The following is a 72089-nucleotide window of genomic DNA, read 5'->3' on the forward strand; positions in this document are numbered from 1 at the left end:
AGGATGTTTGGTTTCTAAATGTCGTTTTAATTCAGAAGGTTTTAAACTCTCTTGTGAGAGCACCTCACTACATATGACACACTGAAGTTTTAAGCCTTTTTTGTCATTAATATAAATCCATACATATTCATACATATTCAGAGTCGTACTTGCGCTTCGACGTATTTGTTGCTATAATTAAATGAAATTTCACATGTCAAACGGTACAGTTGTCTTGCACACATTTCAAAATAAAGCTAATTCTATCAAACCTCTTCAGCTGCTTCAGAACGCAGCAGCACGAGTGGTCTTTGATGAACCCAAAAGAGCCCATGTCACTCCGCTACTCACCCGTTTGCACTGGCTGCCAGTTGCTGCTCGCATCAAATTCAAAGCTCTGACGTTTGCTTACAAAGCGACCTCTAGCTTTGCTCCTTCTTATCTGCTCTCACTTCTGCAGATTTATGTGCCCTCCAGAAACTTGCATTCTGTGAATGAACGTCGCCTCGTGGTTCCATCCCTAAGAGGGAAGAAATCACTTTCCCGAACTCTCACATTCAATCTGCCCAGTTGGTGGAATGAACTCCCTAACTACATCAGAACGGCAAAGTCACTTGCTGTCTTCTAGAAACGACTAAAAACTAGACTATTTAGTCTCCACTTTCTTTCATAATCTGTAACTGCCTCTCTGGCTATACCACTAACTGTACTCTCTCAAAAAAAAAAACACATTACTATTGCTTTGCTTCTTAGACTTTACACACCTGAAACTTGTCTATAGCACTTGTTCACTGCTGCTCTTATAGTTGTGTAAATTGCTTCCTTGTCCTCATTTGTAAGTCGCTTTACATAAAAGCGCCTACTAAATGTAAATGTAAAAGCCCGGTATAAGCAAAAAATTAAAGTTTTGTTATTTTTTTGACCACACACTCCGTGACCCACTTTTGGGTCACGACCCACCAGTTGAGAAACACTGATCTAGATAGTACACTGTTTAAAGTGGCTTACAAGGACATGCCCTGTGTCCTTATTATTCAAAATACTTAAAAATCTTACTTAACTGGGTTTTTTGACAATCAAATTTTACTACAGTTTCTGTGAGGGTTGGGTTTAGGCGTAGGCATAGGGTAAGGTCATTAAATAAGTGGGTTTTACAGTATAAAATGCATTACACCTATAGAGAGTCCTTATAAACTGTGTGTGTGTTCGTGTTTACACATTGGGGTATGTGGTCTATTGTCCCAACACGAGGAGCAGGTCTGAGTCACATAGTGACTAACCATCAGAACACTGTACCTTGATTCATGCAAAACAAGCTCACACTTGAACATACAACACACTAAGTCTTCCACACTGCAAGGGCCATAAAAGTGGTGCACACTTGCAGGTCTTTGTCAGTGTGATTGTCGGTTGCAGGGAGCAGGTGTGGTAAGAAGTTTGGTTAGGTAAGTAAAGTGATATAACCTCTATTCTAAATAACACACAAGACTGATTTAAAGTGTGTCACAGCTTTTTCTGCCTGCTTTGGGGCCTTAAGGGGTGGAAAAACTTTTCTGACATAGTTACTGTTTTACTAAAAATGTTTAGTAACTAGTTGCTCAGGGGTAATTGAGAATGCATGTTGGGGGAAATCTAATGTGTGTCTGTAGGTCAGGTTTTGCCTACATTTGGATATGAAAACCTGAAATTGCTGTTAAGCAGCCTCGAGAAAGCAGTCTCCTTAAGGAAAAGCAGCTTAATATATAGATATGCTGAAAGTCTGTGTGAAGATACTGTAATATTGTTATTAGCTCCACAGAACAGAAGTCAATAGAAAGTTTATAGAAAATAGAAAAGCATCTGCTGTACTGTACTCATTTGTGCTCTTATCATAACCACTATTGAAGAACAGGTTTAGCTCAGCATTGTAGTCCGTTTTTGACTTTTTCTGCATGAAAGACACTACAAAATGAACGTTTTGTATTGCCTATCTCTGGTTCACCTTTACGCTGATTACAGGATGTCCTCAATATCAGTGTTTGCTAATGTATTATGTATTACAGTGGGTTCATTGATGGCCGACGCCTCTGCTTGTTGAGTTAGCACATTTCTGATATCTTATTGACAGTTGGAGGTGTACAGAACAGGCTGGTTGAGTTTAGTCACAGAAGTGTAATATGTGCTGGGTGAGATGAGTAATGAGTGTGTTTAATAGGTCATTTTGTGTGTGCGTGTGTGTGTGTGTGTGTGTGTGTGTGTGTGTGTGTGTGAGAGAGGTAAATCTTCCTGGACCATAAACAGACCAACTGGTCAAGATTAAATGAATAGAGAAAGATTATTTCTTGCATATTGCGTCCATATTATTGGATATTGTACATTATGTAACATTATTTATAAAAAGGAAAGAGGAAAAAATAAGTTCGGGTCATGTAAAGCAATCACCCAGCAAACTACAGCATGTTTAATAGACATCTAATAGACATCTAAACTTGGACAGCTTGGCTAAAACAGGGCTAAACTGTCAGTGAAAATCTAATGTACATCTAAGAATAGGCCAAAACTAGACTAGTCGTCAAATAGACAGATTAGACCGACTTTATATGTGTAGTCATTCATTTCTGTTTTTTGATGACTAGTCTAGTTTTGGCTTATTCTTGGACATCTATTAGATTTTCACTGACAGCCCAAATTTAGCCTTGTTTTAGCAAAGGCGACCATGTTTAGACGTCTATTAGACATTTAGTAGACATCTTTTAAAAACAAAAAAATGCTTGCTGGGCACTTACTGTTGATATAGCGCCATGTTTAGAGGTGTAAAATTCTATGTCCTTGATGTCAATAAAGCTTAATGTACTTTGAAAAAAAAAAAAAACGTTTAGTTGATCCTAATAAATTCTCATTGTCATAAACCAGATGGCTTTCATTTTCCACGAGGGTGTTTGGTGTCACAACAGCTTTGTTTCCATGTGGACCGTACTTCAACCAGATACCCACACTTCAACCAGAATTTAACCAATCAGATGATGACTTTGAATCTCCTGAAATCTTTTCCATTTTAAATATGGGCATAAACGTTCAGGCTCAGTTTACATCTGGCATTAAGATTTATTTCCATCAACTGAATCACTATTAGATTATTATATGCTAAATACACATTATTGGAGTATCAAATATTTTAAGATTGCCTACTTTTGACCTGTTTAAGTATTAACTGAAAACACATTAGTTCAAGACACCTTTATTATGCTAATGTTTCCATGTTCAGTTTAGGATTTTAAATGCAGTTGTTATCCTCATCTTTTTTTATTTGCTTACTATCCTCCTCACTTCCTGTCGGCTATCCATGTTGTCCATATGGAGAGAGATAGGTAAGGCAAATGTATTTGATTCCAAATCGTAGACGCTGTTAAGATGATTTGTGGTATTTATTTGTGTTGTGCAAAGAACTGCACAAAAATAATCCTTTTATTGGTCGATAATATGTCCCTATAAATATCATTAGTGTGAAAAGGAACAAAAGTTGTTAGCATCATACTGCTCTGTAGCATTAATTTATACCTACAAACTGCAGTTAAACATATGTTGAGTACATTTTTCAGCTTTAGAAAAATATTGACTGAAGCAACTGTTGAAAATGGTCATTTCCTCTCAGCTGACCAAGTGTGATCATGCTTTTTTAAAACATGTTAATACCAGGTAGAAACGTGGCCTAACAACACATGATGTGACAAGATTACAGTATGGCTGCACGATATTGGAAAAATCTGACATTGCAATGTTTTGTTTTTCTGCGATATATAATGCGAATATTGGGAAAGATTCATTAAGATTTTTTTCTATGCGGTGCGTTTGTATAAATCATAATAAAAACAATCATATATAAATACAACAGGGCAAATATAAAAGTGAAATAAACAGTGCCTTATGGTTTTCGGGAGAGTCTAACAGTATTCAGGTACAGGAATTGAACAATCGACCATAGAATAACATTGCCATCATTGTATAAAATATACATACAAAAATAATATCTTTGTCTTTTAATCTTTAAAAAATGATCTAATCCTGCAATGTGACTATTGTGGATACACACATTGCGATATCGAAGCTCAAACAATATATTGTGCAGCCCTAGATTGCAGAGACAAGCAATTTGGCTATCTGCACTAAAAACGATTCCACATGACTGAAACATTTAAATACCTGCCACTGCACTCCCTATGAAATGTAAAGGCTTACAATCTAAGTAATACAAATTAAACCTCTTTAACATTATTAATAGGTTACTGAGTGACTGACTGTTGGTCAGCACCGAATCACCGATCTGACTTTCATTTACAAACCATCTGCGTGTTATTTTATTTTAAAGATCTGAGCTAAACTATGTGCTGCTGCTTTCAGTAATATGGTAATAAACGTCACGTGAAATGGGATTTAAACTTGCATTGGGAGCATTTAACACTGAATAAAGCACATAATCTGTACCTGAGGTGATCTTTGTCAGTAGTATATGCTGTTGTTTTGTCGTGACGTTTCGTAAATAGAAAGCATTTCTAAAACAGAAATTTTGAGCGTCACCATCGCAGGTGGTTAATAAAAAACTCATTTTAACATGAGAAAGTTATCTTTTATCATGTGTCGCCACGTTGCGTGTAGTTAGGACTAGGGTTGTCACGATACTGGTATTCACAACCCAGGCTCATTCTGAGAACGTAGTCCCGGGGACGTTTCTGGAGACCGCGAAATACGTCCCGGGAGGTACGTATTTGTGCAGTTTTTGTTTTCGCGAGTCCGCGAGAGGCCGCTGTGCGCGCTTTTTCCCGCGCCGTTCTCGCGTAAACCCGCTAGAGGCCGCTGTCGAACGACCTTCCGCCCGTCTGCCTGGATGACGGAATGATTGACCGTGCGACCGGCCAATCGGCGGGCTGACCCACCCTCCTCCGTCCCTAAACCCAACCAACGACGGTTCACAAAAGCCGTCCAGAAAAAGAAAAGCCCTCGTCCGATTTTTACCACGTTTTCGGATTTTGACCACATTCTCACCCTGTGACGAACTTGTTCGCTTCATTTTTTGGATTTTGTTTTTGTTTTCTTACCTGATTTCTGGAACCGCTCTTCCCCGGACTCGAACCCGGTCGTCGTCGTCGTGGTCAGCCCCTCTCTGCGCCTCGAGTCCGCCAGAGTACACGAAGAGCTAACCGGACGAACTGGCTGCAGCGGGAAAGCCCTCCACACGGAGGCGAGCGGCCGGCTGGCCGGCCGGCAAGCGCCGAAGGGAACGGCGTCACACCGCCCCGCAGCGTTCGCTTAAAAAAATGAAATGCAGCCGCACGTACCCCCGGCTACGTATTTCGCGGTCTCCAGAAACGTCCCCGGGACTACGTTCTCAGAATGAGCCTGGGTTGGGAATTCAGTACCAATAGATACTGATATTTTAAAAAGGTTAAAAAAGTTCCCAATAACTTTTAAACGCTGTTGAGCATGTTCTTAAACAGCACTGATTTGCCATTTTGTTCATGTGCTCAACAGAAATTACTGTGATTGGCCGTGAAAGTCATCAGTTCACCAAACTCAGCGCTGTTTACTGAGTGTAACCACAGATACAGAGACACTGGAGCATTTTAAAGTCACATCAATCAGCTGGTTTGTCTATAAGCTGACCTACAAGCGATCCACTCATGATTCGCTGCTTTAAAACGCTCCAGTGTGCCTGTATCTGTGGTTATGCTCAGTAAACAGCTGAGAGTTTGGTGAACTGATGACTTTCACGGCCAATCGCTGGATTTCCCAGCAGACATAGAGACTTTTCTCTCTTTTCAATTTTCCTCTATTTCAGCCTGTCTCTTATTGTCACACTGCATGAGCACAGGTCTTCTTGACTGTCTCAAGAACACTTTGAGTCTTGATGTCACACTGTCCTTCATTGACAAGTTTTCTTATGTTTGTTTGGTCTCTGTCCTCTTATAATCCTCTGAATGCGCTCTTCACCTTCAGAGAGTAGATTAGTCCTCTGTCATTGGGTTGTGGAGACACTGGCCTTTTCTCATCTAAATCCTGTAAACTCCCCCTCACTGTGACCTTTGAGCTTGTGGAGTCTTTCAGGGTTGAGGGTGACATTTAAAATCAAGCGCTAGATGATACTTCTAAGATTTGCTATCAGGGTTTGGTTCCAGAAAAGATATCACCTTTTTTCCCTCATGTCTACCTGTGCTTCAGTCAGGTTATTTTAAAACTAGTTATAAACTCGCTTGCTGTGTTTTTTATAACTTTAAGCATGCGTTGGTTTCTATGGCACAGTGTCTGGATTTTTAAGTGCTATGGTGTTGGCTTTTTACAGTTGTTGCTCTGAGACAGTGTTAAAACAAACAGCTGCCAATCTGCAGGGGTGCGACCTTTTGACTTTAAGGTCAGAAGTCAAGCAGTCTAACCACTTTGGTTTTATAGCCATCAATAAAATATATACCCACTTTATCTAATCAGAGATTGCGGTCTTTGTCGTACTAGAGAGAGAATGGCTAAGTGGAGCTTTAAAATGTTTGTGTGTGTGGTGTAAATCAAAAAACATGTTTAAATCAGCAGAGTTGGCAAAAATAATCAATAATGAATATTTCAATATTTATATGCAATAGGTCAATATTTAATTTGTGTGAATGTTGAATGTACGTGTGATTTGCAAGGCAAGATCAATGAACGCACGACTTGGCAAAGCTGAATCATTGTGTTCCTCCTGTATTCTCACCGTCCCCCTACTGTTTGTGTGGGGCATTAATTTTCAAAAACAATTAGCATGAGCTCACTGTAATTCATATGTGTGCTTAGGGTGGATGTGGGCACAGTGGGCAGAGGTGGTGTGTGTTAACTGAATGAGGCATCTGAATGAACAATCCATCCATGTGTGGCAGCTGTGACAACTAGTTCACCCTACTGCTGACTCAATGGAGCCCACAAAGTGGGGGCATAGTGTTGGTCTAAAGGCCACCGTCTCTTCTCACACACATACCATTCTCACACATTCATGACATTGCACTTCTGACAGTTCTACGTATTTCAGTTTTGTGTATTTCGTAGTGGATACTGTGCTCGTGGGAACTCTGATATATTTAGCTGCAATATGAGAACGGGAGACTGAGCTCCATTCCTCTCTGATTATAAGGCCAGAGCCAAGCAACCATAAGCCTGCCTCTGGAATTAAGATGAGACACTGTAGACAAAAACTGTGTTTTGTTTTTTTCTTATACCTCTCAATTTTAACATCAAAAGAATTGAGCAATTGAGGTCTTAAATCTCAAAAACAAAATTTTAGGCGTTAAAAAGTCCTAAATCTAAAAGTTGTGAAATATTGTATTGCAGGTCTTAAATCTTTTTAAACAGGTTTTAATTTTCCTTTGTTCGTTTATAGCATTCTGGCCATTAACACCCATTCAATTACTAACAATCAGTCTGGATAAAACTTTAAACTTTTTATATAAGAATGTTATTTTTAACTCTATTTACCATAATAGTTAAATTATTTTCCTTAAAATAACATGTGTTTTTAAGTTCTCCATCTATTTACTGCTGAGGAAGCTGACATGGACAGACTGCTGTGCACACATTTATTAGTTTTTTTTTTACAATTTAATTTTTTTTTTTTTTAAGAAACGTTACATTGAAAAAAGTGTATATATACGAGTAGAGCTTGTTTTGACACAATATTTAAAATATTTTGCTCAGAATTAATAATATATGTTTTATATTTTTTAATTATTATTATTGTTATTATTATTATGGTATTAATAAATTATTTTCAAAAAGTTAGATATAATAAAAAATAAAATATTTTCCAACTGGGCCATTTGAAAACTCCTTAGCGTTTAGCTCTGTATGAGTCTAACATGTCATTCATAATGGTCATAAAAATGTCTTAAAGTCTTAAATTTACCTTGCTGAAACCAGCAGAAACCCTGTGGGCTTTTCAGAAAGTTTTAGTTTATTTTGTCTAATGCAGGGGTGCCCAAACTTTTTACAATAAAAGGCCAAAAACCAAACTTGATTAAGGGCTGTGGGCCGAATATATATATACCAAACCGTATTACATTAAATTTGCCATAGGGAATTTCCAATTATTTGGTAAAACACTGTAAAAGCCAAACAGTCAACTTTATCAAATGAAATGAGTGTAGTTAACTCAAATTTTACTGAAACTTAATTCTACTCATTTGAAATGAGTTTTGAACTCAGTGTTGAGGGTAATGAGTTAATTCAATACCTCATTCAATACACTTCAATGGGGTAAAGTCACAGAACTCATATAGATTGGTTTTTTTTTAACTCAAATGGTTTGTAGAAATCGATTTCCTCAACAGTTTGAGTTGCTTAACTTATTGGGTTTTACAGTACTCAAACTGCTTTATTTACTCAAATGTATTAAGTTCGCAGTACTCATTAGGATTAGTTTTTGGACTTAAACAAATTGTTGCAATCAGTTTCCTCAAACTGTTTGAGTTACCTTAATTTTTTGGGTTTTACTGTGTGTGTGTATATATATATATATATATATATATATATATATATATATATATATATATATATATATATATTTATAAAACTAGAAAATGTTGCTTTAAATCATATTTATATCTAATGCAGTATCATTTTTAACATTTTATAATGAACTCATTACTGTAAAAACATAAACAATTCCATTTATAATATAATAGAGTTCTATCCTGAATACACTAATCGAGCTGCACCTGCCTTTACCTTGATATGCTCGTAGACGTCCAATGTACTGTAGATGAAGTAACAGTATTTACATTTTAAAAGTCTGATTCATTTACAACATTTTATTGATTCGTTATATTTCAGTTGCCTTTTTTTAGCTCAGCAATAAAACTAAGAAACCAAAGATTATGTTAAATTCAAAATCCAAACTGACGATTTCAGTCAAAGACATTCGCCCCAACCACCAACATTCTCCCTCTCTTTTCAAATGGGATGGCGGGCCAAATCAAAGAGCCCTACTTTGGGCATCACTGGTCTAATGTAAAGAAAAAACATTAGACCAGTGTGTTTTTGTTCTAATATGATCTATTTTTGTGTGTAGATTTTAGTTACAGTACACATTTTTGATGAGTTTTTTACTCCTGCTTTGAGCCCATCAATCTTCACTTCTGCAGCACTTACAGCAAACTTCCTTTTTATTTATATCTGTATTCTGAGATTTTATTTACAATAGACAATTTTAATGCATGATTTGCCTGATTACAACGTCATTGTCTACAATAAAATTGTGTGATGACTTAAAGTGCACATAAAACACACACATATCGCTTGGAATCTAGTGTAATGTTTAGTTTGGTTTAGTTTTGGGCTCTAGTGTAATGGGTGTGTGATAGTGTAACTGCACACGAGTACAATGAGTGGGTGTGTGTGAGTGTGTGGGAGAGATCACAGGGCGTCACACCCTGATCACACTGGTCATATTCCTGCTTCCTGTCTGGTGTATCCTATTACGTGGTCTTCACCACACACACACACACACACAATCGCAAACATACAGAGCTTTAAGTGTAATCGCAGTTCCTGATGAAAGAAAAGTACAGCACTGTTTCCCAAAGAAATCCGAAAGCCTTCACACATCTGCTATTGAGAGTGTTTGTCTGTTTTTGGTAGGCATGCTAAGAGCAGCTTGTGTCCTGTGTGTGTGTGTGTGTGTGTGTATGTGTGTGTGTGTGTGTCCTTCCGCTGCTGTCCAAGAAGCCTGCTTCCCGTGACACACTCCCATGCTTTGGCTGGCCTGTTTTGTCTCACTGCCACTGATGTAACCTTGCTAAATATAACACTTTCATCACACACACACACACACATGCGGTGTCTGTTCGCCAGTAAAGTGAACATACCATACTGTCCTCACACAGCTAACAAACATCCTGACATGGTAGATATATGCATATAGTATCATTAGTATAAATGAATCACAGTTGTGACTGTAATGTTAGTAAAACATGGATCTTATGTTTCCAGTTTCCATGTTGAAAGTCTTTCCTTTTACTGTTTAGTTCAGCACTTCTTGGCGCATCTGTTGTGTCTGTCCTATTTTTACTCCTGTTTGATTTACAGAGCTCATTTGGTGTGTCCACCGCTCTCAGGCCATTCTCTGTGAAAATGAGTTTTTCTCAACTTCAAAACCAGGCTGTATTTTTAGTGTCCTGAATAAACTCTAAAATCTGCTCTGTTGTTTTTTTAGTTTATATGAATGTCAGATTCAACTTTATTTTGGCTTTTTTTTTGTAAAGTAGCTGTTAAGTTTTGTGAAAATAATAAGAATACATTTAATAATAATTCATTCTTTCATTCATTTTCCTTCCGCTTAGTCTCTTTATTCATCTGGGGTCACCACAGCGGAATGAATCGCCAACTCATCCAGCATGTTTTACATAGCGAATGCCCTTCCATGCCGCAACCCAGTACTGGGAAACACCCTTACACACTCAATTACACACATACACTACGGCCAATTTAGTTGATCTAATTTGCATGTGTTTGGACTGTGGGGGAAACCGGAGCACCCGAAGGAAACCCACACCAACACAGGGAGAACATGCAAACTCCACACAGAAATGCCAACTTACCCAGCTGGGACTCAAAGTAGTGACCTTCTTGCTGTGAGGTGACAGTCCTAAACATTGCACCACCACGTCACCCCTATTCAATAATAATAATAATAATGATGATTATAATAATAATAATTATTATTATTATTAAAAAGTTGACGTACTGTAATGAGCTATCCATGATTCATTAGTTTTTTGTTGTAGTGGTTTGTTATAAAATCCAAATCAACAGGTTATGAAATCAACTAATAATAATTCAACGCTGATCATCAATAATATGGTTATTATTATTATTTTATTATTATTGTTATTATTCTCAACTTCAAAACAAGGCTGTATTTTTGGTGTCCTGAATAAACTCTAAAATCTGCTCTGTTGTTTTTTTTTTGCTTATATAAACGTCAGATTCAACTTTATTTTAACTTTTATTTTATTTTATTTTTTGTAATTAGCTGTTTAATTTTGTCAAAATAATAATACATTTAATAATAATATTAATTATTATTATTAAAAGGTTGACTTACTGAGCTATCCATGATTCATTAAAGTTTTTGTTGTAGTGGTTTGTTATAAAACCCAAATTAACAGGTTATGAAATCAACTAATAATAATTTACACTGATTGTGATTACTATGATTATTTATTATTTACAAAGCACAACATTTCATTTTTTAACAGATTGTATAATCAGCTAATGATCATCATAATCATCATTAATTTCTCATTTGCATGGCATATTATCATTAGCATTTTTATTTACATGATGACATAAAATTTAAATCATATTAAATCTACTCATAATCATCATAATACTGTTATAGTTAGTTCATTCATTCATTTTCCTTCGGCTTAGTACATTTATTCATCAGGGGTCTCCACAGCGGAATGAACCGCCAACTCATCCAGCATAAGTTTTTACACAGCGGATGCCCTTCCAGCTGCAACCCTGTACTGGGAAACATCCATACACACTCATTCACACACACACACACACACACACTACATACAAATTAGTTTATTCAACTTACCTATAGGTCTTTGGACTGTGGGGGAAACTGGAGCACCCGGAGGAAACCCACGTGAACAAGGGGAGAACATGCAAACTTCACACAGAATTGCCAACTGACCCAGCCAGGACTTAAACCACTGAGCCACCATGTCGTCCTATAAAATGAAATCAACAGATTATTATTAATATCATTAGCGTTTTTATTTACATGATGACATACAATTTAAATCTACTCATAAGCATCATCATGATACCATTACAGTTAGTATAGTTGTAAGTGTTGAGTTTAACAAGTATTATTTATTATTATTATCCTTATTGCTTTTAGTCTAAAAGGCTATATATGGTAAGCGTTCCTTAAATGAGTCGGGAGAGGGAGTCTTGGGTACAACATTTTTGTCGATTTTTTGTGTGTGTGAAGAGGCGTGATTATCATGTTCAGACTTATTAATAGTCAGGAGGCGGAACTGCTGTCCCGTGTGGCCGTGAGAGTAGGACAGTCACGAGTACGCCTTAAATAAGGCAGCAGGCGGAGAAACGCCAGTTTGCGCTGTCAGGGAATTCCGGTGCCACGCGTTTGACGTCACGAAGCAGAAGGCGGCGCGGAGAGAGCGGGAGCGCGCTTGAGGGAAGCGCGACTGCACAGTGTGTCCCTTTAAAAAACCCGGAGCCGCTCAGCGCAACTCGATCCCTGCCTTAACACACAGACACAGCTCTGTGCTCGCGGTAGAGGGAGAAGTCTGACCCAACAACAACAGTAAATATCACGGACAGACACAGCAGGCTTTAACAGTCAAACGGAAGGATTTAAGAAACGAAACGCTTGTGTGGAATACTGCTGTTGTTATTCAGCCGGGTCGGACTGGTCTGTTCATCAGCACGCCAAGGAGAAGTTACGGATAAACTACGCTCGAGACATTCACCGGTACTGACAGGAATTTTAGCCGCACATTAAGCGTTTAAGCCCTTGTTTTGTTCTCTGTCGACGCGACGCTTCTTCATTTCATTCCCGCAGCGTTTATGACAAAAGCGCCGCCTGTAATACAAGCTTCTTTATATGTGTGATGGCTCATGATTAAATCATTTCGGCCGCTGACACCTCTCTAATGTTCAACATTGGACTTCTCAGATGTACGGGAAACTAAACGGTGTCCTCGTTTGTTCTCCAACAGATCCCGTCTAACTTTTGGGAGCGCTAGTGGAGACGCAAGCTGAACGAGTTTTACTACTACTATCGGTAAGTCAGCTGTCTTCTTCTCTCAATTGTTTTATCATTGTTATTATCCCCGTGGAAAACTCGTGACTACTTCATGATCGTTAAGTGCTGGCCGTAACTGAAGGAAATTACACTCGTTTTACAGGGTAGCAACCGTGTGTGTGAATGAAAGCGTTGTAGTAACAGTGACCGGAAGATCAGCGCACATTAAGTTAACTCTTTACTAGCCGCAAACACACACACACGCACATATGCCTATGAAACAATGAATAGCCTTTTGTCTTTTTTATGAATATAATCTTTGTATAAATCAGGGCATGGTTTAATTCTTGGTGGTTTGAGAGATGTGTTGTGTGAGAGTGTTGAGGCAGAATTGTTTAGATGTAGTTTGCAAAGACTCTATCCCACGTGTGTCTGGTTGAAGGGGGTTGGGTTCACTGTGTAAACTGTTCCAGCCCATCCCCACACTCCAACCCAGCAAACTTGTCAAAAGACTTTTTTGTAACACCTTTAACATATATTTATTTAAGCATGTACATACAAATGTACTTAAAATGACCTAAAAAGCCATCACAAGTGTATAAAATAATTCCTGTTGTGTTTTTCATCATAAGAATCCACACTGTCTGACTTTTTTCAGAATTATTAAAAATAGAAAAATGATCTTATGACACTATATTTCTCTATCACAATATATAAAATTAGTTTTTTTCATTGAGATATGTACAGGAAAATACAGTACTTATTTTAGTTAAGTTTGGGTAAGTTAAATACGAACTAGAAAGAGCATCACAGCATTGACCCATTTATGCATGTGTTTGATCGCAATGTGATCCATTGCTCTTTGTTTGACGGGGGAGGGCAGGGCTTCACTGCAGGGATGTGCCAAGCTGGGCAGTTTCATAAAGTTGAATGGATTGCCTCAGCCTTCTCTTGCTAAACTGAATGCATCTGTCTGAAAGGAAATCATTTGCATCATTTTTTTTTCTACTACAACAAGCCTGCAGCCCTGCCTGGGGGTGGGGTGTTTTCACTCTGCCTTTGCATGTGCGTTTGAACATATTCCGGTGTCTGGGTTGAGGGAATGTGTAGGGGAAGTTTCTCTGAAATGCTATATTTGTGTTGACGTTGGAAATTAAATAGCATTTTAAAACTAAGCAGTCTGGTGTTTGTTGCGTAAGCGTGTCTGTGGGTAAGTTGGCTCACTCTGCATTTTACGGACGGTCATAAACACCAATGGAAGTAAATATGGGGGTATATAAGACACTGGAAGATCCCTTTGAAGATATACTTCCAATCAATTAGCACGACTGACATGAAAACAGAAAGGCTTCATTTGTTTGGCTTTGAAGTTTGGATCGTAAATGTGGAGAGCACAGCAGCTGCTGAAACTCAGACCAGCGGGTGTTTTGAATCAGCCGCCTGATGGTAACGTCACTGGCCCTTTATTGTGACGATGTAAGCCTGTATTAATGCTATAGGCAAGACTAAAATGAATAACACAAGATGCTGTAAGTTCTATGGCTAGGTTTTAAAAATGTGTGAATAAGAGAGTTCATATGAGCTGTCATTTTTAACACAATTACATAATTATCTGAAAGAATTGCTACGGTTAGTTTTGTTTTTGGTTTGTTTAAAACAGGGCTGCACAAACTATTTTTGTATTAAGGGCCAAAATACAAAATATTATGAGCGATGTTTCCATCCAAAAATGTGAACTAACTTTATGCTCAAAACAGGATTATCGTATAAAAGACGTGCAAATAAAGCAGCATTTCCATCCAACGGGTCAAAGAGAACAAAATCGTCACTTCCTGATTAACTGGCGCCAAATATCAACAGTAAAAATGGAATTTTCTTCAGTAGGAGAAGCTGCGTGAATCTTTTCTTCATTTAATAAATGACTTGCGCCTCAGAAGGCAATGCTGACACGCAGTAAATGCGCGGTGGCTTTTGAAGGTGTGAGACGCGGAGCACAGACACTCTTGACAGTTCTGGAGGTAATTTAATAATATATTAACACTAATACTGAAATAGTTAAGACGTTTTAAAATAACCCAAACAACATTTCAGATGTTTTACAATGTGCTTAGTCTGCTGGTTTGTCCATTCACACACATTTTTATCATCACATGATCTCTTATAACAAAATCACATGACTTTTTTTTTTTTTTATGCGCATACTGGAATTTCATCAGTAAAAGTGTTTCCATCACAGTTTATTTATGCACAGTTCATAAACGTTTTTTATGGGCATTTTCAGAATTGATGCACATCTTGGCGTTTCCATCAACCGTTTTTTATACGCATATCCAAAATGCGCATAAAAATAGGTGGATGGAAACGGAGCTAATGAGTGCCGTGGTACGAAAATAAATATATCAAACTATATTACATTAAAGTTGTCATGCGTACTTTTTAAATTAATTTCATAATATTTATAAATAAATAGAAAGCATTACTTTGAATCGTATTAACTAATGCAATAAAACTCAATGTATTGCAATAAAAATAATCACATTTATAACAGTGTAGTTCAGTACTGTATACACTAGTCAAGCTGAATCTGCCTTTGCCTTAATTCACCCAACAGTAGTGTCCTCTATCCATTGGGTGACAGTGCGTACATTTTAAACTAAATATGACTCAGTTTAAATTGAAACAATTTCAGATAGCCTTTTTGTAGCTTAACAATTAAACAAACCAACAAAAAGTTACATAAAATTTGAAATGACTCTAAACATCCCCATCATTCTCATTCTATTCTCACATGGAGCAAATCAAAGGTCACCATGGGCCAACTTTGGCCATCTCTGATTTAAATGAACCGTTCTAAAGAATATATTGCACCTTTTATGCAAAGTTGCTTACGTACATAACATGCATCTTTTGTTAGACTGCTTTAGAATAATAATTATTCTAATAAATAAACTGAATTGAATCAATTCATAGAAATAAGTCCATCTTCCATCACTAGATTTGAATGACGATAGAATTGTTGATGGGGTTGAATTTCATTGACTGTTAATTTGATCCTCATAGGTAGAGAGATGGGAGAAGAACTGTGTGAACAGGAAGTGATGATGAGGTATCATGTAGGTCAGTGGGCTTGTTGAGAGTGCTTAGTCAACATGCACTTATCACAGTAGCCCTTCCTCATTGATGATGGCAGTGAGCTGGGCTTGCACGTGTGGTTATACTGGTATTACAGGACTGGTCGTATGGAGAAAAAAAAAACATGTAGGCTGTAATATCCTCCTCGTTCTTTCCATTGTGCTCTAACTGTTGTGTGTGGGAGTTTTTCCCATGGATTGTACTTTTGTGGTCAAAGGAAGTGATGTCGGCAAGTCAGAGGAATTTCGCTAGAGAAAGTACGTGAGTGATTATCAATTTATTAGGAATCAACATTTATTAGGTGTAAATAAAGTCAGCAAGGATTGTCGCCTGACGTGATTGTTCCTTTCAGACATGCGTACTTTTTCCTTTGTCACTTTGTCGGTTTGTTATCTCACACTTTGGCAGAAAACCAGAGTGAGGGGAAAAGGGAAAGTGAGTAAAAGAAAGGGAGGGGTAGTGAAACTAGAGTGGGAGTGGTTGGGAGGAATGAGAAGGAGAGAGAGTGGTGGAAAACAAAAAAGATCAGTCATGTTTCTGTGACTCAGTCAGATGTTTTTTGGATAGAGTGAGCAGCCAGGATGCAACACGCAAATCGCTGACATGCGTCATTACATGGGGGAGACATGATTAAGGAGGGATTGCTTTCTGTATTACAAACATCTTGTTTTTTTTTCATTTGATATTAGTCAACATTTTCATCTCCTTATCTATTGTCAATAGCTTCTAACATCTGAATTAGAGTGGAATGTTTTAGATGCCAGATGCGACTCTATCTTCCTCGGCTGGATGTCTCTCCAACTTTGAGCATCAGACAGAGTGTTTCTGTATGCCGCCACAGCAAGCAGTTGCCATAGCAACCTGAAAGCCAGCTTGTTTGTGTTTTTTATTCCTTCTATTACTAATGACTTACAAGTGTGCTTGTTTTGTTTTGTGTCTAATGCACTTGCTTCTGGGAAGTGCGGAGTTGAATGTAGGAGGGGACTTTTGGGGGCTAATGAGACGCAACAAGAGAGAGAGATTGACTGTTCCAGTAATGAAAAGCTAAGATGTTTTGATGGCTACGGAGAAAGGTAGTTTCTGCTACTTTGTATTCATCATGTTAAAAGAAGATGAAAGAAAGAAAACTTGTGTTCGTTGAAGTGACATGGTGACACATTTGTACAGTCTGTGCGACTGAGCGCATTAAGAGTTCTCTTGCAGATGGCTGTGCAGACACACTCCAGACTTTCATGTCTAGCAGACATTCGCACACTGAGTCACTGGCATTCACGCACAGCAATCGTCTTTCAGCTTTTTGCCATTTGGGCTGCGTGTTGTGTAACGTGCCGACACATCAGTGCCTCTTTTTTTGTTTCTTAAAAGTTTTACTCTACTTCTCTGAAAAAGCAGTACACAGTCAACTGACAGGAATATGGAAAAAAGCCAGACATCTGATGGACTTGAACACTTGACCAACCCTGCCTTTCATTTGCTGGGCCATTCATAAATACACACAGAATATGTTCCACAGGATGTTACATCATTCCCCCGAGTCCCTTTTAAGACACCTTCTCCTCTTTTGAGAGGCCCACTTCCTGTTGCTCTGACGATAACTTCCTCATCATATCTGTTCTGCTTTTTCACTTCACGTGTTGGTTTACTCACATTCACACACAAAAACAGAAGTTTCCTTGACTGTCCAGATATCACACGTTTAGTACTTCTGTGAAATGGTTTAAAGTATAAATGTGTGCCAACACAAGTCTTAATGGGCCATGAAAATCAACACAAACACAGACGTAAGGGAGATAGTCTGTCGGAGAGCAGCATTTACAGCGGATCTGAGAGCTGTGTTGAAGTGGAAGATTTTTAGTCCATAATATTGTAGTGATATTACTGTAAACTTTTAGTAACTAAATCATTTTGACTAAGGGATGTCTTTAAAAACTGAAAGAGTACTGCTGACGATACTAACTTTGCCCTCAGAATAAACAAAGTAGACTGATCACACACTTACCAAATCTGTAGAGACAGGACAATCAACACCAACTGGAACCGTATCTTTTTTTTAAAAGAAGAAGACGAGCGGCAAATCCGGATTTCACCATTTCCAGATTCGAAAAAGCTCTCGAAGTACAAAATATTCCTTACAAATGTATTTTTGTTGCATGTTAGCAGACCACTGTAATCCACACATGTGGGTCCACCCGCGAGCTGTGCTCTCATCGCAGGGTGATGGAAACACAACCTTTGTTGCAGCACATTTATAAACGCAACACTGACGACCCATGTCTCCAAACAATTCTTCTACTTCCACTTGTTTGAATTACGGTTGGCAACACAACGTGGCATCTCTCTGAACAGTCTTTGAAGCTATCATGCATATTAATGAAGTTGCATCTCGTTCACAATAGAGCGTGCTGATTGGTTCGAAGCAAGTCTTTCTCATGAATAAATGAACCGATGACGTCGCTTTAAAAAATATGACTTAATAAAGTAACACTTTAAAGTTGGCATAGAAATGAAAGCTCATCCTTTCTTCATGTTACCGAGCTCATTGTCACTAATGAATGCATGCATGTTTTTATGTTTACTTTAAATACATTTTTAATTAACATAACTCTGGCCAGTTACATGACAAATTTTCTGTGTGAAATGGGAAACTTTTTATGCCTTTCCCTGAAACTTTCAAATGGGTTTCAGTGTGTTAGGTATGCAAACATGTCAGTTTTAAAGGTAAGAATAAACAAATTACAAAATGTAAACAAATATTGTTGCTGCTCAAGTGTTTAACTCTTCTTCAGAATAGTGTGGATTCACGTCAATATTATATCCAACAGTGTCATATAAACACTGCAGATTATAAGCACAGATAAAATGGTGTTTTGGGTTCAGATCTGGGAGAACAAGTCCATGAACTCCTGACAGCACCAACTACTGGCCTGGCATACGTAATACAGCATTTTTGGCAGTTTTGGCTAATGTGAAAACTAAAATAATGCATGAAACTTTATATTTTTTATAAATGTAATGGAAAATGTTTCCTCTATGACTTCACTGATGTGTAAACATAATCTTAATCTTTCAGTAAAACAGATAACTTCTCTGGTGATGTATGCTGGACTACTTATTTAGTTTTTCACTTTAACTTTGCCCCATTTATTAATAAAACATTTTTTTGCAAGTTGGTATTTAGATCTGTCCCAGACTATTAAACCAAGTTCACATCCAACCTCCCTTTTTTGTCATTTATAATGTATAGACCAATTCAATGTGATGTCATTGGCCCATGAACATTTTCTGTTCGTTGTCAAACTATGTCATAACTGTAACAAGAGGCGATTCAATCATAACTTGATGTTATAACAGATATCGTAACATTTATTGATCAATATGTGGGCGTTTTTGCACTCTCAGAAGCTATGGAAATTTAAAATGTAAAACAGGAAATGCGTCAGGACCGTTGTTATTGTTTACATCTCTCGAAATGGTCTACAGCCAAATGCAAAGGGTCACCAATTTAGTTTTATATTATTGACTGCCCTTTTTCATTCAGAAGTCACACAAGTAAATTGGTTTGTGGATGACATTTCATGTTAACTTCTCCTATTATGAGTAACAGTGTCAGTAATACCTGGTTTAAGGTAATGACTAATGGTGTTTTCTCAGCAGTGCTCACCACAGTGACAGCATGGTTGTTTACTCTCCTAACAGGACATGACCACTTCAGTTACTAAGAAAAGCTTCAGGTTTCTCTTTGAGCGTCTCGCACTCTGACTGAGACCAGGATTCAAGATTCACTCACTAAAACGGCTGACTTTAATGTCATGCCAGGAATGATAATGATGATAATTAGATTTGGTTCTTGTGTCTTTCACCGACTAATACGGTAAAATGCTTTATAGACATGCGATGAATGCAGACACGGACATTTTAATGTTTATTGAATGTCAATGTTATATTAATAAATGTGATGTCAGTATTTATCAAATGTCTGGCAACCACAACTCAGAAATGAACTAGGTTTGGGGCGATGACTTGAAAAAGAGAGCAGGGAAAACAAGTCTCTTCATAGAAGCAAGTTATGCATTTTTGAAAGCATAATGGGGCTAGTCATGAACGTTTTAATTATAGTGTTATTTCTGAAAGGGTGAAGTTTGAGAGAGAGTTTTTGTGAAGTTACGTGTTGGGAAGGACTGGGCCAGAGTGTCACAGAAGTGAGCACTGCTCGTGTCCTCAGCTGAACTCTCTCTTCTGATCAGAATGTACACTTGCTCGCTTGTGCGCATGTTTGTGTGGAGGCTACGAGTGTGGGCTTGGAAGGCAGCGACGCTGTCGTGACGACTCAGCCTTGCATCATTGGCAGAGGCACGCACACAGAGGGAAGGGAACAGACGCAAGCCTACTGTGACGTTGTGTTTCCTTGCGCCTCTGTGTGTGATTTCTATCTGAGGTGGATTATATAATAGCCGAATGCGAGCATTCTTCCAACAGCCCCCTTTGCGCACTGAGAAACATTCCAGATTTCCCATTTTCTTTGATCATCTCCTCTGCAGATCTTTTTCATCAATCCGGGTCCTTCAAGCGTACAACGTAACTCCTTGACTCTATTCCATGTTGTGCTCTTCCGCATACTCGCACATCCAGCTCTTTTGGCTCTAAAAGTAGCCTCGTGGTGGTTTTTGGCAGTAATGATGACTGTTTCGTCATGTTGGTGGATGACCTCATACACACCACCCCAACACTGTTTTAAAATAATATCCTCTATTTGGAATTGTTTTCAGTGGTACTGATGTCAGTCCTTGTATATTCAAATCAATACATTTTTTTAGGAGTACACATCATGTCAGTTGTCCAACTCTATGGTTTGTTAGTTGATTCCATGGAAGTTTTCAGTTGTTTGATTGGGCAGGGTTGGTTGGAGACGCCCACAGACGTGGCTATAATCTGGTTTGGTGTTTTTTTTGTTTTTTCTGGTGATCTAGTAAATGTGACGATCAAACCAGTGACTGGAATAGTTGTTTGATGTTACGGGGATTTTTTTTTTTTATCAAGCTGAGGGGCGATGCGAAGGCGAAAGGGGGGATTTTCTAATTATGATGTCATTGTTGTAACATGAATCATAAGGGATTGAAATTTTGAATGACTTTCAAAAATGGTTTGAACTATGAATAAACATCAATGGTATTTCTAGAAAACAGTGCGTGATAGCTGTGAAAGCGAGTGCAGATGTGATACCTTGCAGTAAACCATCAACCACCCAACCGCATTTACTCTCTTGTTTTCCCCTGGCTGAGAGTTTCGGAATCTCTGGTTTGGTAAAACGGGAGAAAAGCCCCACTGTAAATTTACAGTGCATGTGTTTGTGCAGTTGTATAAAGATGACCGCACACTTTCAGAAATTCCCAATGTTGTGATTGAAGTGGGCGTACCCTATCACCTGACCGTAAAGACTGTGAGAGAAGGGGGCAGTGTCTGAGTTGTGGGGTAAGCCCTTTCCATGTTTGAGTCACGGGAGTTCCCCAGTTAGACTGCAGCAGGCTAGCTTTTATCAGATCTAGTGTACTTATTGTAAGACAGATAAATCGAAACAAGTCTGATTAAGAATCTGTTTCGACTTTACTAGTCGACTTTACTAGAAATTTTGTAATGCAAAACATTACAATTCTCGTAAAAGCAAAACTGTAGCAGTTTGTTTTGTGTTTCTAGAAGAAATGTGGAACTGAAAGGAGAAGTCTCATTCAGTGTTTGTATGCGTGTTTTTAGCATGAGCACAATGAAAATATTCATTGTGAAAATAGTCATTCATTGTGAGTGTTACACCACTACTCACAACTGCCTTCATAGTCGTGAACATTTTTAGGCAAGGTTTGAGTCTAGCATACTGTACACCTGTATATTTGTTTAGCTCAGATTCTCATTGTTTCATGTAAACAGATCAATTCTCCACCATAATGGGTTGTATTCTGGAGCCAGATCCTGCTTTCAACCAGTTTACAGACAAACTGGAGCCTTATGCAGCCACATATTTCTACAGACTGGCAGAACAGATGATGACCTAACACTGTTAATTATTGCTTATCTGACCATAACCCATTTATAAACAAGCTTTGACCGTTTCTTTTCAGGTAGTTCATAGTTCATAGTACTGGGTGCTATTTTTAGTAGGGTTGTTGTGAAAAGTAGCAACTTTGGCACTAAAATGTAAAAAATGTGACAACCAGCATTTCACACTTGCATTTTGAGCTCTGTCAAGCAGATTCTTGAATACTGCTGATTGGCCATTGTGTTCACTCACTCATGAAACATGATTGTGATTGGCTCCAATGATCATCACTTCATTCTCTTCACCAAGCATCTGCACAGATAAACAGACACCACAATTGCAACTGATACAATGTGCTCTGTAGCGATGATGCTTTGTTTCTTCAAAAACACATTGTGGAGATATTTGAATTTATCAGAAATCGCCAAATTGCACGACCCTAGTACAGACAAAGGCAAGAACCAAAGCCAGAGCAGTATTATTGGAAAATGGTTGGCAGGTCCTACATGTCTCTTTAATGCAAATGTAATCATTTATCTTATGCTAAACTCACATATTTCAAGTCTTGAGTACATTTTTGATGAACCCATCCATCCACTCTCGATTTCTCATGAAATGTTCATCATGAACTACAGTTTTCACACGTGATAGTTGGCTTTCCGCATCGATACGCCTACAAGAGCCTTGCCTGTGTTTATTCAGACACCTCCCCACAATAACTCTCACCATTGTGTGTGAAAGACACTATCATGGATTTCCTGCTCACAGCCCATGAGTTCCCAATGCTTTAGACAGATTTCCATTAGTGTTTTTATTGCTCACAATACCAAAAATATGCCCATGTTTTTTTGGGTTCTAATAAAAGGCTGAATAATATGGAGATTATTGTATGATAAACGTGGGGTAAAACGCTAATATTAAAGAACAAGTTGGTTTGTTACAAATATTGACAGGTATTATCTGTCAGTATGTAAGTGCCCTTTCCCAAATTACACTTTGTCCTATAAAATGCAGTGTTTTTCCCCCCTTCTCTCTGGAGTCATATTTGACACCCGGTTAGTGATAGAATATTGATGGCACAGCTGCAAGGTCTGGCTGTTTTTACAGCACTTCTTCTGATTGGATGGAATTATGCCAATGTAAAATATCAGGAAACAAATGAGGTTGAGAGTAGAGCTCTATGCGCTGATGATTGCCTCTTTGTCCCCCTACAGTGTTCCACAGCCACAGAGATGATCAACTGTTGGTGCTAAACTCTAACTCTTCAGACGTGTGAGAAGTGGTGCTAGATGCTTATTTAACAGGTAATCTACATGTTTGTTTGTGTGTGTGAGAGAGAAAAAATGCAGAGCTCAGTCTAAGAATACTGCAGGGTCGTGATTATTTCAGTCCTCACTAGAAGCTAAATCCAGAGTTCCCGAAATATCACATAAGGCTTTTAATAGTGCGACACCATGAGCCAGAGAGGAGTGGGTGGGATCCTGTGCACTGTAGGCTCAAAATACACACACATGCACAGTCTGACTAAACCTGCTGAGCAATGAATAGCTCTCACACACTTACTGTATCCAAATCTCAGAATACTGCTACATATTTATATTTGGACTTGGTATTCCTGAGCATCAGAATTACAGCATTCAGACGGCTTTTGAATTTCACCAGAAAGTGTTTTTAGGCAAGGACTAAACCATCAGGCTCTTCAGCATTTTATGGATGGCAAGTTTTGCATATGCAGCCTGTTTTATTGTATAAGTGTGTTTATTTGTGCTATAGAAAGAGAATAGGCCTGTGCGTGTTACACTTGAAATGTATTTGCCAAGTCCATAATTAGGCGTCTTTTTCTGTATGGGTATATACGTGCGTGTGCCAAGCAATTTCAATCGAGAGTGTGCAGGCGCTTGCCAATATTTGTGCATCCAGCTTGTGCTCGATGTGCCATGTGTGTTCTGGATGCGTGGGAAGCTCAGTGTGTTTGCATGTGTGGGTGTTTCATGGGAGCACAGCCGGTCTTCTCACTTTGGAGTCTCCCTAAAGAACACTTTAATTTTAGACCCAGTCTTTTTTCCCTAATCTGTCCATCCATCCTGTCCTTCTGCTGTTCCTTTCCTCCCTCCACCCCTTGCTCTCCATCTTTCCTCTCTCCATCACGCCTGGCCTAATGAGATTAACCTCAGTGTCTCCCTTGTCATAGACGCACACTCATACACATGCAAATAATCAGACTAGAGCCACACAACACAAGTACACACACTCCTTTATGCACACATGCACACAGACATCACTGGCTTGACTCCAGGGCTTTGCTCTGCTCGTCCCCTCCCTCCCATCACTCTCACCCTCTGCCAAGAGGCCCCAGGAAGGGTTATAATGACCTCAGTGTACTCACCCTATAGGTGAACTCCCACAAGCCCATCTGTGCACCCTTTGCTGCCATTAGAATACAGAAGAGCACTGCCCCATTGAGGCAGCGAGTGGTACTGACGTTCTGGAGGCTTTCTTTGTTAATAGCTGCCTGCAGGCCAAACACTCGTACAGACTACAAAGGATGTGTTTTCCCTCTGTGTTTAATGGATTTGGCTGTGGTTTTGCCTCACCGCTTATGTCCCTTCTCCTTTCTCTCTCCAGTTGGCAGGAGTAGCAGTAAACAGCTTCTCCTTCATTTTGGTGAGTGGCCTTCTCCGTTTTGCAGTGGAGGGCTTCACACTCATAGCTAGTGTGGTGAGTTAACATGTATAATGCTCTCTCTTTATTATTTAATTATTTATTAGAGTCTAGCAAGGAACAGTAATTCACTGCATAGTAGTTATAGGTTTTTCATTTTTGATGTTTGCACATTTTTGTGTTAAAAAATGTTTGGCTAATTGAAACAAAGCTGAAATCCAATAATAAATATTCCAGATGTGAAACTGAAAAAGATTTGGCTTGACAACTAACTGAAACCTGACTAAAATGTTTTTATTAAATAGTGTCACAACAGTTTAAATGTTTTCGTTCGTTTTAGCATGTAGTGAGTCGTTTTCCTTGCATTTAAGATGTGTGGTAAGATTATTAAAACAAAATATTTTTTGTTTATTGTCTAGGCTGGATGCATCACACAGCAGAGCAGTTCACCGGGTGCAGCACACGGGACCCTTTTCCTCTGGACGGACTCAACCGGGGACCATGGGCTCCCGTGGGCAGCCGTGCCTGGCAACCTCCCACCAGGTAATTTACCTCATCATCGGGGCTTATTATGCTTTTAGCGACGTTGTTGATAAATTTAAGACTTATTGAAACATGTTAACTGAGATAACAACTGAGTTGATTCCTCTTTTATTGATAGGTGCTTAACTGGTGTCAGTCAGCACCAGCTTCTCCCCCATATGCCCAGTCACATGACTGGGCTAAATCATCCAAGTAAATTCTTAAACAATGGGTGAGTTTCTGTTAAGCTTTGCTAACACTTCTGCTAAAATGCACATTTTGGATTGTTTTCTGATTTATCTTTGTGTGTTTCCAGACCCATACATCGAGGAGATAAGCAAGACCTGTCACAGGCTTTAATGCCGGCATTGCAAAGAATGCCCGCTGCTCCTCCCAGGCCTTGGGATACAACCAGAGCTGGCCAGGGGTATGAGCCATTGCCTGGTGATAACCACAACAGATTGCGCAATGGCTACAATGCAGGGCCTCCTGCACACCTCACAGCTCGAGCTAATCAGCTACTGAAGGTAAAAATTAGACTCTTGTTGTGTAAATAGAAGTTGTTCATGCAGTAATAATCAGTATTTTTAAATGTTTATGGATTTCTAGAATTGTATTACAGTGACATTGTGCTCTTGTGCACTCATTTGCATTCACACATTGCATTTCTTTTGCCAACCTCTCTTTCTTTCTCCAAAAGTTTGGTGCACCTCATCCTCAATTGTCAACCCATGGATCACGGCCCATTCATCCATTACCTGATTTATGGACTCAACCTGAAAATCAGCAGCAACCCAGGGGACCTCACTCTAATTCTGGACAGTTAAAACGTCCTGGTCCCCCTCTCGGAGAGCATTCTGTAATTCAGCATACACCTGCTCCCTCTCTACACCGACACATAGAAGACCTCCCCAGTCCGAGCAAGAGGAAAAAGAGCTCTGGGTCTGAACAGGTTGGTCAAGAATATATCATACATTTATGGGCGAGACACTCCAAGCCGAAGCTTGGCCGTTGGGCTTTCAGTCAGCATCAGTCTGGCTAGTTGGTTTGGTGTGTTGAATCAGTCTGCTGCCATCCGATTGGTGTGTTCACTCAGCTTTTTAGTCCAGACTGGACCAGAAGCAAGCCAATGTGATTCAACAACACAGTTGGTTTTCATTTATGTTAGTTGTTTGATGTAGGTTTGGTGTGTCCCGGCCCTAAGACCTCAGCTCTGAATTTTCCCTCCAAAACCTTTTCTACAGCAAAAGTTGTAAAAAGCTGTCTTTTTATTTCCTGTTATAGATTGCTCATTCAGCCATGCAGCGTTTATCTGGGCCAACTGTACTTTTGAATCAACAGCCATCCTCCCACTATCCCCCACCTAAACCTGGCTTTTGGAACCCTTTGCACAAAGGAGGAGCACCCTGGAACCCAAATGAACACAAAAGCGGACCCATTAATTTCCAGGTCTGCTGTCACTCATCAGAATTTAAATTGAATTTTATTTTCTTCTATTCTCTCTGAAAGTTGAATACACATCACCTGTCACTGTTGCACTTGCAAATTACTTTTTTCCTCAGATTTTTCTTTTAACCTAAAGTTAATAGTGATCACAGACTATTTGTCATTGTCATTTATGACATCAAGCAGTTCAATGTGTATTATGTTTACTGCATTTAGATATTTACTCTTCTCTTTCACAGGATTCAGCGAAGTCAGAAGTTGAAAGTATCCCCTATAAAGCACCTCCTATAAGTCTATCAACCTTATCCTCTCCCACCATATCCCCCACAAGTGGCTATGGACAAAGCAGGGCCTCTTCATCACAGTCACAAAAGGCCACTCAATCACCACAATCTCTGGGACCACCTTTACAGAGCCCTCACATCCACCATTCAACATACCCTTATTCCAAAAACAGACCTTCAGACCAGTCCCAAGGAGAACTCCATGGTACTACTCCACAAAGAGGACATCATTTGGATAGCCCACCTCCGCTAATTCCTAAATTCTCCTCATCGCTGCGGGCAGATAGGGAGCGTCCTGCACCCTCACCAGCAAGCCACACCACTGTGCCTTACAGTCACCCCCCAGTTCCAGCCTCACCCAGGGTTGGTCCATTCTACCAGCCCACCAGCCAGCAATCAGGCCCAGGCCACAGTACCTCAGCACAACCTCCACAAACCCTGGAGGAACCAGGTAACACAGACATAGAACATGAAATCACAACAATTTGAATTACATTGACCAAAAGATGTCTTTAATGCACAGAAATAAGACTTCCTGCTTGACACAATTATTGTATTGTTTGTAAATCGCATGCTATGCAATGTTTTTTTTTAATTATGTATCTGTTTTGTTGACTTAATTGCTTTTTAGGAGTCACATGAATTTGCAGGAACAGGAGTTTCTCAGATTGCGGCACGCCACTCTCAGGCACAGAATAGTGTTGTGGGTAACCAGGGTCCAAGGACCCCCCAACATGTGAGCCCACCTCAGGCCCCTGCTCGAAAACCTGTAATTACTCCAAACCTAGAAACGGCTCATCCACCTTGCTCCCTGGAACCATACACCAGTGTTGGAAGCATCCCTACAATGAGCTCAGCACCCCTTACAACCTCCTCAATCCACAGCACTCTAAGCATCGGGAGACCAATGGATTCTTCAGTGCTGATGTCAAACCCAAACCATGTTTCCATGATTGGTCAAAATCCACCACATCCTGGTTATCATGGTGTTCACACTGGTGTTGGAACCCTTCAACATCTACATAGAGTGCAATCTCAAATTCAGCAGTCCACTCCTCCCCACACAGGACAAAGTAGACCTAACTACACCCCAGTGTCCTCTACTCCTTCCACCCTAAACTCAGGGCTTCAGCGATCAGGGGACAGCGTCATCACCAGCAAAACCTCTAACACTCTCCCACAACCGGTCAGTTCACCTCTAAGTTGCCCTCACCCTCCAGCACAAATAAAGGCCAACTCGATACTGCAGACAATGTCCAGCAGGTCATACAACTCTGTAACCACCCAATCTTCCTCAATTTCTCAGGCAACTACTACTGTTCCAACTCCAGTTTACCCAGTATCCAGTTTGCAGCCTACTGCCCCATGCTCAATAGCTGATGCTTTAAATAAACTGATGCAGAGTTGCAGGGCCACATGCAAGCAGAAGAGAGAAAGAGACAACAGGAAGAAAAGAGAAAACAGATTGTAGAGCAACATGAAGTAAACACAAAACCACATTGTGAGTCTGCCATTAGAAGTCTGGAACGTTTGTTGTCAGGTAGTACAACTGAGCCTCCCCCTCCTCGTTTGTCTCTAGCCAATGCACCCTCTTCCATCTCACCCTCTAGCCAGAATTCACCACCTATCCCTGGTTGAGTAGAGGAGGAGTGCCCCCACGTCCTTCTGGAACTTCAGCAACTATTATAGAACAATCACAACCACCTCCTCTTACTCCCCAGACAGAATATGCCCGTGAGAAGCAAAGGCAGAGAGAGAAATTGAAGAGTGGGGCACCACCTCAAAATTCTACTGGGATTCCCACATACCACTCAGAATCTGCTCTCATCAGCACCACCAACCACAGCATGCAACTGAAACCTGGCCCGTCCAAAGACTTCACATTGAAAACCGCTGAAAACGTTGGGATAATTGGTGCTATTCCTAACCCTCCACCCCTGCGAGAGCAACCCAAACTTTATCAAGCTTTTCACAAGGATGCTCACTCTTCATGCACATTAATTAGCCTGCCGGAAAACAACCTTCAAAAACAAATGCCCAGTGCAGGACTTCAAAGTCTGGGTAGCAATCCTAGTAGCTGCAGTGGTGATTCAGATGGTGCCCAATTTGAGGAAGAAACTTCTGAGCTTTTGCCTGATGGATTAGCTAACATCATGAAGATGCTGGATGAGTCAATTAAGAAAGAGGAGGAGTTGTATTCTGGTCAAAAGGGAGAACAAGCAGTGTCTGAACTTCCATTTTCTACAAATGTGGCTCCTGTGAAGAGTTATTTGTGCGCACCAGACCTTGTGCCTGCCCTAAAGCAATCACCAGCTGAGGATTATCAGCCAGATGGCCATGCAAGCCCCCCTGTGTTAAGTCGACAAGGTTCACTGGCATCTCCTTGCAGCCGCACATCCTCACTTGAGGAAGAAGAAGAGGTTCTTACCTCTTCACTCAAGGTCATTCCCAAGTCTGCAAATTCCAATAGTGTTCTGTCCCAGGATGGCAGTCTTGCCACAACAGGAACCAGTTATCGCCATAGTGACCTGGCCAAGCTTTATGGCATTTCAGAGGTAGAGAAAAGTGAGTGTGAGGATGATGAAGATGAAGTGGATCGAGAAGATGAAACTCCATCCTGTTCACCACCTCAGCGCCCACACCTTCATCAGACAGGTGTGAACAGCATGTTTAAAAACCTTGCATCTGTACTTGAGAGTCAGAAGTACACATACCGGGGTGGTCCCTTTGGACGTCCCCCTCGTTCCGCTTTTGTGGGAGTGAAGTACTCCTCATCTCTTTCTTTGGGGCCTGACATTTGCAGGCAGCAACAAAGCACTTCTCCCACATCAGGTTCAGCCAGTCATCCAGGCTTTAGCAGTCCAACACAAACCCCTGCCATTAGTAACTCTGGTCAGAATTGTCCCCTCTCACCTACCAGTTGTGAATCAGAGAGGAAAAGAGGGGATAAAATAAGCCCGTCAGATCTTCTGGGCAACGATGATGAGAAAGAGATTTCAGAAGAACCCAAAGTTGAGGTGGATTCTGGAAACATGAAAGACTTGTTGGAAAGACGACCAAAGCTGACCACCATCTCAGAGTCTTCACTAGCAGAGCTTGGTCAAGCTTGGAAGTTAATAAACACATAATCCCTTTTAAAAATCATTCAAATGCAGAGGCTCATGAGATATACAAACCCGATGAAGAAAAGGAACGACACCGAGAACGAGAGAGGAAACACAAACACAGCAGCAGTAGCAAAAAACATGAGGACAAGAAGGAGAGAAGAAAAAGCACCGAGAAAGACATGACGATGCATCCCTTTCCTCCTCCTCTTCTTCCAGCTCCAGTCGAAGACACAGGGATGGAAAGTCACACAAGGAAAAGAAGAGCAGGCAAGTGCTGGGTAATCTGGACCTTCAGAGTAAGGAGCTTAGGGAGAAGGAACAAGAGCGAAATGGAGACAAGAAGAGAAGGAAAGAAGAAAGTAGTCGACCCCAGAGTGAAGGGGAAGCATGGACTCAGATTAGAGAGAAGGGCAGCAGCTCTGGACATTCTTCCGATCTCCCATCAGGTTCATCTGCATTATGTTCTGATGACTTTCAGAAACTGAAAGCACTAACAGATGGGCCGCCTAAAGAACTGAAGATTCGTCTCATAAAGGTGGAGAGTGGCGACAGGGAGACATTTATTGCTTCAGAAGTAGAAGAGAAGAGGATTCCTCTGAAAGATATAACTATAAAGAACTCTGCTAGTGAAATTGTCAGAGCCTGCAAGTAAGCAATATTTGCGTACAGGACATCTCTGAAACAATATATTTTGGCTATAGTTGCAATTTAATGTATTTTGCACAATGAAAAAAAATGTCTAATGTTTTATTTCAGGGCAGCCCGCATGAAGGGGAAATTCAAGGAATCTTATCTCCTGGATGCCTTCTCTGTGAAACCTGTTTTGAGCTCAGAGCTGCCCATTCCTCGTGAGAAACTCAACCCCCCTACCCCAAGCATCTATGTAAGCAAAAGAGTAATCATTTTTCCAAAGCCCCCTTGTGGTCAATTTTTATACCGCATACATAACCCAGAGTTCCTATGGTTTGTAGAATTTCAGGAATATCACATTTTCTCAAAGGTCAGGTAGATTTATTTATATACCAGTTCACCACCAAAGTTAAGAGTGCTGTGATTTAAAAAAAAATTATTTTTTTAAAGAAAATCATCCATAGTTGCGCTCATAATTAAATTGAATTAATATTCAAGCTTAACACAATGTAATATTATGCAAAGCAAGTTTTTCTGTTCATTTTAGGCAAAGGAAATTGAGATTTTTCAGTGATAGCCAGGGAAAGGTCTGTGAATTTGGTCTGTATATCTTTATAATTTCATGTCTGTTTTCCTTGCAGTTGGAAAGTAAAGAGACGCATTCTCTCCGGTCCTGCTGCAGTTTTGTACAGATCCTAAAACCCCATTACTGTTATCCGGGGACTAGCTGGCTCTCTAAGATTAAGTAAGTTTTCTCCATGATTAATGGACAGATACATAGACTGATACACATTTTCTTTATGAACTTAGTGGTATCCTTTCTCTTTGTAGATCTTGGTTTGTTTTCCACAAAGTCTTTGGTGGAGGCAAATTCAGAGCATGCAGTTGAGGTCCGAACCCAGGTCCAGCAGCCAGCAGATGAGAACTGGGATGCCAGCGGCACTGGCCAGACCTGGCCCTGTGAAAGCAGCAGGTCACATACAACAATTGCCAAGTATGCCCAGTACCAGGCATCTAGCTTCCAAGAGAGCTTACAGGTGTGATCATAAACTTCTTCAAGTACTTCAGAATTCATGTTTGTAAAGCCCTGTCTGATATAAATGATTAAACAAATTGCCATTAGAATCATATACAGCATACACTCAAGGCTGATTTATACTTCTGCGTCAAGCACACGCGTATGGTCTGGCGCAGCCTTCGTGCAGTCACATAGCCCTTGCTGTGGCCAACGCTGATGCACACCTCTCAAAAAATGTAACCATACAATGCGTAGCGCAAGCTTTGTGATTGGTCAGTTTGGTAACTGTGCTGAGTATAGGAGATTATGAGAGCCGCAAGCCTGATGGAGCTAGTGTTTACTAGTGTCGTCTTGTGAAGTAGCTTTAGATGTTTTGTGTTTACCTTATGATTAAAGTTGTTGCACGTCCGCCGGTTCCCGCCTCTGAATAAGCGAGTTTTAGCTACTTTTACATTTAAGGTAGCGTTCAGAAAAAACAAAACGCCTATGAGGAAACTCAATACCAGGAAACATAAAAAAAAAAAAAACACTGCCAGCTAGCGTTTCTGAAGTGTTATTGCAGAGCAACACGAACAACACGCAGAAGTGTAAATGCACAACTGAACACTTTCTGAATTTGCAGGAAGAGAAAGGCAGTGATGCTGAGGAGGATGATGATGAAGATGAAAAGCCAGCCACTAAAGCTGAGAGTACAATCAGTAACTCCTCAGCACCCAACTCCAGGTAATTTGTTTCAAAAATGAACATGGCCATTTATATCTGAATTAGTCCAAAAATTTAAATTTTATTATTTATTTTATAATATAAAGTGATTTGAATGATGAAATCTGTAATAACACCCTTCTTAAACACATATGTGTATGAATTTATATTCATTGAATGCTTTTCCCTAAAACTGTTCCATTATATTTACAGTTCAGAGCAGAAAACTGTGGGGAAAATAATTAAATTTGGCACAAACATTGACCTGTCTGATCCCAAAAGGTAAGACCATTGTGCATTATTGCATAAACCTGTAAATATGGTAAACTCTAGAGCACTATATATTAACTACATTGTATTGCATCTCATGGTTCAGATGGAAGCCTCAGCTGCAGGAACTGCAGAAGTTGCCAGCATTTATGCGTGTATCCTCTGGTGGGAATATGCTAAGTCATGTTGGCCACACCATTTTGGGAATGAATACAGTACAACTATACATGAAGATCCCGGGATGCCGCACACCAGGTTTGAGACCATCAGAGTTGTAGTAAAGCAATGATAGATTTTATTAAATTCCTGTTAAATTTCACATTTCTTGCTTATGTCATCAGGACACCAGGAGAACAACAACTTCTGTTCTGTTAACATCAACATTGGACCTGGAGACTGTGAGTGGTTTGCTGTCCATGATGACTACTGGGAGGCCATCAGTGATTTTTGTGAGAAGTGAGTAACCGTACCATTCAAAATGGCTTTGCTTTGCAAACTACAGGAGAGGTTTTGTGTACGAAATCTGTCAAAAAAAAACATAAATGGCAAACAATGTCCAATTGATTAAGTATTTTAAGTTTGTGAATGATTTTCTCTCTTTCAGACATGGAGTGGACTATTTGACGGGATCATGGTGGCCAGTTCTGGATGATTTGTACCGAGCTAACATACCTGTGTACCGGTTCATCCAAAGGCCAGGAGATCTGGTGTGGATCAACGCAGGCACTGTACACTGGGTTCAAGCTGTAGGCTGGTGCAACAACATTGCTTGGAATGTGGGACCCGTCACTGGTAACTAACCTCTAAAAAAGGAACAGTTGTTTTGATTGAACTGTTGTTTCCTGCTGTGAATCACACTTTGCTGTCTGATACAATGTAGCTGAAAATCCTGTTTTTGCACAATCATTCCAGTCACATAATATATGTGTGTGTCGGGGAGCTTATTTCTTGAAAGGGAAAATTAAATCAGTAAAATCAAACTTTTGATCATTCATGTTTGTTAAATAAACAGTTGTAAGACTTAAAGTGACCTTGCCAACTGTAAAATGCTGTTTGCTAGCCCTTAGCTCACTGTTGTTTATCTGTTCATTTGTAGCTTATCAGTACCAGGTGGCTTTAGAGAGATTTGAGTGGAACGAAGTGAAGAAAGTGAAATCCATCGTTCCCATGATTCATGTGTCCTGGAACGTGGCCCGCACTGTTAAAGTCACCGACCCAGACGCTTACAACATGATCAAGTATGTATGCAGCCTCCTCCTTACTCAATTACATCACAGTTAGTGTAAAGGTTTCATCTATTTTCCTTTCCTCCTTTTCAGACACTGTCTCCTCCAGTCTATTAAGCACATTCAGATCCTAAGGGACCAGCTGGTGGCAGCAGGAAAGAAGATTTCCTACCAGAGCAGAATGAAGGATGAGCCGGCCTACTACTGTAACGAGTGTGATGTGAGTGCAGTTTTGTCATGCAAGGCCATTTTAGTTGGCAGGACAATTATGCATTTACATTTGGTGACACTAGAGGCCCAGGAACAAAATACTGCAGACCTGAGAAATGCTACGAAGGTGGACGTGGTCAGCTGTGGAGTGTAGAAGGGTTACAGATAACAGCGTCTTTATATTCAGACAGTTTAATTTGACTCCCACTGATTTAAAAGGATCAGAACTTACCATGACATGGAGCAAGATGAACATCTATTACACACTATTTTATTGGCTCATATTACACATGACATTGCTCTCCATTCCATGAGATGTCACCTTAAGAAAATATTTCTTGCAACATTGAATTTAAATCTGTAAGATAAAAATAGCCCCCAAAATAAGGTTGGAATGCTTATGTTGTCTACTTTAATGTGCAACGCTCTTTGGTCATTTGGTTTATTGTTTGATGAGCCTTTGTTTTCTTTCTGTGCAGGTGGAGGTGTTCAACCTGCTGTTTGTGACCAGCGAGAACGGCAGTCGGAAGATGTACGTGGTGCACTGTGAGGACTGTGCACGTCAACGCAGCCCAAATCTCTCCAATGTAGTAGTGCTGGAGCAGTACCGCATGGAGGAGCTCATGAACATGTACGACTCCTTCAGCCTGGTGAGTGCAGAAACACACACAAACACACACCAGTTTTACAACTGCGGCAAAAGTAAACACATTCCTATTTGTGTAGCAGTTTTATTGTCCACTTTGGCCACTTGTCTGCTAAGGCTGCACAATTCTGGCTAAAATAAGAATCACAATTTTATATTTTGGCTTAAAATGAAGATCAAGATTTTCCTACGATTCTGTAGAAGTAAAATAAAGGTTAATGAGTAGGCTATTATTGCTGTTTTTCTTAAACGTATGGTAAAACAACAATAATATTAGGCCTACATGAAAGTCTACTGTTGGGAAATGCAAAATTTTGTACAGACTCTAAACGAGTGGACTTGAATAGACTTTAAATTTGTCCTGGTCGTTAATGCACAGTAAAGTGATGACATCAGAATAAAACCATTCATAATTCTAAAGTTGATTAATTATGTTTGAGACAGATGCTAGCAATCTGTCATAGACAACATTATCATGTCCTTATCAGATTCCCTCCTGCATTATATTCAACATTATATAGGCTAGAGTAGTTATACTGACACTGTTACACGTTTCTCATGCTCAACACTGTGCAGAAATGAAATTTTTGGCTGAATTATACCTTATACAGTTATACAAGTCAGAATTATTAGGCCCCCTGAATTAGTAGCCCCCTTGTTTATTTTTTCCTAAAATTTTTGTTTAATGGAGGGCACACACACTCTAATATACAGTTAAAGTCAGAATTATTAGCCCCCTTGCATGTTTTCCCCAATTTCTGTTTAACGGAGAGATTTTTTTCAACACATTTCTAAACATAATAGTTTTGATAACTCATCTCTAATAACTGATTTATTTTATCTTTGTCATGATGACAGTACATAATATTTGACTAGATATGTTTTACGACACTTCTGTAGACTATCGAAAAAATATATAGCTTAAAGAGGCTAATAATTTTGACCTTTATGTTATGAGACATACTGTGAACATTTCCTTGCTCTGTTAAACATCATTTGGGAAATAATTAAAAAAGAAAAAAAATTCTAAGTGCGGCTAATAACTCTGACTTCAACTGTAAATACAGCATGTGACTTTTTCAACACCATTTAAAGGTGTACATATTGCTGAACAACATATATAAAACAATGAGAAGACTTCTGCATCTTTATGCTTCTCTCCTGACCTTGAAAATATAATTGACTGAATTATAGAAATGCTGGATAAAGATCATGTAGGGTCGAATCGAGATCATGATTTTTTTTTTTTTGATTAATCGTGCAGCCCTAACTCTTTCCAGATCTTTCAATGCAACATTTTGAAATAAGCTCATGCAAGTCATGTATAAATGAGAAAGAGAAAACAACAAAATAAGGTGGAGCAGCTTTCATATGCTCTGTTTGCAGCTAAACTACACAGAACACAGTCAGTTTGTGTCAGAATCAGGACTGATAGTAGTTAAATAGTTTTTTTTTTCAGCTTCAGACTAGACTTCTAATTTCAGATGGCAACGTTTTAAACCCTGTCTAGCTTATACAATTTAAAAACATCCTATTGTGTGTAAGAAAATGGGTCATTTGGTTTTTTTTTTGTGGGTTTTTCAGCACTTTCCACCACATAAGCAAAGAAATTTGATCAAACAGGATTTCCACTACCTATGAAAGTGATTAGTAAGTGGAAAAGGTCAAAACTTCAGAGACTGTTTTATAAATGTTAAAATTGCCATAAATGTAAGCATGTACACTTTCAGTAAAATCTGTGTGAATGCACATTTTATAAATGACACCACTTATTTTCCCTTCCTCTGTCAGTTTAAATTAAAATGATTTAAGTAATCCACTTCTGATCAGACTGACAAAATCATTTCTTAATACCAGGTGTTAAATAAACACTTAACATCTTTGGAAAATAGGCTCCTCTAAAGTTTTACATTTTTATTTTTTTAATCCATTTATAGTTATCATTATATTTATATTAGCATATTTATCTTAGTTTAGCATAGATCATTTAATCAGATTCGATCAGAGCTGCTGAACCCTGATCCCGGAGATCTACCTTTCTGAAGGGTTCAGTTCCAACCCTGATCAAACACACCTGAACCGATTAAACAGGACCTGAAAAGCACTGATAATTACACACAGGTGTGTTTGGTTTGGGTTGCAACTCTTTGATCTGCAGGTTGATAGATCTTCAAGAACAGGGATGAGAACATTAGCATCTCACTCCAAAATGACCAGATTGTCTGTGGTTGCATAGTGTACCAAGTCTGACAGAAAATGAAAAATTATCTCTGATTTGATAATTTTTGACCGAGATGATAATGATGGTCTAATCCAGGGGTGTCCAAACTTGGTCCTGGAGGGCCGGTGTCCTGCAGATTTTAGCTCCAACTTGCCTCAACACACCTGCAAGGATGTTTCTGTAAAGTCTAGTTAGTCACACTGCACTTTTCTCCCCCTAGACCTCCATTCATACGCACGCAAATGCATCAAACTGAAACGCAAGGTCTTGCGCAGGTTTCGCAGTTCGCTGCGTTGGAAAGTCCAAGCTTGTTGAACTCTGACCTGTGAAATCGCATCACTTGACTGCGTGAGACCAATCGAAGATCAAAACATGACCTCTCTGTACAGGAATTTAGAATATGGCGCAAGCACTTGCTTTTTAAAATGTTTAATCCCGCCCCTTTTCGCAGCATCGTACAACAGAATTTCGCAAGCTCGAACTCTAGTGTGACAGCAGCTTAAGAGCTTGATTAGCTAGCCCAGGTGTGTCTGATGGGGGCTGGAGTTAAACTTTGCAGGACACCGGCCCTCTAGGACTGAGTTTGGACAACCCTGGTCTAATTCGATTCTGTGATCTGTGCTAAGATGAGCTAAAAGTGCTCCCACCAGATGATCAGAGATCAGCTGAATGGATTCAAAAGAAATCATCTCTTTAGGGGACTTTGTTTAGGAGCTGTTGTGAATGTGAACAAACATGAAGAAAGCTTCAGAGATCTAACATCTGTCTTTTTTTTGTGTTTTTTTTTTCTCAGGCCGTCAGTCCCAGCTCTCGATGAGGACGTCTCATCCCTTTTCCTCACACAGCCATAACCAAAACTCCTGCTCGCAGGACAAGATCTTTTATTTTAGTCCAATTAAGACCCAAAACATTTAGTGTTGAGAAATTACCTACTACTGTTAATATTTGTTAAACAAGAACCAATCGAGAAGCAGTTTACTCAGCATTGTTTACAGAACCAATCAGCCAATAAGACTCCAGTTTACTTCTGTCGGTCTTGTGTACCAACCTCTGAATGGCTCTGCGGGACTTGAGGTGGAACGCAGTTTGGTGCTGTCGCAGCCGAGTGGAGGAGATCCTGTTCCTTTGGCTTTTCTTTCATGATGCTCTTTTTCTTGAGGGTTTTGTCTTGAATACTGAATTATGTAAATGCTCTTTGTACTTTTCGTGGGTGCTTATTTTTCTTCAATAATTTATTATTTTTCAACCTAGAACAGCCTAGATATATACCACATTGGCCTTGTGACTTGTATTTAGTGAAGAGATAAGAAAAACAAATTAATAATACTAATAATAGAGCTATGGACTTTTTTCTAAGGCATTAAGAATTAAAAGAAATACAGTTGTTCAGAATGCTTCAAAACATACGGGTTTTATAAGACTTTTTTCAGTTTTAGTGTGGATTGTTTCGTTTATATCATCAGGAAAAGCATTTTTAGGGTTCTAATCAGGCGTTTTGTGAGTAGAATCGTCCGCTTTCATTTGTTTTGTTCAGTGAATTGTCTCGCATCTTTACAGATCTATTCTCTGAAAGGTTTTTATAATTTAAAATGTTTTTCTATTTATTGGATATAAAATGTTCTCCCCTGCCTCAACATGCTTATCAGAGATGTATTAATGGTTTCTCTTCTTATTCTAAACCATCTGTAATATTTTAAAGGGTGCTGATTTTTATTTTTTGATTCGTGGTGCTTGCCCCCCTTTAAATATTGTTCCTATATATACATATATAAGTCTCCTGACTAACCCCTTGTCCATATAGAATGAAGAGCACAGAGGATTTGACTAATCAGATGTCTGTTATACACCAATGTTTTAAAAAGGCATTTTTCCCACTTTCAATGACATCAATGTGATCACTGTTATATATTTGAACACTCGCTCACCAGTTGAAATGTTTCTTTTGAAAATGTTTTAATTCAGGAGTCGTGTTTCTAAGTTGTCAGACTAGCACTCTTTGAATATTATGTTGTTTCTTTACAATGGTGACTTGGACTGATGTCAGTAATCATGAGCCTTGATTAGCAGCTACTGGTCAATTCAGGTGATTGATGGATTGGGTCTAAGAACAGTTTTTGATACTTATCTTAACCATTTCGTGGTGCTTTTGTCCTATTGTAAATGCTGTTCATTTGAGGACACATTTGTCATGCTGACTACAGCTTTTAATACATAGTGATTTTGCCACGGTGGGTTTCATACGCCTAAACTGAGGCATATATATGGTGAAACAACACCACACTGACCTGTAAATTGTGGCGTTTTACTGGAACAAGTAACAGTGTGAAAGGGGATTTAACGCATTATTGTTTTGATTTCTATACTGTAATTTTTTTACAGCTTTAGAGGCGTTAGCTTGAAATAATTCATGTATTATCAGGAAATTGATTATAATAGATGGTGCTGAGTTTGTCTTGAGTTACTCAATTTTTTTTAAAGAATTTTTTCCTGTTGCAATATAAACACACTTTCTTTTCTCATTTTTATTTGATCTTTTTTTGTGGTTATTTAAAATCTGCACTGTTTTGGAATTCACACATGAAGCAAACTGAGCCAGACACGTCTTAAACACTTTGTGAATTCGTGTGACATTGATATGATTACTCTGAATAATATTAAATGCTTTTGATAAACTTTGATCTGTCTTGTGCCTCTGTTCATTCAGTGAATGTAACGTTATAAAGCCTTGATTTATTTAAAGTTGTAATCATTTTAATAACCAGTTCTAACACAAACATCTAAACCAGTAGTCTCAAACTCAGTTCCTGGAGGGCCGCAGCTCTGCACAGTTTTGCTCCGACCTTAATCAAACAACTTGATGCAACTAATGAAGGTGTTCAGACTCTTTTGAACAACTTGATTAGGAATTGAGTTTGAGACCCATGATTTTAACAATAAATGGATTCCAGCAAACTAAAGATGGTAATTGTGAACCCTAGTGATGTAAACAACTTTGATCAGACATTAATCTTGTTGTTTTTATATCAACTAAAATTGGTGAATGTTTTCATCAGGCTGTACCAGACACGCTGTTATCAGGAGAATATATATCCTTGTTTATTCATCTGACATATTTGCGTCAGACTCATCCATATCTTTCCTGTTCCTTTTTGCTGACGCAGAGGAACTCAAGATTTGCAGTTTTGTGATCAGCTCACAGCAACAGGTCCAATCGCTAAACTTTGATGCATGTTTGGCACAAACTTTAATTTGTCTGCAAGAATAGAAGACTGACTCATGAGGGCCTTATGTAACAGATGAAATGGTCAGATACAGCAAGCAGTTTACAAGCAAACAAATTGTAGCATGCCAACCAAGAGCTCATTTCAATTGCCAGCAGTTATTGCAGAATTTTACTCCCACCCTGATAATTCATTTATTTTACCACACAAGTTTATCCAAACTGACTTGATAGTAAGACAAAACAGGACCTCTGGTAGAGTTGAAAAGGACTTCAGGCTCACACAGAGGTCAACGCTGTACAGGCCTGCGGATTTCCTACTTCCTGTTAGTACAGGAAACACACAGACCCCCTCCTTTATCACACTGCTCAATTTTCCTCCATTCAGAAAGCCAAAATGGAAACAGCTTTTGTTTATGTACACTCTTCTGCTAAAGATTCTTATTTGCATCCCTTGTTCTGTATGGAACGGTTAACATCCATGGAACTATTATGACATTATGAGAACTAGTCACATTATGAGAAAATGGTTCAGTTATTGACATCAGTGTTTATATTTGAGAGCACACATAATTCCACAGGTTGGAATATTTAATCAATTCCATGCGTGTTCAATAAAAAAGGTCAGGAGAGGGTTTTTTTTTCTATGGCAATAATATTAGTAATTTATTGGATACAACTGAATAATTAGATTCACAGAATTCTGGTAATCCCCAATGCAAGAATTACATTCAGGTACGCAAAAAATTCCTTCCTTTATTTGCGATTTATGATTTTATTTTTATGTTATTAACAGCTGGAGTTTAGTGGAATTAGTCACATTCTCCAGTCCTCCATTGGCCTCACCCATACATACGTCCTCTTTTTTTTTCTACTATTTCTCTGCACAACGTCAGAACTCAAGACCTCTCAACTGCAAATATTCTGTGTTCAACCCATCTCTGCTCACAGGACGTTTAGCGGCAGAGCTCAAGTTAATTTTAGACAATCAGGCCTTTGCATTTCTATGAGCTTCATCTACTTCTGCAAAAACGCTGTGTTAGTATATGCTCAAGAGAAGAGGTTTGGTTAATATTTCACCTTAAGCTACACATACTATTGTTTAATGAAGAAGAAAAAGAGACAAAATAATAAAAAATTAAAAAAAATTCCACAGGAAATGCAATGATTGGCTGACAGCATAGTGGCGTAATGACATCATCTGATTAATATTCAATTATTCATGTATACAAAACTATATAAATAGTAAACAGTTTGTTAAATATTATATTCAATACTTTTAAAAGTATTTAGCAATTTATTTAGTTTTGCTTTTAAGGGGATTTTCTTTATTACAGTAGACATATTCAACTTCCTTAATAAACCGGATGTTTTCAATTAAATTTTGCATCAAAAAAGCATTTTGATATTGGTAAAGGTGTCTGCAACTTTTGCCAAGCATCAAAACACAGGCACATTAGCTATCAAAACATGTGCAAGACTACATAAATTATTATTCCTTTCCTTAAAGAAAAATAAATAAATAATAAAAAGAACCCAAGAATACTGACCATGTCTATTATTATACACAAACTGTACTAAAGCTGGGTCGGTACCTTAAAATAGTACACATTTGTATATAAAAAGCCCATATTAATCATTTTTCTCCTGGAACATGGGGTGTAGGTTATATTTTTTATTTCATTAATAATTTTTAAAAATCTTTAAAAGTTTTCTTTAAATCAAGTTAACTTTTTACTTGATTTATAAAGCAAACACTTTTGTTGACCAAGGTGCTGTACAATCAAAGAAACAAAATCATCAAGTCTCTGGTTGGATGACCTGAGAGACAGTACAGGATTATGAATAGATGATAAATCAGTCAAATAAACAGGAGCTAAACCATTCTGAGCTTGACTACAGTCAGGTCACTCACTTTGAGAAATAAGAATTTCTTAAAAGAACTTGTTAAAGGGGTCATTTACGCACCCTTGACTTGTTTCACACCAGTTAATGGACATAATGATCAATGTTGGAAACCTTTGGTGACCATTCACAATCATTCATCACCGTGTCTGCTAAAACACCTTGCCAGGCAGATGAGCAACTGACTCAGGCTTCACAATATATTTCAAGATGGCTTGAGCTGTCTCATTTAATGTTAAATGTCAAGAAAACATTTCCTATGTGCTTCTCCATAAGAATAGGCCTGCAAGGGATAAATTTAAGGTGCTGACTAAAAATGAAGTTATTGAAGAAGTGAATGAATTTAAGTATCTTGGCGAAACTCTACACATTAATTTAAAATTTGATAGTCTTGTTAAAAATACGTGTAAGAAGGTCAAGCCAAGTCTAAACTGTTTTCTTTTTATTAGAAGCTCTTGAACATATTAAACTGCAGAATTATACATGCACACAATATTCTCCCGCTTGTCATCTTGCATTTCATCATGGTCACAAGCCTCTTTAACCACATTGAATCCTATTGACTCAATATAAACACATGCAGATAAAATTATGGACTGAAAGCCTATGCGATGACATTATTGTGAGGTTTTATGTAAACACAACTTTTAGTTTTAATAGTTTTATTAAATTGAATGACTTTCTGATCAAGCCTCCCTTGGATAGGTGTTGAGAATCAGCAAGTCTGCTAAACCAGGGGTTTTCAAACTGGGGCGCGAGACACTGAGGCGTGCACTCGAGTAAATTAGGATGACTATTTTAATGCGTTCACTGGAATAATGTGATTAACGTTAGCTCCACAGTTAACGATCAGGCACCTGTAGAGTTAATGCGTTCCAGTAAAATATATACAAATAAAACGGACCGGGTGCTTTTTTAAAACTAATGAATGAAATGAAGTCAACCGGTGAGCCGTCTGACAAAAAAAGTGCCCTTCTGAATCAAATCAGCAGGATGCCCATCTAGATCTTTCACTTACTTTGAAGACACTACTGACTACGTTTACATGGACATCAATAATAGTTATTTGCCTTAATCTGAATAAGACAATATAATTACGTGAAGTGCTTTTTGAATGTTGCGTCACCAGGTTATTCAGGTTTCATGCGTCTCATGTCATTTTAGGGGTTTCATCTTTAATTTCTCGACTTTAACTGCAGTTCAGCAGTTTAACTTTCACACATGAACATTTCATTCATGCCCCATGACAAACTGGGGTATTTAATGGAATATGAAGGACTAGTGGAAGAGTGTTTGTTTTTATGGTCCTTTGCTGACAGCCGTGTGTGTGGAGTCTTGTCACAAAATGCGGCAAAAAGTCCTACATGACGGTAATAGTTTGATTGCAGTGTTTACTTCAATAATGTCACTAATATATGCACTCCACATGTCTTAATTCTATTTCTGTTTAGTTCAGTTATGACTTCAGTCACATTAAGGTAATCAAAAATCACTGTTTACATGGTAGACTCTTAATCAGAGTACTGTCTTAATCATATTAAAATTGTATTATAGTATTGTTGCCCATGTAAACATACTCAATGTTTGACTCAACCACACCGTCAGGGCTCTGCGAACTTTCTGTATGTACTTTTTTCTGTATGCACGTAAATTAAATGTATGCTATGGCTCATGTTTATTGACAGTGGAAGATGATTTACGATTAGTTCTAACTTCTAAAGCAGGGGTGTCCAAACTACGGTTTTGTGGCGACCCGCAAGGCTTTTTATTAATATTAATAGAATCTGGCCCGCTATAAAAAAATGAACGTAATTCAATAAATAACCACCGGGTGTCGCTCATGACATGCCTTTGATTAGGCAGCAGTTCCTGTTGTGAAGTAAAACGAACCAAACAACCTGAAGGAAACATAATTGATAAATCACGTTATGGCGAGCCATGGCACAGCCAAGAAAAAGGAAAATCAACAGTGAGTGCAGGAAATTTGGGGCACGTTGGGGCAAAGAATATTTCTTCACAGAGGTCAGCGGAATATGTGTGTTCAATTTGCCAGGAATCAGTTGCAGTAATAAAGGAATATAATATTAGAAGACATTATGAAACAAAACATCAGGTCTTCAAGCTCTTACATTAGAGCCGAACGAGATCAAAAAGTAAAACAATTAGCAGCTGCCCTATCAGCTCAACAACAGCAGTTTTTTTTTTCGTGCTAATAAAGTGCAAGAAAATTCTGCGCTGGCTAGTTATGAGGTAGCTGAGCTAATGGCACAGCACAGAAAACCCTTCACTGAAGGAGTATTTATATAGGAGTGTCTGATGAGTGTAGCAACTGTAATTTGCCCAGAGAAGATTCAAGATTTTAAAACGTAAGTCTTTCTATAAACACAGTTGGACGACGAATTAAAATAATTCCATAATAATATATACACACACACACACACACATATATACACACACACACACACACATATACATTATACATACATACATATATATATATATATATATATATATATATATATGTGTGTGTGTGTGTGTGCGCGTGTCTGTGTGATGCATGTAAAATTTGGCGCTGGAAAAAATTTGTTTTTGTTTTTTTTTTTGCATCTGGCCCTCAGCCCAAAAAGTTTGGACACCCCTGTTCTAAAGTATTTGTGTTTCCTACTACGGATGTTAATGGTTACAGGTTTCCAACATTCTTCAAAAATATCTTCTTTTGGTTTGTTTTTCAATAGAGCAAAAACATTTCTAAATGGTTTGGTACAAATGAAGGGTGAATAAATGATGACATTAATTTCTGTTTTAACTATCCCTTTAAAGTACTCATACATATTCCACTTTAACATAGATTGGATCAAAAAGAAGAAGAAAAGACTTAAATGCCCTCTATTGCGAGATCAGGAATCCCATGGGTGAGAAACAGTAAACAAATATTGTCAGTAGAAAGCAGAATTGCGTCGACACATCGATTGATCTGCCTGTGATTTCTGCTGCTGATGGTTATGCTCTTATCAGTTACACAACTCAACATTTACTCTATTCCTCCCATGCCCGGCCACTCCCTCTGTGCTTTCAGATAGCCTTTTCATCATGGTTCTTCCCCTCCATCCTTCACATCTCCCATCTCTCCTTCCTCTCAGATGTTTGTGATCCTTTCTGTTAACTCAAACCCTCATATTGGTGTGAGATTTAATTTCATTTATTCATTACTTTTTATTATGGAGAGAATAGTAAAATCTTCAGCTCAATAAGTCTAATTCTACATTTTAATCTATTATGAACATGCCTGGCAGGTTTTATTTGCACACCAAACAAGACGAATGAGCTTCCTGAAAACATCACATCCACTTCTAAATGAATTCTAGAGCACTTTGACTTGGATGTATGGATCATGGTTTGGTCAAACTCTTCATTTAATGTTGCCCATTTAAAACCAAGAACACTGTTCCCCTTTAAAACCAAATCTGGTAGGGCATATTTATTTTAAAAAATTAATTCCGTTTTTGCTTTGTATCATTAGGTTTGTTCTTAAAAACCGACTGCATAAACACCAAGCAAACAGAGAGAATGCTCAAACAAACAACATATATCAGGACTTAATAAGGCAACCAGAAAGGTATCTCTTTAAGCAAATCTTCATGTGTGTGTGTTGATAGAAGAATCTCCAGCACCCTTACAACTTTACACATTTATCCGCTCCTCAAAAGTTGTCGTCTATTAAAAATACCAGCACTTTTTAGGCTTATTTGGTAAGATTAATTATAAGGTTTGTGTCAAAAGTATTCTTGTTTTGTTTGTTTGTTTTGCATCTTCGGGTACAGAAGATTTGGGTTGTTTAGTAAAACAAACAAACAACAAACAAAAAAAACAGCCACCTAGGTACACCTTACTATACCTGGATGGACCCCTTTTGCCTTCAGAACTGCCTTAATCCTTTGTGGCATTGATTCAACAAGGTACTGGAAATATTCCTCAGAGATTTTGCTTCATATTGACATGATAGCATCACACAGTTGCTGCAGATTTGTCAGCTACACATTCATGATGTGAAGCGCCCGTTACACCCACATCCAAGGTGCTCTATTGGATTGAGAACTGGTGACGGTGGAGGTCATTTGACACAGTGAACTCATTGTCATGTTCAAGAAACCAATCTGAGATGATTTGCACTTTATGACATGGTGTGTATCCTGCTGGAAGTAGGAGATGGGTACACTGTGGTCATAAAGGGACAGACATGGTCAGCAACAACACTCAGGTAGACTGTGATATTGACACGATGCTCAATTGGTGCTAATGGGCCCAAAGTGTGCCAAGAATATATCCCCCACATCATTACACCACCACCACCAAGCCTGACCGTTGATACAAGGCGGGATGAATCCATGCTTTCATGTTGTTGAAGGCGAAAATTCTGACCCTACCATCTGAATGTTTGCAGCAGTAATTGAGCATCATCAGACCAGGCAATGTTTTTGTCCAATCTTCTATTGTCCAGTTTTGGTGAGACCTGTGTGAATTGTAGCCTTAGTTTTCTTTCTTAGCTGACAGGAGTGGCACCCGGTGTGGTCATCTGCTGCTGTAGCTCATTTGCCTCAAGGTCAGAGATGCTCTTCTGCATACCTCGGTTGTAACAAGTGGTTATTTTAGTTAGTGTTGCCGTCCTATCAGCTGGAACCAGTCTGGCCAATCTACTCTGACAACAAGGCATATGCGCACACAGAACTGCCGCTCACTGGATATTTTCTCTTTTATTCGAACCATTCTCTGTGATGGTTGTGCATGAAAACCCCAGTAGATCAGCAGTTTCTGAAATACTCAGACCAGCTCGTCTGGCACCAACAACTATGCCACAGTCAAAGTCACTTTAATCACCTTTCTTCCCCATTCTGATGCTCGGTTTGAGCTTCAGCAGTTTATCTTAGCCATGTCTACAAGCCTAAATGCATTGAGATGCTGCCATATGATTGGATGATTACACAAGCAGTTGGACACGTGTATCTAATAAAGTGGGCGGTGAGTGTATAATTTCACCAGACACTACTCATCTAAAATGTCCTTTTTCCAGCCCTTTTTCCAATTTGTTTCAGTTAGTCTAGCTAAAAGGACACATGAGCATATTACATATTGATTGCAATTAATCTCAATAAATCTTCTCAATACTGTGTCCAACGATCATGTTTAATCCTCGAAGTTGAAAATGACAATGTGAACACTATCAGTATCATTTTTCTTTTTGGTCTGCACCAAGAAACACCAAGATACAAGACCTCAAAGTAAATATGCTTAAATTAGAAAACCTGAGTTCAGATCTGACCCAAGAGGGCTAGATTACAAAACTTTAAGGAGCACCTTTGACATAGGCCAGGTTGCTATTAGTGCCTTGGGAATTGGCATTTTCAAATGATCCCAATAAGCTAGGCTACAACAATGGTTTCTCAGTTCAGGTCCTCAGTCCCCCTCACCCTGTACATTTTGTATGCCTTCCTGACTTAACACATCTGATTCAGATAAACAGCTCATTAACAGTGATGCATAAACTGATCCTGGTAACCCTGAGTCTAATGTGAATTCAGAACTTCAGAACAGTGAATTCAGAAAAGAAAAAAAAAAAAATTTCTAGAAGCAAGTCCAAACCTCTAAGAAAAACTGTTCGCTTTGGCTGACTCGCCTAAAGAACTGATAGTTGCATAAGAGTTGTATGTGGGTGGAGAATGATGGATGACATGAGTTTAAGCACAGAATCATTAGAGACAGCAATATCAAGCAAACCAACACATGATTGGAGAAAAACAAACACTCGCCACCGTCTGGTCTGAGCAGTTTACAGTTTGAGCACCACCGAGGGGAGATGTGGAAGGTGTGGTGTAATGTGAGGAGGTTTCATGGTTCTCTCTATCCATCAGGAGAAATTAAAGTCTTCACTTCAACTCTTTAAATAAACATGCCTTCCCCCACACAAAGGATAAAGAAGCAGCAGGGTAAGGGAAAGGGAGGAGGCATGAGGGAGGCACACAGAGAGGCACTGCTAAAACAGCCTGGCAGGACACATCCATATCTCAGTCTGAAAGAGAAATCAGTCTGAGCTCAAACCACCTGCACTGCTGAGAACTCAAATGAGAGCAAGGATCAGCCGACGAGGACAGTCGTTTCAGAGAGGACCCTAAACTGAAAGTGTATTGTATGTTGTTTAGAGAGGAAAGAAGAGGACTGCTGGTAGTGCTGCTGCTCTAGAGGAATTGAGACTGAAGGTGAATGTTAGACTGACCTATCAGAGGCTACAGCAGGGAAAGGTTTGGAATTTACACATGCATGAATATGTGATTGCTCTTTTAACTTGAATTTACAGAACTATTTCAGCAGCAATGCGCCACAAAAACAATCATAAGTAAATAGGCAAGTTATTGTAAAATGATGGTTTGTTCTGCAGACTATTGGAAAAAAAATAGTATAAAGGGGCCAATAATTTTTACCTTAAAATGGGTTTAAAAAATTTAAAACTGCTTTATTATAGCTGATATAAAGCAAATAAGACTTTCTCAGAAGAAAAAATATTATCAGACATACTGTTAAAAATTTCCTTGCTCTGTTAAACAAATTTGGGAAATATTTAAAAGAGAAAGAGATATTATATATATAGATATTTTTTTTTTTTTTTAAAATTTATAATAATAAAAAAAAAATTCTTTTTTAAGAAAAATCAACTTAAAGCAATTTTGATGAGAAAGCTCAACAATGGATATTTATATATTTAATGTAGTTATATGATATTTATTCTATACAACTATAGGATATTTACACATTTCGTCAAGGAACATGATTTTTGGGTTTAAATCAAAAAACAAATGTCACGTTAACTCGTACAATGTATTTGCATATTGCTTACAAATATACCTGTGCAACATTATGGTCCAGGGTTATATTTTATTTACATATACACATGTCTGGGGGGGAAAGTTGAGTTTACTCCCTAAAAAAGTAACTAGTTGCGTTACTTAGTGACTTTTTATAAAAAGTAATGTTATTTTTGAGTTACTTTGAAATTACTTTTTATTACCTTGCTGAGGCTTAAATCTCTTCAGAACTTGTTTTTTTTTATATAGAGAGGAGCTCTGCAATAACAGCACATTGAATAACATACACCTGCATTTACCTTTCTAAAAAAATAATAATAATAAAAAAATAATAATATATATATATATTATATAATATATATGTGTGTATGTGTATGTATGTGTGTGTGTGTGTGTGTGTGTGTGGTGTGTGTGTGTGTGTGTGTGTGTGTGTGTGTATGTGTGTGTGTATGTATGTGTGTGTGTATGTATGTATGTATGTGTGTATTGTGTATGTATGTGTGTGTATGTGTGTGTGTATGTATGTATGTATGTATGTATGTATGTATGTATGTATGTATGTATGTATGTATGTATGTATGTATGTATGTATGTATGTATGTATGTATGTATGTATGTATGTATGTATGTATATATATAATATATATATATTATATATATATATAGATATATATATATATATATATATATATATATATATATGTATGTTATGTATATGTATGTATATGTATACATGTATGTATATATATATCTAAACTTATTTAGTTTCTTAATACTTAGAAATTATTTGGATGGAAACTTTCTTTGGATGTCCTTTGGAGGTTCTTCAAGGAACCATCTATGTCAATGACGAGCCATTTCAAACTATTTCTCATTGAAACCATAGCCTCAAATATTAAATAACGTCTATTAAATTTGAATTTAAAAATGTACATTTTACTTTGCTTGCGTTGAGTAGTTGTTTTGCACTTTGAAATTAGTATTTATTCAAAAAATTGCATATCAGCCTCCAAAACACTGAATGCTGAAGTGAACACTGAATGGCAAAAAACATACATTTTAGTTTTCTGTTTTGCTGAAATGAATAAGCAAACAGCAATGTAAAACCCACCCAATTATCTACTTTTAAGATAAACAAGCATGATTATAACATTCTCAAGTTTTAGCTCTAAATTTATTCTCAGAAAAGTAATTTTTTTTCTCTTTTAATTTATTCTCAGAAAAGAGTGTTAGCGGGTGGATGTGTTCTGTCATTCTCCAGGTTTGGCACAGTGTGCTCATTTCCTGTTAGTGGTGATCTAGTGTTTGTTATACGTTGAGTCACCTGCCATATTGGCGCTAACAAACAGAATACAAAGGCAGGAAGACAACCAACGGTCAGCAAGCGCACAAACGTGTGCCTGTCACCCTCATCATGTATCACTGATGGCATGCTCAGGAGTGTTTAATGTATGTGTGTGTGGGTGTGTGTGTGAGAAAGAGAAAGAGAGAAAAAAATGGAGGCCATCCTGTATCCATTTTTAGATGATTATCATATAGCACTGCAGCCACAGCTGTCTGGCGTGTAAAGTATTTATGTAGTTTGACCTCTGCCTATTGTTCTGGAGCCCTATCTGGATGGTCAGCCTAACGTCTAACCTGGGATGGGGGAAGGGCACCTTTTTTTCTGCACTCCATAGCAGCATAAATCTAAACCTTGAATTTCACAAGGAAAAAAAAAAAAGTCAAAACAGACTTCTAGAAATAGAATTCTGTAACGCAGTGCCGCTTAAAAAGCCAGGCTAAACTATGCTGTGTAAATGCATTCAAGATTTCTCTGAACATGCCATTAATCTTTTTATAGTGTAATATACAATGGTTGTGTCCACACTTAATTTGGAAAATGTATAAAGGAAATTATGAACCAATTTGTGAACCATTGATGCTTGAAACAAACATTTATTATTATTATTTAACTGTTTTATTATTTTAAACTTATTTTTTATTTAACAAAAAATATATTTGCAATTGTAAATCTGCATGAAATTTAACCTTGATATGTTGTTTGTAGGATTCTATATAAGGTTGTTGTATAAAGGTAACTGGGAATTGAAAGACACAATTGAAACTAAGGATATATGGCAGGTTTGAAGAAAATAAATAAAACTGCAGGTTTTATATCAAGTTATAAAGTTGGAATTGTTTGAGATAAACCTGTATGAAAGTGGTCACTGGTCAGGCTATTGTCCCCCCTCAGAACCGGTCTTTAAGGCACATTCTACAAGAAATGTACATTTTCACTTATAAAAAATGTGACAGGGCCTGACCTTTAAAGGTGCAGTAGGTGATGATCTTCAGAAACATTTGTTGTTGTGCTGGTTGAAAGTCTCTTCACATTCCAATAGTAATGACTAAAGTAAATGATCTAAATATATTTATATGTATTTTACATTCTCGGTAAGGCATAAGACTAAACAAATGTTTATCCAATTAAATATTGTTGGGCCGATAATTCCCGTATTCTGATAAGCAGCCCAAACTGTCGGTCAGCAAATGTAGATTTGAACAACTGCAGCCATTCACGCAGATCCGCGACAAGTGACAGCGCTAAAAACAAATGCTGAATCAAAACTTTACAATCCTGAATGAATATTGGAGTTAATTTTGCCCGCTGGAGGAAGGATGGCTGTCACGAATTGGTTATACACAAGAAATGTCGTTCAGGAACAGGAATCTCTCTGCGAACGATTGATGTGTCTATTTTCAGATTCATAAGGACCGTTTACAGCATCAATAATGTCGATTTTTATTTATTTTTATTTTGACACGTTCCCTATATTGTTTACCATGCTACTTTGAATATTTGGTCTGAAATAGAAATACAAGGCAAGTATGGCTTAGTAATAAGTGTAATTCCTGCAGCCTGCCGGACAATCACTAACAATCACAAGGACAAAGCATGTGAGAGAGTGAGACTGATGAGAGAGTGATGACAAGTTTTGAATGACAATTCAATGATAGAACGCATCCTTGATCACGGTCAGCTTCTCCCCCATCAAATAATGTCACTTCCTCTGAGTCATAGCCTTTAAGGTGTATTGCACACATTTTTGTTAAATTTAATGCAATAGTGACAGGACTGACACAAACACAGGGATAATAATAAAATAGTATTTATTGTATCATTTATTGATAATTTATGTTTTTAATCAATTGATGTGAATGATAACAACTTAAACTTGCCATTTCTGAAGTTTTTTACTAAATAACAGTTTATTGGTTAACATTTATTTAAAGATTTGCAATGACAACAGTGGTATAGGTGTCTCATGTCATCATACAATAATATAGCTATCTATTATCAATCGTCCATCTGTTAGTAATTCAAGTCTTTTGTGAAGGGGAAAATTAACAAAAAAAAGAAATGAATAAAAAAATAACTAAAATAGACTTTCAAGATACATTCTCCAAAAACTCCCACAGAGGATTCCAGATATGCCAGAAATGATCAGATTTCTGACGCAAGTCATAAGTCAGTTTTTCCAAAAATGGCAATCTGGTTTACCACATATTGACCGGGAATGTTAGGAGAAGAGCACAACAAAAGAATACATTTTCTTGCTAGATACGTACAAAGGTGCGACAGATTCTAGGCCATGACTAAAGTGCAGAACAGTTTTACAATTCAAAGATAAATAGCTGGAGATAGGGCAAAAGGTTTACCAATAATCTTCTAATTTGTGGAATCCTTTCCAGTTTGTCTTAATCCCAGAATACATGCATCACAGTACCAACATTGGATTTGCACATAAAACAACAATGAGAAACATTAGGAAATATCTTATTGAGACGAACTGGTGTTAAGTTCTGTAAAAATTTTTTATAAATTTTGCTTGAGGTTTGATATTGTGGCACCTTTGAAAAATATGCCAAAACAGACAGACTATTGTTCCACAATCTTTCTCCCATATAACTTTCAAGGAGGTAAGGGAAGAACACCCTACATTAAATAACATCGAGTAGAAAAAAAGATATCTTCCTTTTGAGAGAAAAATGTAGAATACAATTGTTTTTCCATGTCAAAAAGATCAAGATGTATTTTGCCATCCTTAAGAGACGATTCTAGAAAATGTTGTAGTTACAAAAATGTATAAAAGTCATTATTTGGTAAATTAAATTTGTTTTAATAACTGAAATGATTTCAGGTTCCCTTTGTCAAATCTAATTCCAAAATCCCCTTTAATCTCCATGATCGAAACCAATTTTCTGAATAGTAGGGGGTTTAAATAACGGTATTTAGCATAACAAAACTATTGAAGCAGTAGGTTCAATTGGGCTGAAGACAAGGACAATGACAGGGTTTGTAAATATGTAAAGTGTTTTTAATAAAGAAAACAAATCTGAGAACCAAATGAAGGACATATTCCTTTATAGAATAACTCACAGAAATCAACCATCAGTCCATTTAGACATTTTTGGCATAAATACCCTTTATCACTGTATTTATGTTTTATTTCAGGGACAGATAATGTAAGTTTCTGGTAGAATGTGCCATATAACTTATAACTAGGGCCAGACAGAATCTGCGGACATTTTTTGCTTTTTCTGCAGAGAATTTTGGTAAAATCTGCGGATTTCTACGGAATTATATTGGGAGTATCATAACTAAAACCTTAATATGTGAAATAAAAATAATATCTTTTTAACTTTTATTTAATGTTTAAATATTTATTTAATTTGGTAAACAAGCAGGTCTCTCATATATTTGCTAAAAGACAAAGTATTACTTTACAAACGCATTGTACATAAATCAGATGAACATTTTCACATTAGTCAATAATATTACTGTAATTAATTTAAAAACTGAATAAATATAAAATGTACACACATTTACACAGGTAAATAAACAGAATTAATAATGGACTAAAAATCTGCAGAAAATCTGCATGATAAGATTCCGTGTAGGCCTACTTATAACAAAAAAATATCCAGCAATTCTGTCATAAAAACTAGTAAATCACGGAATCCTGTGGTGAAAAAAACAGCATGAATTGAGGAATATGAACTTAGAATAGTGATAAAGTCAGGCTACCTTTTTCCAAAAGTTCTGTAAAACTGAGCTTTGTCTATGCCTGTACAGAATGATCAAATCTCCAGAGTTTTGGGGTTACTGCTGTGTCACGGCCTCACTTTTCATCACTTGATCGTATCACCTTTGTTGATCCAAACACACTTAAATACCAATTAGGAATTCCGCCACAACGGGACAATTAGCTTTCAGATTACCATCAATCTTTGATAAAAGACGTAATTAAAAGATCACACAAGTCTAGTTTCCTGGCGATAAGCAATATAACCTCACTGTGAACTTTTACAGAGCGGTTCGCAAAGCCTAAACCAGATGTCTAATTCACCATGACAAAATGTAATTTAACAAACTTTCGAGATTTTTAAACAACTGCTGAAGAGGATTACAATTGATATAGTCTAGGAGGGGCGTAGTACAGCCAAAATTACCAGGAAAGATCAGCCTCAGACTTGTCAGGGTGTCGACAGCAGTGTCCCAGTTCACTGTCACTGGTCACTGTTAAATAGAATAACTTCTATGTTAAATAAAGGCTAGTTTACTGATATCAATTTAAATCTGGGGACAACTCTATGTTAAAGGGTCGAGAGGGTTGCCTACATGTATTATCAAGAGTTTCTGCAGGTTTCACCAAGTTACATTTAAGACTTTTAAAGACATTTTTAAGAGCACTATGAACAACATTTTAGACTTATACAGGGCTAAATGTTAAGGATTTTCTTCAAATATCCCAGTTGGAAAAGATTATCAAAAATGATTATAAGTTAATACATTTAAAGGTTCAAGACACCCTGGTATTTGATCTTTGAGATTTTAACAGATTTGTGTGTGTTGAGCATCAGTTAAGACAACATTGGTAGCAGTCAGCCTTAATTGTGGGGAAAAAAATTTTGAGCTTTTGTCAGCTAATTTCATATTCCGGGTTTAAAATCAAAATTGGTGACATAGCAAAATTCTGCTAGTTGAGTGATGACCCGTCAGTTTCTCATTATTATTCATAGAGGAGTTTTCTTATCCTATGAGAAGACCCTGCTTTTTAACTATTCTAGCTGTACAAGAATTGGAGAATGGTGGACTTTGTCTTTAATCAGTTGAGTTTGTTACCATTCAGACACAGCGCCTATATTTATGCTGCTGTCTTCACCTATGTTTAAAATCCTCCAGATTACCAGCAGCAAATGGTTGAAATAGATATGGCAAGAGACCTGCTGCACTGCTATCCACTGTGTCTGCATTCAGTCCTGGGAATTTCCCCAGAAAAAAATCGTGATATGATATTTTTTCCATATCGCCCACAGATTTTTGTTGTCTACAGAATGATTGTGTACAGAACAAACCATCGTTATACAATAACTTGCCTAATTACCCTATCCTGCCTAGTTAACCTAATTAACCTAGTTAAGCCTTTAAATGTTACTTTAAGCTATATAGAAGTGTCTTGAAAAATTGTAGTCAAATATTACTTATCATTATCTGTCATCATGGCAAAGATAAAATAAATCAGTTATAAATGTGTTGAAAAAAACTTAAACATCTGTTAAACAGAAATTGGGGATGCCTGACATTGGCGGTTAGTCCACATGAAATCAACTCCATTATCCAATTTATCCAATCAATAGCTACATATTCTTTTGCATGAAGAGCACCAAACCATTCAACTGAACACTTCTCTTATTTTAAAATGATTCAGTAATTCAATCTATACCATCTTCAGATCAGGATGAGCATGATCGCACACTGGAGAAGGGGCTCATCACCAGACCATCGACCTCTCTGAAGAGCTCCCAAGCATCAGTCATCATCACCAGCACCATCACCCCAATCTCCAGCATACCAACTCCTTGGTCTCCACCCTGCCAGCCGGGACTACAGTAGGTGGAGCTGGAGTGGTTGTGCCTCCACCTTACTCCCCAGAGGCTGGAGGAGTTGAAGCACCGCTGGAGCTGCGGGGCTCTTTGGACTGCTGGGCCTGTTCGGTGCTGGTCACTGCACAAAACCTGCTGATCGCCGCCATCAACGCTTGCCTGGCTGGACTGGTCTTTGGGCTCATCCTCACTCCTGCTATCGTCATGGTGGTGTTTGGCTTTCTTTGTCATTCAACGGTAAGAGCTGGAGAGACTGGTTATAAATACTAAATTATAAACATGCACAATTTATGAAAACACTGCAAACAACAAATGATTTCAAACACAACAGGAACATGCACCTCGCAGTGACCTTGGACCACAATTCCAGTCATAGGGGTTAATATTTGGAAATTAAGAGCTATACGTCAGCTGAAATCTGAATAAATAGAAGCTTTCATAAGCACTGATGTATGGTTTGTGATTGTGTGTTCACACCGGACACAGCATGCGCACTAAATCACGCTATTCGAGCGTAAATAGATGCATGAACATTTTGAGTTTACTCGCTTCATTCACGCATCAACTTTGCTTCATTCTCACATGAAATTCACTTCACAATAGACGCTGATTTGCGTCTTGGCCAGGGCTCTGTCTGCCAGGTGACTTAAGCTTCATTGATAAATGGCTAACATGGATTTTATTAAGATAATAGCTGTGCTTGATGTGCTTTAAGAAGGCTGAAAAACAGCATATATTCATTTGGCGCCATGTGTGAGTGCACTAGATCCTTTTAGAGATGCACCCAGATCTGTGAGTTCATAAACTCCTCCAGAAACTGTACAATGGAAGCTTTCAGCGTTGCTTCCGACAGTGCCGAGCCCAGTTTGAAGAGCTGCTGTCCAATGTCGGAGGGAGGATTTCCCCTTGGGAAACCAACTGAAGGTGCTACATCAGAAATCACGCCTCTACAAGCGCAAGCTTCTGATTGGTTACCGCCACGAATGTCCGCATAAGTTCAGATTTACCGACTTGAGCAATTGCACAATTCACGCAAAATGCTCAAGTCGCACTGCGTCATTGCGCCACCTCATTCAACGAATCACACCGCAGGTTGTCCATTCACACACATTTTTATCATCACATGATCTCTTATAACAAAATCACATGACTTTTTTTTTTTTTATGCGCATACTGGAATTTCATCAGTAAAAGTGTTTCCATCACAGTTTATTTATGCACAGTTCATAAACGTTTTTTATGGGCATTTTCAGAATTGATGCACATCTTGGCGTTTCCATCAACCGTTTTTTATACGCATATCCAAAATGCGCATAAAAATAGGTGGATGGAAACGGAGCTAATGAGTGCCGTGGTACGAAAATAAATATATCAAACTATATTACATTAAAGTTGTCATGCGTACTTTTTAAATTAATTTCATAATATTTATAAATAAATAGAAAGCATTACTTTGAATCGTATTAACTAATGCAATAAAACTCAATGTATTGCAATAAAAATAATCACATTTATAACAGTGTAGTTCAGTACTGTATACACTAGTCAAGCTGAATCTGCCTTTGCCTTAATTCACCCAACAGTAGTGTCCTCTATCCATTGGGTGACAGTGCGTACATTTTAAACTAAATATGACTCAGTTTAAATTGAAACAATTTCAGATAGCCTTTTTGTAGCTTAACAATTAAACAAACCAACAAAAAGTTACATAAAATTTGAAATGACTCTAAACATCCCCATCATTCTCATTCTATTCTCACATGGAGCAAATCAAAGGTCACCATGGGCCAACTTTGGCCATCTCTGATTTAAATGAACCGTTCTAAAGAATATATTGCACCTTTTATGCAAAGTTGCTTACGTACATAACATGCATCTTTTGTTAGACTGCTTTAGAATAATAATTATTCTAATAAATAAACTGAATTGAATCAATTCATAGAAATAAGTCCATCTTCCATCACTAGATTTGAATGACGATAGAATTGTTGATGGGGTTGAATTTCATTGACTGTTAATTTGATCCTCATAGGTAGAGAGATGGGAGAAGAACTGTGTGAACAGGAAGTGATGATGAGGTATCATGTAGGTCAGTGGGCTTGTTGAGAGTGCTTAGTCAACATGCACTTATCACAGTAGCCCTTCCTCATTGATGATGGCAGTGAGCTGGGCTTGCACGTGTGGTTATACTGGTATTACAGGACTGGTCGTATGGAGAAAAAAAAAACATGTAGGCTGTAATATCCTCCTCGTTCTTTCCATTGTGCTCTAACTGTTGTGTGTGGGAGTTTTTCCCATGGATTGTACTTTTGTGGTCAAAGGAAGTGATGTCGGCAAGTCAGAGGAATTTCGCTAGAGAAAGTACGTGAGTGATTATCAATTTATTAGGAATCAACATTTATTAGGTGTAAATAAAGTCAGCAAGGATTGTCGCCTGACGTGATTGTTCCTTTCAGACATGCGTACTTTTTCCTTTGTCACTTTGTCGGTTTGTTATCTCACACTTTGGCAGAAAACCAGAGTGAGGGGAAAAGGGAAAGTGAGTAAAAGAAAGGGAGGGGTAGTGAAACTAGAGTGGGAGTGGTTGGGAGGAATGAGAAGGAGAGAGAGTGGTGGAAAACAAAAAGATCAGTCATGTTTCTGTGACTCAGTCAGATGTTTTTTGGATAGAGTGAGCAGCCAGGATGCAACACGCAAATCGCTGACATGCGTCATTACATGGGGGAGACATGATTAAGGAGGGATTGCTTTCTGTATTACAAACATCTTGTTTTTTTTTCATTTGATATTAGTCAACATTTTCATCTCCTTATCTATTGTCAATAGCTTCTAACATCTGAATTAGAGTGGAATGTTTTAGATGCCAGATGCGACTCTATCTTCCTCGGCTGGATGTCTCTCCAACTTTGAGCATCAGACAGAGTGTTTCTGTATGCCGCCACAGCAAGCAGTTGCCATAGCAACCTGAAAGCCAGCTTGTTTGTGTTTTTTATTCCTTCTATTACTAATGACTTACAAGTGTGCTTGTTTTGTTTTGTGTCTAATGCACTTGCTTCTGGGAAGTGCGGAGTTGAATGTAGGAGGGGACTTTTGGGGGCTAATGAGACGCAACAAAGAGAGAGATTGACTGTTCCAGTAATGAAAAGCTAAGATGTTTTGATGGCTACGGAGAAAGGTAGTTTCTGCTACTTTGTATTCATCATGTTAAAAGAAGATGAAAGAAAGAAAACTTGTGTTCGTTGAAGTGACATGGTGACACATTTGTACAGTCTGTGCGACTGAGCGCATTAAGAGTTCTCTTGCAGATGGCTGTGCAGACACACTCCAGACTTTCATGTCTAGCAGACATTCGCACACTGAGTCACTGGCATTCACGCACATCGTCTTTCAGCTTTTTGCCATTTGGGCTGCGTGTTGTGTAACGTGCCGACACATCAGTGCCTCTTTTTTTGTTTCTTAAAAGTTTTACTCTACTTCTCTGAAAAAGCAGTACACAGTCAACTGACAGGAATATGGAAAAAAGCCAGACATCTGATGGACTTGAACACTTGACCAACCCTGCCTTTCATTTGCTGGGCCATTCATAAATACACACAGAATATGTTCCACAGGATGTTACATCATTCCCCCGAGTCCCTTTTAAGACACCTTCTCCTCTTTTGAGAGGCCCACTTCCTGTTGCTCTGACGATAACTTCCTCATCATATCTGTTCTGCTTTTTCACTTCACGTGTTGGTTTACTCACATTCACACACAAAAACAGAAGTTTCCTTGACTGTCCAGATATCACACGTTTAGTACTTCTGTGAAATGGTTTAAAGTATAAATGTGTGCCAACACAAGTCTTAATGGGCCATGAAAATCAACACAAACACAGACGTAAGGGAGATAGTCTGTCGGAGAGCAGCATTTACAGCGGATCTGAGAGCTGTGTTGAAGTGGAAGATTTTTAGTCCATAATATTGTAGTGATATTACTGTAAACTTTTAGTAACTAAATCATTTTGACTAAGGGATGTCTTTAAAAACTGAAAGAGTACTGCTGACGATACTAACTTTGCCCTCAGAATAAACAAAGTAGACTGATCACACACTTACCAAATCTGTAGAGACAGGACAATCAACACCAACTGGAACCGTATCTTTTTTTTAAAAGAAGAAGACGAGCGGCAAATCCGGATTTCACCATTTCCAGATTCGAAAAAGCTCTCGAAGTACAAAATATTCCTTACAAATGTATTTTTGTTGCATGTTAGCAGACCACTGTAATCCACACATGTGGGTCCACCCGCGAGCTGTGCTCTCATCGCAGGGTGATGGAAACACAACCTTTGTTGCAGCACATTTATAAACGCAACACTGACGACCCATGTCTCCAAACAATTCTTCTACTTCCACTTGTTTGAATTACGGTTGGCAACACAACGTGGCATCTCTCTGAACAGTCTTTGAAGCTATCATGCATATGAAGTTGCATCTCGTTCACAATAGAGCGTGCTGATTGGTTCGAAGCAAGTCTTTCTCATGAATAAATGAACCGATGACGTCGCTTTAAAAAATATGACTTAATAAAGTAACACTTTAAAGTTGGCATAGAAATGAAAGCTCATCCTTTCTTCATGTTACCGAGCTCATTGTCACTAATGAATGCATGCATGTTTTTATGTTTACTTTAAATACATTTTTAATTAACATAACTCTGGCCAGTTACATGACAAATTTTCTGTGTGAAATGGGAAACTTTTTATGCCTTTCCCTGAAACTTTCAAATGGGTTTCAGTGTGTTAGGTATGCAAACATGTCAGTTTTAAAGGTAAGAATAAACAAATTACAAAATGTAAACAAATATTGTTGCTGCTCAAGTGTTTAACTCTTCTTCAGAATAGTGTGGATTCACGTCAATATTATATCCAACAGTGTCATATAAACACTGCAGATTATAAGCACAGATAAAATGGTGTTTTGGGTTCAGATCTGGGAGAACAAGTCCATGAACTCCTGACAGCACCAACTACTGGCCTGGCATACGTAATACAGCATTTTTGGCAGTTTTGGCTAATGTGAAAACTAAAATAATGCATGAAACTTTATATTTTTTATAAATGTAATGGAAAATGTTTCCTCTATGACTTCACTGATGTGTAAACATAATCTTAATCTTTCAGTAAAACAGATAACTTCTCTGGTGATGTATGCTGGACTACTTATTTAGTTTTTCACTTTAACTTTGCCCCATTTATTAATAAAACATTTTTTTGCAAGTTGGTATTTAGATCTGTCCCAGACTATTAAACCAAGTTCACATCCAACCTCCCTTTTTTGTCATTTATAATGTATAGACCAATTCAATGTGATGTCATTGGCCCATGAACATTTTCTGTTCGTTGTCAAACTATGTCATAACTGTAACAAGAGGCGATTCAATCATAACTTGATGTTATAACAGATATCGTAACATTTATTGATCAATATGTGGGCGTTTTTGCACTCTCAGAAGCTATGGAAATTTAAAATGTAAAACAGGAAATGCGTCAGGACCGTTGTTATTGTTTACATCTCTCGAAATGGTCTACAGCCAAATGCAAAGGGTCACCAATTTAGTTTTATATTATTGACTGCCCTTTTTCATTCAGAAGTCACACAAGTAAATTGGTTTGTGGATGACATTTCATGTTAACTTCTCCTATTATGAGTAACAGTGTCAGTAATACCTGGTTTAAGGTAATGACTAATGGTGTTTTCTCAGCAGTGCTCACCACAGTGACAGCATGGTTGTTTACTCTCCTAACAGGACATGACCACTTCAGTTACTAAGAAAAGCTTCAGGTTTCTCTTTGAGCGTCTCGCACTCTGACTGAGACCAGGATTCAAGATTCACTCACTAAAACGGCTGACTTTAATGTCATGCCAGGAATGATAATGATGATAATTAGATTTGGTTCTTGTGTCTTTCACCGACTAATACGGTAAAATGCTTTATAGACATGCGATGAATGCAGACACGGACATTTTAATGTTTTTGAATGTCAATGTTATATTAATAAATGTGATGTCAGTATTTATCAAATGTCTGGCAACCACAACTCAGAAATGAACTAGGTTTGGGGCGATGACTTGAAAAAGAGAGCAGGGAAAACAAGTCTCTTCATAGAAGCAAGTTATGCATTTTTGAAAGCATAATGGGGCTAGTCATGAACGTTTTAATTATAGTGTTATTTCTGAAAGGGTGAAGTTTGAGAGAGAGTTTTTGTGAAGTTACGTGTTGGGAAGGACTGGGCCAGAGTGTCACAGAAGTGAGCACTGCTCGTGTCCTCAGCTGAACTCTCTCTTCTGATCAGAATGTACACTTGCTCGCTTGTGCGCATGTTTGTGTGGAGGCTACGAGTGTGGGCTTGGAAGGCAGCGACGCTGTCGTGACGACTCAGCCTTGCATCATTGGCAGAGGCACGCACACAGAGGGAAGGGAACAGACGCAAGCCTACTGTGACGTTGTGTTTCCTTGCGCCTCTGTGTGTGATTTCTATCTGAGGTGGATTATATAATAGCCGAATGCGAGCATTCTTCCAACAGCCCCCTTTGCGCACTGAGAAACATTCCAGATTTCCCATTTTTTTGATCATCTCCTCTGCAGATCTTTTTCATCAATCCGGGTCCTTCAAGCGTACAACGTAACTCCTTGACTCTATTCCATGTTGTGCTCTTCCGCATACTCGCACATCCAGCTCTTTTGGCTCTAAAAGTAGCCTCGTGGTGGTTTTTGGCAGTAATGATGACTGTTTCGTCATGTTGGTGGATGACCTCATACACACCACCCCAACACTGTTTTAAAATAATATCCTCTATTTGGAATTGTTTTCAGTGGTACTGATGTCAGTCCTTGTATATTCAAATCAATACATTTTTTTAGGAGTACACATCATGTCAGTTGTCCAACTCTATGGTTTGTTAGTTGATTCCATGGAAGTTTCAGTTGTTTGATTGGGCAGGGTTGGTTGGAGACGCCCACAGACGTGGCTATAATCTGGTTTGGTGTTTTTTTTGTTTTTTCTGGTGATCTAGTAAATGTGACGATCAAACCAGTGACTGGAATAGTTGTTTGATGTTACGGGGATTTTTTTTTTTATCAAGCTGAGGGGCGATGCGAAGGCGAAAGGGGGGATTTTCTAATTATGATGTCATTGTTGTAACATGAATCATAAGGGATTGAAATTTTGAATGACTTTCAAAAATGGTTTGAACTATGAATAAACATCAATGGTATTTCTAGAAAACAGTGCGTGATAGCTGTGAAAGCGAGTGCAGATGTGATACCTTGCAGTAAACCATCAACCACCCAACCGCATTTACTCTCTTGTTTTCCCCTGGCTGAGAGTTTCGGAATCTCTGGTTTGGTAAAACGGGAGAAAAGCCCCACTGTAAATTTACAGTGCATGTGTTTGTGCAGTTGTATAAAGATGACCGCACACTTTCAGAAATTCCCAATGTTGATTGAAGTGGGCGTACCCTATCACCTGACCGTAAAGACTGTGAGAGAAGGGGCAGTGTCTGAGTTGTGGGGTAAGCCCTTTCCATGTTTGAGTCACGGGAGTTCCCCAGTTAGACTGCAGCAGGCTAGCTTTTATCAGATCTAGTGTACTTATTGTAAGACAGATAAATCGAAACAAGTCTGATTAAGAATCTGTTTCGACTTTACTAGTCGACTTTACTAGAAATTTTGTAATGCAAAACATTACAATTCTCGTAAAAGCAAAACTGTAGCAGTTTGTTTTGTGTTTCTAGAAGAAATGTGGAACTGAAAGGAGAAGTCTCATTCAGTGTTTGTATGCGTGTTTTTAGCATGAGCACAATGAAAATATTCATTGTGAAAATAGTCATTCATTGTGAGTGTTACACCACTACTCACAACTGCCTTCATAGTCGTGAACATTTTTAGGCAAGGTTTGAGTCTAGCATACTGTACACCTGTATATTTGTTTAGCTCAGATTCTCATTGTTTCATGTAAACAGATCAATTCTCCACCATAATGGGTTGTATTCTGGAGCCAGATCCTGCTTTCAACCAGTTTACAGACAAACTGGAGCCTTATGCAGCCACATATTTCTACAGACTGGCAGAACAGATGATGACCTAACACTGTTAATTATTGCTTATCTGACCATAACCCATTTATAAACAAGCTTTGACCGTTTCTTTTCAGGTAGTTCATAGTTCATAGTACTGGGTGCTATTTTTAGTAGGGTTGTTGTGAAAAGTAGCAACTTTGGCACTAAAATGTAAAAAATGTGACAACCAGCATTTCACACTTGCATTTTGAGCTCTGTCAAGCAGATTCTTGAATACTGCTGATTGGCCATTGTGTTCACTCACTCATGAAACATGATTGTGATTGGCTCCAATGATCATCACTTCATTCTCTTCACCAAGCATCTGCACAGATAAACAGACACCACAATTGCAACTGATACAATGTGCTCTGTAGCGATGATGCTTTGTTTCTTCAAAAACACATTGTGGAGATATTTGAATTTATCAGAAATCGCCAAATTGCACGACCCTAGTACAGACAAAGGCAAGAACCAAAGCCAGAGCAGTATTATTGGAAAATGGTTGGCAGGTCCTACATGTCTCTTTAATGCAAATGTAATCATTTATCTTATGCTAAACTCACATATTTCAAGTCTTGAGTACATTTTTGATGAACCCATCCATCCACTCTCGATTTCTCATGAAATGTTCATCATGAACTACAGTTTTCACACGTGATAGTTGGCTTTCCGCATCGATACGCCTACAAGAGCCTTGCCTGTGTTTATTCAGACACCCTCCCCACAATAACTCTCACCATATGTGTGTGAAAGACACTATCATGGATTTCCTGCTCACAGCCCATGAGTTCCCATGCTTTAGACAGATTTCCATTATTGTTTTATTGCTCACAATACCAAAAATATGCCCATGTTTTTTTGGGTTCTAATAAAAGGCTGAATAATATGGAGATTATGTATGATAAACGTGGGTAAAACGCTAATATTAAAGAACAAGTTGGTTGTTACAATATTGACAGGTATTATCTGTCAGTATGTAAGTGCCCTTCCCAAATTACACTTTGTCCTATAAAATCAGTGTTTTTCCCCCTTCTCCTCTGGAGTCATATTTGACACCCGGTTAGTGATAGAATATTGATGGCACAGCTGCAAGGTCTGGCTGTTTTTACAGCACTTCTTCTGATTGGATGGAATTATGCCAATGTAAAATATCAGGAAAACAAATGAGGTTGAGAGTAGAGCTCTATGCGCTGATGATTGCCTCTTTGTCCCCCTACAGTGTTCCACAGCCACAGAGATGATCAACTGTTGGTGCTAAACTCTAACTCTTCAGACGTGTGAGAAGTGGTGCTAGATGCTTATTTAACAGGTAATCTACATGTTTGTTTGTGTGTGTGAGAGAGAAAAAATGCAGAGCTCAGTCTAAGAATACTGCAGGGTCGTGATTATTTCAGTCCTCACTAGAAGCTAAATCCAGAGTTCCCGAAATATCACATAAGGCTTTTAATAGTGCGACACCATGAGCCAGAGAGGAGTGGGTGGGATCCTGTGCACTGTAGGCTCAAAATACACACACATGCACAGTCTGACTAACCTGCTGAGCAATGAATAGCTCTCACACACTTACTGTATCCAAATCTCAGAATACTGCTACATATTTATATTGGACTTGGTATTCCTGAGCATCAGAATTACAGCATTCAGACGGCTTTTGAATTTCACCAGAAAGTGTTTTTAGGCAAGGACTAAACCATCAGGCTCTTCAGCATTTTATGGATGGCAAGTTTTGCATATGCAGCCTGTTTTATTGTATAAGTGTGTTTATTTTGTGCTATAGAAAGAGAATAGGCCTGTGCGTGTTACACTTGAAATGTATTTGCCAAGTCCATAATTAGGCGTCTTTTTTCTGTATGGGTATATACGTGCGTGTGCCAAGCAATTTCAATCGAGAGTGTGCAGGCGCTTGCCAATATTGTGCATCCAGCTTGTGCTCGATGTGCCATGTGTGTTCTGGATGCGTGGGAAGCTCAGTGTGTTTGCATGTGTGGGTGTTTCATGGGAGCACAGCCGGTCTTCTCACTTTGGAGTCTCCCTAAAGAACACTTTAATTTTAGACCCAGTCTTTTTTCCCTAATCTGTCCATCCATCCTGTCCTTCTGCTGTTCCTTTCCTCCCTCCACCCCTTGCTCTCCATCTTTCCTCTCTCCATCACGCCTGGCCTAATGAGATTAACCTCAGTGTCTCCCTTGTCATAGACGCACACTCATACACATGCAAATAATCAGACTAGAGCCACACAACACAAGTACACACACTCCTTATGCACACATGCACACAGACATCACTGGCTTGACTCCAGGCTTTGCTCTGCTCGTCCCCTCCCTCCCATCACTCTCACCCTCTGCCAAGAGGCCCCAGGAAGGGTTATAATGACCTCAGTGTACTCACCCTATAGGTGAACTCCCACAAGCCCATCTGTGCACCCTTTGCTGCCATTAGAATACAGAAGAGCACTGCCCCATTGAGGCAGCGAGTGGTACTGACGTTCTGGAGGCTTTCTTTGTTAATAGCTGCCTGCAGGCCAAACACTCGTACAGACTACAAAGGATGTGTTTTCCCTCTGTGTTTAATGGATTGGCTGTGGTTTTGCCTCACCGCTTATGTCCCTTCTCCTTTCTCTCTCCAGTTGGCAGGAGTAGCAGTAAACAGCTTCTCCTTCATTTTGGTGAGTGGCCTTCTCCGTTTTGCAGTGGAGGGCTTCACACTCATAGCTAGTGTGGTGAGTTAACATGTATAATGCTCTCTCTTATTATTTAATTATTTATTAGAGTCTAGCAAGGAACAGTAATTCACTGCATAGTAGTTATAGGTTTTTCATTTTGATGTTTGCACATTTTTGTGTTAAAAAATGTTTGGCTAATTGAACAAAGCTGAATCCAATAATAATATTCCAGATGTGAAACTGAAAAAGATTTGGCTTGACAACTAACTGAAACCTGACTAAAATGTTTTTATTAAATAGTGTCACAACAGTTTAAATGTTTTCGTTCGTTTTAGCATGTAGTGAGTCGTTTTCCTTGCATTTAAGATGTGTGGTAAGATTATTAACACAAATATTTTTTGTTTATTGTCTAGGCTGGATGCATCACACAGCAGAGCAGTTCACCGGGTGCAGCACACGGGACCCTTTTCCTCTGGACGGACTCAACCGGGGACCATGGGCTCCCGTGGGCAGCCGTGCCTGGCAACCTCCCACCAGGTAATTTACCTCATCATCGGGGCTTATTATGCTTTTAGCGACGTTGTTGATAAATTTAAGACTTATTGAAACATGTTAACTGAGATAACAACTGAGTTGATTCCTCTTTTATTGATAGGTGCTTAACTGGTGTCAGTCAGCACCAGCTTCTCCCCCATATGCCCAGTCACATGACTGGGCTAAATCATCCAAGTAAATTCTTAAACAATGGGTGAGTTTCTGTTAAGCTTGCTAACACTTCTGCTAAAATGCACATTTTGGATTGTTTTCTGATTTATCTTTGTGTGTTTCCAGACCCATACATCGAGGAGATAAGCAAGACCTGTCACAGGCTTTAATGCCGGCATTGCAAAGAATGCCCGCTGCTCCTCCCAGGCCTTGGGATACAACCAGAGCTGGCCAGGGGTATGAGCCATTGCCTGGTGATAACCACAACAGATTGCGCAATGGCTACAATGCAGGGCCTCCTGCACACCTCACAGCTCGAGCTAATCAGCTACTGAAGGTAAAAATTAGACTCTTGTTGTGTAAATAGAAGTTGTTCATGCAGTAATAATCAGTATTTTTAAATGTTTATGGATTTCTAGAATTGTATTACAGTGACATTGTGCTCTTGTGCACTCATTTGCATTTCACACATTGCATTTCTTTTGCCAACCTCTCTTTCTTTCTCCAAAAGTTTGGTGCACCTCATCCTCAATTGTCAACCCATGGATCACGGCCCATTCATCCATTACCTGATTTATGGACTCAACCTGAAAATCAGCAGCAACCCAGGGGACCTCACTCTAATTCTGGACAGTTAAAACGTCCTGGTCCCCCTCTCGGAGAGCATTCTGTAATTCAGCATACACCTGCTCCCTCTCTACACCGACACATAGAAGACCTCCCCAGTCCGAGCAAGAGGAAAAGAGCTCTGGGTCTGAACAGGTTGGTCAAGAATATATCATACATTTATGGGCGAGACACTCCAAGCCGAAGCTTGGCCGTTGGGCTTTCAGTCAGCATCAGTCTGGCTAGTTGGTTTGGTGTGTTGAATCAGTCTGCTGCCATCCGATTGGTGTGTTCACTCAGCTTTTTAGTCCAGACTGGACCAGAAGCAAGCCAATGTGATTCAACAACACAGTTGGTTTTCATTTATGTTAGTTGTTTGATGTAGGTTTGGTGTGTCCCGGCCCTAAGACCTCAGCTCTGAATTTTCCCTCCAAAACCTTTTCTACAGCAAAAGTTGTAAAAAGCTGTCTTTTTATTTCCTGTTATAGATTGCTCATTCAGCCATGCAGCGTTTATCTGGGCCAACTGTACTTTTGAATCAACAGCCATCCTCCCACTATCCCCCACCTAAACCTGGCTTTTGGAACCCTTTGCACAAAGGAGGAGCACCCTGGAACCAAATGAACACAAAAGCGGACCCATTAATTTCCAGGTCTGCTGTCACTCATCAGAATTTAAATTGAATTTTATTTTCTTCTATTCTCTCTGAAAGTTGAATACACATCACCTGTCACTGTTGCACTTGCAAATTACTTTTTTCCTCAGATTTTTCTTTAACCTAAAGTTAATAGTGATCACAGACTATTTGTCATTGTCATTTATGACATCAAGCAGTTCAATGTGTATTATGTTTACTGCATTTAGATATTACTCTTCTCTTTCACAGGATTCAGCGAAGTCAGAAGTTGAAAGTATCCCCTATAAAGCACCTCCTATAAGTCTATCAACCTTATCCTCTCCCACCATATCCCCCACAAGTGGCTATGGACAAAGCAGGGCCTCTTCATCACAGTCACAAAAGGCCACTCAATCACCACAATCTCTGGGACCACCTTTACAGAGCCCTCACATCCACCATTCAACATACCCTTATTCCAAAAACAGACCTTCAGACCAGTCCCAAGGAGAACTCCATGGTACTACTCCACAAAGAGGACATCATTTGGATAGCCCACCTCCGCTAATTCCTAAATTCTCCTCATCGCTGCGGGCAGATAGGGAGCGTCCTGCACCCTCACCAGCAAGCCACACCACTGTGCCTTACAGTCACCCCCAGTTCCAGCCTCACCCAGGGTTGGTCCATTCTACCAGCCCACCAGCCAGCAATCAGGCCCAGGCCACAGTACCTCAGCACAACCTCCACAAACCCTGGAGGAACCAGGTAACACAGACATAGAACATGAAATCACAACAATTTGAATTACATTGACCAAAAGATGTCTTTAATGCACAGAAATAAGACTTCCTGCTTGACACAATTATTGTATTGTTTGTAAATCGCATGCTATGCAATGTTTTTTTTTAATTATGTATCTGTTTTGTTGACTTAATTGCTTTTTAGGAGTCACATGAATTTGCAGGAACAGGAGTTTCTCAGATTGCGGCACGCACTCTCAGGCACAGAATAGTGTTGTGGGTAACCAGGGTCCAAGGACCCCCCAACATGTGAGCCCACCTCAGGCCCCTGCTCGAAAACTGTAATTACTCCAAACCTAGAAACGGCTCATCCACCTTGCTCCCTGGAACCATACACCAGTGTTGGAAGCATCCCTACAATGAGCTCAGCACCCCTTACAACCTCCTCAATCCACAGCACTCTAAGCATCGGGAGACCAATGGATTCTTCAGTGCTGATGTCAAACCCAAACCATGTTTCCATGATTGGTCAAAATCCACCACATCCTGGTTATCATGGTGTTCACACTGGTGTTGGAACCCTTCAACATCTACATAGAGTGCAATCTCAAATTCAGCAGTCCACTCCTCCCCACACAGGACAAAGTAGACCTAACTACACCCCAGTGTCCTCTACTCCTTCCACCCTAAACTCAGGGCTTCAGCGATCAGGGGACAGCGTCATCACCAGCAAAACCTCTAACACTCTCCCACAACCGGTCAGTTCACCTCTAAGTTGCCCTCACCCTCCAGCACAAATAAAGGCCAACTCGATACTGCAGACAATGTCCAGCAGGTCATACAACTCTGTAACCACCCAATCTTCCTCAATTTCTCAGGCAACTACTACTGTTCCAACTCCAGTTTACCCAGTATCCAGTTTGCAGCCTACTGCCCCATGCTCAATAGCTGATGCTTTAAATAAACTTGATGCAGAGTTGCAGGGCCACATGCAAGCAGAAGAGAGAAAGAGACAACAGGAAGAAAAGAGAAAACAGATTGTAGAGCAACATGAAGTAAACACAAAACCACATTGTGAGTCTGCCATTAGAAGTCTGGAACGTTTGTTGTCAGGTAGTACAACTGAGCCTCCCCCTCCTCGTTTGTCTCTAGCCAATGCACCCTCTTCCATCTCACCCTCTAGCCAGAATTCACCACCTTATCCCTGGTTGAGTAGAGGAGGAGTGCCCCCACGTCCTTCTGGAACTTCAGCAACTATTATAGAACAATCACAACCACCTCCTCTTACTCCCCAGACAGAATATGCCCGTGAGAAGCAAAGGCAGAGAGAGAAATTGAAAGAGTGGGGCACCACCTCAAAATTCTACTGGGATTCCCACATACCACTCAGAATCTGCTCTCATCAGCACCACCAACCACAGCATGCAACTGAAACCTGGCCCGTCCAAAGACTTCACATTGAAAACCGCTGAAAACGTTGGGATAATTGGTGCTATTCCTAACCCTCCACCCCTGCGAGAGCAACCCAAACTTTATCAAGCTTTTCACAAGGATGCTCACTCTTCATGCACATTAATTAGCCTGCCGGAAAACAACCTTCAAAAACAAATGCCCAGTGCAGGACTTCAAAGTCTGGGTAGCAATCCTAGTAGCTGCAGTGGTGATTCAGATGGTGCCCAATTTGAGGAAGAAACTTCTGAGCTTTTGCCTGATGGATTAGCTAACATCATGAAGATGCTGGATGAGTCAATTAAGAAAGAGGAGGAGTGTGTATTCTGGTCAAAAGGGAGAACAAGCAGTGTCTGAACTTCCATTTTCTACAAATGTGGCTCCTGTGAAGAGTTATTTGTGCGCACCAGACCTTGTGCCTGCCCTAAAGCAATCACCAGCTGAGGATTATCAGCCAGATGGCCATGCAAGCCCCCCTGTGTTAAGTCGACAAGGTTCACTGGCATCTCCTTGCAGCCGCACATCCTCACTTGAGGAAGAAGAAGAGGTTCTTACCTCTTCACTCAAGGTCATTCCCAAGTCTGCAAATTCCAATAGTGTTCTGTCCCAGGATGGCAGTCTTGCCACAACAGGAACCAGTTATCGCCATAGTGACCTGGCCAAGCTTTATGGCATTTCAGAGGTAGAGAAAAGTGAGTGTGAGGATGATGAAGATGAAGTGGATCGAGAAGATGAAACTCCATCCTGTTCACCACCTCAGCGCCCACACCTTCATCAGACAGGTGTGAACAGCATGTTTAAAAACCTTGCATCTGTACTTGAGAGTCAGAAGTACACATACCGGGGTGGTCCCTTTGGACGTCCCCCTCGTTCCGCTTTTGTGGGAGTGAAGTACTCCTCATCTCTTTCTTTGGGGCCTGACATTTGCAGGCAGCAACAAAGCACTTCTCCCACATCAGGTTCAGCCAGTCATCCAGGCTTTAGCAGTCCAACACAAACCCCTGCCATTAGTAACTCTGGTCAGAATTGTCCCCTCTCACCTACCAGTTGTGAATCAGAGAGGAAAAGAGGGGATAAAATAAGCCCGTCAGATCTTCTGGGCAACGATGATGAGAAAGAGATTTCAGAAGAACCCAAAGTTGAGGTGGATTCTGGAAACATGAAAGACTTGTTGGAAAGACGACCAAAGCTGACCACCATCTCAGAGTCTTCACTAGCAGAGCTTGGTCAAAGCTTGGAAGTTAATAAACACATAATCCCTTTTAAAAATCATTCAAATGCAGAGGCTCATGAGATATACAAACCCGATGAAGAAAAGGAACGACACCGAGAACGAGAGAGGAAACACAAACACAGCAGCAGTAGCAAAAAACATGAGGACAAGAAGGAGAGAAAGAAAAAGCACCGAGAAAGACATGACGATGCATCCCTTTCCTC

General features: G+C 39.0%; 2 protein-coding genes across 2 annotated transcripts in view; both read left to right on the top strand.

The window, feature by feature from the left end:
- Nucleotides 1–12199: 12199 nt before the first annotated feature.
- kdm6ba (lysine (K)-specific demethylase 6B, a) lies at nucleotides 12200–39538 on the top strand. The gene is given in 29 exon segments (XM_056461236.1): nucleotides 12200–12484; nucleotides 12732–12796; nucleotides 23132–23221; nucleotides 24543–24635; nucleotides 24998–25121; nucleotides 25240–25332; nucleotides 25417–25627; nucleotides 25801–26052; nucleotides 26385–26549; nucleotides 26786–27169; nucleotides 27171–27281; nucleotides 27462–28221; nucleotides 28224–28451; nucleotides 28454–29932; nucleotides 29935–30090; nucleotides 30093–30585; nucleotides 30694–30832; nucleotides 31217–31262; nucleotides 31265–31312; nucleotides 31399–31604; nucleotides 32208–32308; nucleotides 32501–32569; nucleotides 32664–32812; nucleotides 32899–33013; nucleotides 33162–33349; nucleotides 33654–33795; nucleotides 33877–34003; nucleotides 34473–34643; nucleotides 37654–39538. Coding segments are annotated over 25 exon segments (5976 nt in total). The 5' UTR covers nucleotides 12200–12484; nucleotides 12732–12796; nucleotides 23132–23221; nucleotides 24543–24635; nucleotides 24998–25002; the 3' UTR covers nucleotides 37678–39538.
- Nucleotides 39539–65093: 25555 nt separating this feature from the next.
- LOC130232704 (lysine-specific demethylase 6B-like) overlaps nucleotides 65094–72089 on the top strand; it is a 14548-nt gene continuing 7552 nt past the window's right edge. The window contains 15 exon segments of the mRNA XM_056462680.1: nucleotides 65094–65183; nucleotides 66501–66593; nucleotides 66950–67073; nucleotides 67192–67284; nucleotides 67368–67578; nucleotides 67753–67978; nucleotides 67981–68003; nucleotides 68336–68459; nucleotides 68462–68499; nucleotides 68734–69228; nucleotides 69409–69451; nucleotides 69454–69540; nucleotides 69543–70540; nucleotides 70542–70970; nucleotides 70972–72089. The exon segment at nucleotides 70972–72089 is cut by the window's right edge and continues 447 nt beyond it. Coding sequence (XP_056318655.1) covers nucleotides 66955–67073; nucleotides 67192–67284; nucleotides 67368–67578; nucleotides 67753–67978; nucleotides 67981–68003; nucleotides 68336–68459; nucleotides 68462–68499; nucleotides 68734–69228; nucleotides 69409–69451; nucleotides 69454–69540; nucleotides 69543–70540; nucleotides 70542–70970; nucleotides 70972–72089 — 4004 coding nt within the window. The 5' untranslated portion in view covers nucleotides 65094–65183; nucleotides 66501–66593; nucleotides 66950–66954.

The sequence above is a fragment of the Danio aesculapii genome, chromosome 7 (genome assembly GCF_903798145.1).
Source record: "Danio aesculapii chromosome 7, fDanAes4.1, whole genome shotgun sequence".
Classification (NCBI taxonomy): domain Eukaryota; kingdom Metazoa; phylum Chordata; class Actinopteri; order Cypriniformes; family Danionidae; genus Danio; species Danio aesculapii.